Source organism: Lolium perenne, chromosome 4, assembly GCF_019359855.2.
Source record: "Lolium perenne isolate Kyuss_39 chromosome 4, Kyuss_2.0, whole genome shotgun sequence".
Lineage (NCBI taxonomy): Eukaryota > Viridiplantae > Streptophyta > Magnoliopsida > Poales > Poaceae > Lolium > Lolium perenne.
In genome coordinates, this window is record NC_067247.2 from 166,387,217 (window position 1) to 166,458,274 (window position 71,058).

At 45.0% G+C, this 71,058-nt stretch overlaps 5 protein-coding genes and 1 non-coding gene across 7 annotated transcripts in view; 3 read left to right on the plus strand and 3 right to left on the minus strand.

The window, feature by feature from the left end:
* The first annotated feature begins 19,143 nt into the window (after window positions 1-19,143).
* Window positions 19,144-20,901, plus strand: LOC127294452 (uncharacterized). The gene is made up of 2 exons (XM_051324270.2): window positions 19,144-19,665; window positions 20,771-20,901. Exon 1 carries the CDS (start codon window positions 19,205-19,207, stop codon window positions 19,658-19,660), a length of 456 nt encoding a protein of 151 aa, XP_051180230.1. The 5' UTR covers window positions 19,144-19,204; the 3' UTR covers window positions 19,661-19,665; window positions 20,771-20,901.
* On the minus strand, window positions 19,817-23,675 carry LOC127294451 (protein DETOXIFICATION 21-like). Its single transcript, XM_051324269.2, has 8 exons — window positions 23,279-23,675; window positions 21,507-22,048; window positions 21,308-21,394; window positions 21,087-21,143; window positions 20,735-20,973; window positions 20,490-20,608; window positions 20,284-20,370; window positions 19,817-20,154 (listed from the first exon to the last, which is right to left on the minus strand). The coding sequence occupies exons 1-8, from the start codon at window positions 23,603-23,605 to the stop codon at window positions 20,077-20,079; spliced, it is 1,536 nt and encodes a 511-aa protein (XP_051180229.1). The 5' UTR covers window positions 23,606-23,675; the 3' UTR covers window positions 19,817-20,076.
* A 3,702-nt stretch (window positions 23,676-27,377) lies between these two features.
* On the plus strand, window positions 27,378-33,149 carry LOC127294453 (uncharacterized). The gene is made up of 11 exons (XM_051324271.1): window positions 27,378-27,657; window positions 28,091-28,925; window positions 29,307-29,338; window positions 30,361-30,427; window positions 30,604-30,661; window positions 30,756-30,848; window positions 31,817-31,931; window positions 32,003-32,050; window positions 32,165-32,210; window positions 32,284-32,354; window positions 32,730-33,149. Exons 2-11 carry the CDS (start codon window positions 28,098-28,100, stop codon window positions 32,767-32,769), a joined length of 1,398 nt encoding a protein of 465 aa, XP_051180231.1. The 5' UTR covers window positions 27,378-27,657; window positions 28,091-28,097; the 3' UTR covers window positions 32,770-33,149.
* Window positions 33,150-33,325: 176 nt separating this feature from the next.
* Window positions 33,326-36,656, plus strand: LOC127294454 (uncharacterized). The gene is made up of 10 exons (XM_051324272.2): window positions 33,326-33,613; window positions 34,053-34,215; window positions 34,298-34,406; window positions 34,750-34,862; window positions 35,227-35,295; window positions 35,443-35,558; window positions 35,646-35,700; window positions 35,800-35,920; window positions 36,048-36,190; window positions 36,288-36,656. The coding sequence occupies exons 2-10, from the start codon at window positions 34,084-34,086 to the stop codon at window positions 36,387-36,389; spliced, it is 960 nt and encodes a 319-aa protein (XP_051180232.1). The 5' UTR covers window positions 33,326-33,613; window positions 34,053-34,083; the 3' UTR covers window positions 36,390-36,656.
* Window positions 36,657-37,645: 989 nt separating this feature from the next.
* TRNAA-UGC (transfer RNA alanine (anticodon UGC)) lies at window positions 37,646-37,718 on the minus strand. The gene has a single exon. It is a non-coding gene; the product is annotated as a tRNA-Ala (tRNA).
* An 18,711-nt stretch (window positions 37,719-56,429) lies between these two features.
* LOC127294455 (uncharacterized) overlaps window positions 56,430-71,058 on the minus strand; it is a 14,798-nt gene continuing 169 nt past the window's right edge. Inside the window, exons 2-8 of one of the 2 annotated variants that reach the window (XM_051324273.2) lie at window positions 70,790-70,942; window positions 67,815-68,062; window positions 66,866-67,039; window positions 66,603-66,759; window positions 64,211-64,350; window positions 63,874-63,909; window positions 56,430-57,720 (exon numbers count right to left, since the gene is read on the minus strand). In XM_051324273.2, the coding sequence (XP_051180233.1) occupies window positions 56,854-57,720; window positions 63,874-63,909; window positions 64,211-64,350; window positions 66,603-66,759; window positions 66,866-67,039; window positions 67,815-68,062; window positions 70,790-70,910 (1,743 nt within the window). In that variant the 5' untranslated portion in view covers window positions 70,911-70,942 and the 3' untranslated portion in view covers window positions 56,430-56,853. The remainder of the gene's footprint in view (window positions 57,721-63,873; window positions 63,910-64,210; window positions 64,351-66,602; window positions 66,760-66,865; window positions 67,040-67,814; window positions 68,063-70,789; window positions 70,943-71,058) is intronic. The other variant, XM_051324274.2, reaches the window with a different exon arrangement.

A 71,058-nucleotide genomic window follows, 5' to 3' on the forward strand; every position in this document is an offset into this window, starting at 1 on the left:
CAACGGCATCCCCGTTGCGACCAAGGACAAGGCCACCATCACTTGTTATGAGTGTGGTGTAGTGGGGCACTACTCCAACGAGTGTCCCAAGAGGCTCGCCAAGCTTGCAGGCAACACCGCTGCACCTGCTCAGTAGCAACGCCGTGTCTCCACCGGCAAGAAGTTCGCCCCCAACAACCCCAATAACCGCAACGGCCGTCTCTTCCACATGAACGCCGAAGAAGCCCAGGAAGCACCAGATGTTGTACTGGGTATGTTTTCTGTCAACCACATCCCTGCCAGAGTGTTGTTTGATTCCGGAGCATCTCATTCTTTTGTCACCGAAGACTTCGCATCAACAAGTAAAATTCAACCTCTCAGTTTGAAGCATGTTATGATAGTTCAAATTCCCGGATCAACCACCAAAGCCAGAAAATTTTGCAAAAATGTACCCATCAAAATCCATGATGTAGATTTCTATGCCAATCTGATAATTCTGGGAACCAAAGGTTTGGAAGTCGTACTAGGAATGGACTGGATGTCAAAACACCATGGTTTGATTGACTGTGCCAAGAAAGCCATCACCATGACCAGCAGCACAGGTATCCTAGTAGAACATGTCTCGGAAAGACTACCCAGAAAATTCACCTGCAACCAAAGTGTAGCCAAGCCAACTCTGGATCAAATCAGGGTCGTCTGTCGATACCCTGATGTGTTTCCGGATGATCTACCCGGTATGCCCCCGTATAGGGATATTGAGTTCATCATCGAGTTAATCCCTGGAACTGGACCTATAGCACAGAGAGCCTATAGCATGAACCCCACCGAGCTTGTGGAGCTGAAGAAACAGATGATATATTGGCCAAAGGTTTGATTCAACCTAGTGCATCCCCCTGGAGATCACCAGTTTTGTTTGTGGACAAGAAGGATGGTGCCACTCGTTTATGTACAGACTATCGTAAGCTTAACGATGTCACCATCAAAAACAAATACCCCCTACCCAAGATAGAAGATATGTTTGATCAATTGACCGGAGCCAAAGTTTTCTCAAAGATAGACCTAAGAACTGGTTATCATCAGCTGAAGATTCGCGCCACCGACATTCCAAAGACTGCCTTTACCACCAGATATGGGTTGTATGAGTACAACGTCATGTCGTTTGGACTAACCAATGCCCCCGCTTATTTTATGAACCTCATGAATAAGATCTTCATGAACTTTTTGGACAAGTTTGTCGCTGTTTTCATCGACGACATTCTCATCTACTCCAAGTCCGAATAGGAGCATGAACAACATTTGGAGACAGTCCTAGAAACCCTTAGGCCACCAGTTGTATGCCAAGTTCAGCAAGTGTGAGTTTTGGTTGGAGGAAGTAGGATTCCTGGGACACATCTTGTCTGCAGGAGGAATTGCCGTAGATCCCGCCAAGATAAAAAATGTTATGGAATGGCAAGCCCCAACCACCCAAACCGAGGTCCGCGCTTTTCTTGGATTAGCCGGATATTACCGCAGATTTGTAGAAGGCTTTTCGAGCATCGCTCGACCAATGACCCAATTGTTGAAGAAGGACAAGAAGTTCGAATGTACTGACAAATGTGAAGAGAGCTTCCAACAGCTCAAGAGTAGACTGACCTCAGCCCCAATCCTGATCATGCCAGACATCACCAAGCCCTTTGACGTATACTGCGACGCCTCCAAGATTGGTCTTGGATGTGTGCTTATGCAAGAAGGCAAAGTCATATCTTACCTCTCAAGACAGGTGAAGCAACATGAGTAGAACTACCCAACCCATGACCTCGAGCTCGCAGCCGTTGTCCTAGCCTTGAAAGTTTGGCGTCATTACCTCATGGGTAATTGATGCGAGATCTACTCCGACTACAAGAGCCTGAAATATATCTTCACCCAGAAGGAGCTAAACATGAGGCAACGCCGATGGATAGAATTGATCAAGGATTACGACATGGAGATTCACTACCACCCCGGCAAGGCCAATGTGGTAGCGAATGCTTTGAGTCGACTGCCGTGTCAGTTGAACTCCATGATCGCAATCGAGCAGCCTAGCCTGTTTCAAGAGTTTGAACAGTTCAGACTTGAACTTGTTAGTGAAGTATTCCTAGCCAGCATAGAGCTTCAACCCACCTTGGTGAGCCAGATCAAGGAAGCCCACGAAGGAAACGCTAGCATCGACGGAATCAAGAAACAGATAGCCGCAGGAAAAGCACCAGGATTCACCGTAGATGAAGCTGGAGTTCTTTGGTACAAAGAACACCTTTGTGTACCATCGGACTCAGACTTGAAGCAAGTCATCCTGCAAGAAGCCCATGACACCCTTTACTCAATCCACCCCGAAGGTACCAAGATGTATCAAGACCTGAAGGAGCAATTCTGGTGGCATGGAATGAAGAGAGAAATCGGCAGCTACATCGCCAAGTGTGACATCTGTCAGAGAGTTAAGGCAGAACATCAACGACCCGCAGGACTGTTGCAACCTCTACAGATTCCAGAATGGAAGTGGGACTCTGTAGGAATGGACTTTATCACATGTTTGCCCAAATCCAGCAAAGGCAATGATTCAATATGGGTAGTTGTCGATAGACTGACCAAGGTAGCCCATTTCATCGCCGTCAAAACCACATACCAAGGCCCAAAGTTAGCTGAACTGTACACCTCCAGAATAGTCGCCCTGCACGGAACCCCGAAGTCGATAGTGTCAGATAGAGGATCACAATTCACCTCAAGATTCTGGCAGAAAGTGCACGAAGGACTAGGAACATGTCTGAATTTCAGCACCGCCTATCACCCTCAGACCGATGGACAGACTAAGAGAGTCAACCAGATACTGGAAGACATGCTGAGAGCATGTGTACTGGAATATGGATCCAAGTGGGAAGACTGCCTGCCTTATGCAGAATTCTCTTACAACAACAGCTATCAAGCCAGCCTACAGATGGCCCCCTTTGAAGCCTTGTACGGAAGGAAATGCCGTACCCCTCTCAATTGGTCGGAAGTTGGAGAAAGCCAAGTTTTTGGACCAGATGTTCTTCGTGAAGCCGAAGAGAAAGTACACAAGATCTGCGAGTACGTCAAGACGGTGCAATCAAGACAGAAGAGCTACGCCGACAAGAGACGCCGGGAGAGATGACCTTCGAGATCGGAGACTTCCTCTATCTCAAGGTATCCCCCTTGAAAGGAATGCAGAGATTCCAGCTGAAAGGAAAGCTCGCACCCCGATATGTCGGACCCTTCAAAGTTGTGAGTCGCCGAGGCGAAGTATCTTATCAACTGGAGCTACCCGAAGAAATGTCGGCTGTGCACGACGTGTTTCACATCTCACTCCTCCGGAAGTGCCTTGAAGTCCCTAAGAAGACCGAAGTGTTCAAGAACATCGATCACCGATCGGTGGATATGAACAAGGACTTGACGTACCGCGAAGTGCCGATTCGCATCCTGGAGGAAGCTTACAGAACCACCCGCACCCAAAGCATCAAGTTCCTGAAGATTCGGTGGAGCAATCATACCGAAGATGAAGCCACTTGGGAACGCGGAGACTTCATGAAGAAGGAGTACCCAGATCTCTTTAGTACCTAACTTTCTTTTAGATCTCGGGACAAGATCTTTTGTAAGGGGGAAGGATTTGTAACATCCCAAATTTCAATAAAAAAGAAAGTTAGAAGAATTCCAGATTTTAAAATTCAGAGCCAACAAAAACTTTTATTTGCATATAGTACCCTGCATAGGACTTGTGCATTTGAGTGATATGCCATGATGATTGTTACTATGCTTATGCGATAAACCCTAAAACCCCAATATGATCAAGTGAAGGTCACAAACCAAATAAATCAAAAAGAGAAAGAAATCAAATAAGAATTGAAACCCTACAACCCTCACATATGGCTTATGCCATTTTTACAAATCTTTACCCTAGACCATTTTGGTCTTCACCATTAATTGCATTATGTTACTAAACACTTATTACAACTTTTGAAATCAAAGAAACACAAATCAAATGAAATTCAAACTCAAAATAGGATCACATATGATAATGGTCAAATCTGCCATTTATAGTCTGATCCCTACTTTGAGCCTTTGCAATTCAAATTTTCCAAACTAAAATTGCTCAATTCTTTGCACCTCATCCAAGAGCACATCAAGGTGAAAAACTTTGGTAAAGACCACCATGCCAAATTCACTTTAGATCAAATGCTATGCTCATGCAAAGTTGGAACTTTCTATTATATGGAACAATCTCCCACTTAGCAAATTTTGCAATTCTTTGAATTTGGAAATTCCACCACCACCCATCATTCTCTCTGGTCATTTACAACTCAACCAAACACACACTTTTCAAATCTTGCAACCATTTGAACTCATTCGAATTTGGGGCAAATTTGCAAATTGTAATTATGGACAAACATCAAACACTATAGCAAATAGTGATCTACCAAATGCTACTGCCCCATTTCACTCAACTTGGTCCCCTGGATCCCTCTCTACCTAAATGCCACATAGTAACCCTAAGAGAGGAGGGCTAGCAAGCATGTGCATGGACATGCCGGCCATGTCGCCACCATGCCGTGCCATCTCCTCTCCCCTTCCTCTCCATCACTGGCCCTGGTGCCCTAGCTCGCCACCGTGCTCCTCTACACCATCTAGCACCGCCAGCATCGACGTAGACGCCGTAGCATCGCCGGAGAACGCGCGCCCGAAATGCGCCAGGATGCCGCTCACGTCGCGCGTGTGCATGCCATGGACGTCACTGGCCACGCGCCGTTCCACCAGCCCACGCTGCCCCTGGCCCCTCCAGCAACACGTCGAGCATCGCAGCGCCACCACGACACGGAAGAAACGCGAGCTATCTAGCCGCCGCCCGACCATGCTGTCGCCACCATTAGCTTCGCCTGGACACGTAGAACATTGTCGCGCCATCTCCTAGCCCCAACGGTCGCCGAAATCGTCGCGCCGTGGTCGACCCTAACCCTGCCCCGCAGCACCGTTGCTCCTCTATAAATACCGAGCTCCCCTGAGCAATCCAAGCACTGCACCATCCTCTCCTCCCATCCTTGCCTCTCCACCACCACTCCACCCACTCAATCGGCGCCGGAGCAGCGCCAATCGGACGATCGGAGCCGCAGAAGCCCTGGTGAAATCGCCATTGATCCAGGCCTCCTCGAGCTTCGCCACTGCTACAGGCTTCTTCCTCTTCATCGACAACCTCGAACGGAACACCGCCGCCGCTCGCCAGACCTCCGGTTAGCTCTCCGAGCCCCTAGGCTCGCCACGCCCGTAGCTCCCTCTCGCCGGAGAAGACGATGCACTGGCACCATCCGATCTCGTTTTAATCCAACGCCTCTCGTTAACTCGTACCGATTCGGGTTTAACAGCCGCTGACATGCGGGGCCCACACTGTCAGCAAGCCCACGCGCACTGGATGCGTTACTGGTCCGATTTGCTGTGTTTCGAATTGTTTCGGCCCAAACTAGTTTCCCGCCGGCCCTTTTAATTCAAACTAGTTTAAATAATTTCAAATCAAATCAATAGTGGCTCCAACTTTGAAAATTAATAGAATCTGTTTGGCTTGGCCAAATTTAACTAATTTTATGTTGTTGGAAAGCTAGTAAAAAGATCTACAACATTCCACTGGTCTCACCTTGAGATCTGTTGTATAATTAAAATGATAAAAAGATGAAGGCAGGGACTTTTGCACATTCAAATAAATATTAAAAATCAACCAAAATAGATATTTAGTTAATTCCAACTCCAATAGCTCACATTTAACTTACACTAATTGTTTCTGCAATAAAATGGTGTGGTCACTTTGCATGATCATGCCCTAGTTTAAATAATGGGCAATATGGCTAGTTTACTTAAGTGATATTGTCCAAAACTATTATGCAAATTATATGAAGTGTTATACTTCATTTAAATATTGTCCCAAATGCATTCATATGAAGTTGGACCCCTGGTCAAGTAATCTCATATGAAATGCTTGGAGATATTAAATCATAATAGGCATTATTAAATAGTATGAGGTGGTCTACCTCATTTAAATCATTTTCTCAAATGATGATAATGAATGGTTGACTTAGGTCAATGTAAATTCATGTATGATTGTTTGAGAAATTAAATCTTAAGAAGATTTCAATGAGAGGAAATTATTTCTCAAGAATCCTATGGAAACTATCATTTACATATGTAATAAGAGGGAATTAAATTTTCTCAAGCAACACAACCAATGCACCCTAATTATATTAATTGTGTGCTTAGAATAGTTTGTTTGAATATATGTGATGTTTGGAATAGCCATTGAATTAGTTGAGTGATTATACTCGTATTCAAATTTAGACGCTAGCACCGGAGAATACCCGGAGGAAGAAGGTTGCTACCAAGAGGAGGAGGAGGAGAACTTTGAGAACTACCAAGGCAAGCTAATATTCTTGCAAAGTGCAAAGCCCCTTGGGGCAAGGCACCATAGTCTTACCTTTCTTACCATAAGCCTATCCCAAGTTTTCACCTTACAAGTTTTTACTTGTTTAGTCAAAGAGTTACTTTTATAGTTAACTTTGGTCAAAGTGAAAGAAGTTTACTAGAGTAGTAAAGTTAGTCTCAAACTAGCAAAGCAAGATAGCACCCCTCATGATTAGAGCTAGTGCTAATTATTTAAAACTTGACTACTCTAGATGGGAACAGGTGACTTGAAATGAATTTGAAACCTTGGAATGATGAAGCATTCCATTGAATGAATTTTGAAGGTGAATATGACCAAGAGAAGATGGTGATTTTTGATAAAACTGATATTGGTTTGAATGCGATACCTTTCCAATATTGAGTACCCCCACAATACCTGATTATGGGTAGGGCTTAACTGGAAGTTTACGCATCTTAGTATGGGTTCCCTCTGAACACACATCATAGGGGTTATGCTTGAGGCTGCCTCCGTTGTTGAGAAATGATGTGAATTGAGGTGAATTGTACGGCCAAGCCCTGTGCAGTTCCCAGGTTGACAGTTGGTCTTCACTGGGAGGCCAAGCTCATGGGGAGAGGTGCTCATACTAGGGTTTGTAAGTGAAAGGTTATGGTTGATGATCCGCGTACTGTGTTACGATGATTCGGGGTAATCCCGACGGATGAAATCAAATGTTGTGGCACAAGTGTGCAACCTCTGCAGAGTGTAAATCTATTCGAATAGCCGTGTTCACGGTTACGGATGGTTGGAAAGGCCATACAGTTTCCGATGTCAAATTCTTGAAAATGATGGTGCAATGAGTGGTGAAGTGGTGAATTGAATTGAAATCACCACTTGAATGGTGGGAATGACACTAATGTTCCCACTTGAGTTAGTTAGCACATGAGTAAGGCTTTTCTCAAATACTTGTGAACTAAAATTGGCTTTATGCAAATAAACTAGAGCTTAGCACCCTTACTAGAATTGTCTAGCACTTACACTAGTATTAGTTTGCGAGTACTTGAAGTACTCACGGCTTTGTCCCTGGTTATTCAAATGGCCAGAGTATGAAGATGAACAAGGAGATGACCAGCAGGACGCCTACGACAACTAGGAGTCTTCCAACGTCAAGTGTTGGCCTGTGGACTAGAGAGTCCATTTATCTTTACGCTTCCGCTATGAACTTGTGTTTGTTCGATGATCATTAGATCATCTATTCGTGTAATATGGATCATGTGATTCCAATTTGTAAGACAATATGGTTTGTAATGAATGATGACTGTGATACTTAACTATTATGCCTCGCAACAACAATATTCCTGGGATTGCGATGTATGACATAATAGGCATCCGGACTTAAAAACCCGGGTGTTGACACTCCTCCCAACCTTTTGCTTTCACAAGCCATGGCTAACCGAAACCTCGGGTGCCTTCCAACATTTCACATACCATGGAGGAGTGTCTATTGCAAAATTAAGTTGTTTACTGATAAATCAAGGCAAAACATGTGAAGAGAATTTTTAATGAAAGTTAATTAATTGGGGCTGGGCACCCCGTTGCCAGCTCTTTTTGCAAAATTATTGGATAAGCGGATGTATATGCCACTAGTCCATTGGTGAAAGTCTGCCCAACAAGATTGAAAGATAAAACACCACATACTTCCTCATGAGCTATAAAACATTGACAGAAATAAGGAGTAATAAAGTTTTGAATTGTTTAAAGGTAGCACATGAAGTATTTACTTGGAATGGCAGAAAAATACCACATAGTAGGTAGTTATGGTGGACACAAATGGCATAGGTTTTGGCTCAAGGTTTTGGATGCACGAGAAGCATTCCCTCTCAGTACAAGGCTTTGGCTAGCAAGGTTGTTTGAAACAAACACAAGTATAAATCGGTACAACAAAACTTACATAAGAACATATTGCAAGCATTATAAGACTCTACACTTTCTTCCTTGTTGCTCAAACACTTTTACCAGAAAATATCTAGACCTTAGAGAGACCAATCATGCAGACTAAATTTCAACAAGCTCTACGGTAGTTCTCCACTAATAGGTTTAAACTACATGATGCAAGAGCTTAAACATGATCTACTTGAGAGATCAAAACAATTGCCAAGTATCAAATTATTCAAGACAATATACCAACTACCACATGCAGCATTTTCTGTTTCCAACCAAATAACAATCAATGCTGAGGCTTTCAGCTTTCGCCATGAATATTAAAGTAAAACGAAGAACACAAGTGTTCAAATGAAAAAGCGGAGCGTGTCTCTCTCCCACACAAGGATTGCTAGGATCCGAATTTATTCAAACACAAACAAAAATAAAAGCACACAGACGCTCCAAGTAAAGCGCATAAGATGTGAAAGAATTAAAATATAGTTTCACTAGAGATGACCTGATAAGTTTGTTGATGAAGAAGGGGATGCCTTGGGCATCCCCAAGCTTAGACGCTTGAGTCTTCTTGAAATATGCAGGGATGAACCACGGGGGCATCCCCAAGCTTAGGATTTTAACTCTTCTTGATCATGTAATATCATCCTTCTCTCTTGATCCTTGAAAACTTCCTTCACACTGATACGTCTCCAACGTATCTATAATTTCTTATGTTCCATGCTACTTTTATGATGATACACACATGTTTTATACATACTTTATGTCATTATTATGCATTTTCTGGAACTAACCTATTGACAAGATGCCGAAGTGCCAGTTCCTGTTTTCTGCTGTTTTTGGTTTTAGAAATCCTAGTAAGGAAATATTCTCGGAATTGAACAAAATCAAGGCCCACGATCTTATAATTCCACGAAGCTTCCAGAACACCGGAGAGGCACCAGAGGGGAGCCCTGGGGGCCCCACACGTGGTGGCGGCGTGGCCCAGGGGGGCGCCCCCTGTTGTCTGGCTGCCCCGTAGCCCCTCCAACTCCGACTCTCCGCATATAAGAAGCCTCCTGACCTAAATCTTCGATGGGAATAAGCCACGGTACGAGAAACCTTCCAGAGCCGCCGCCATCACGAAGCCAAGATCTGGGGGACAGGGGTCTCTGTTCCGGCACGCCGCCGGGACGGGGAAGTGCCCCCGGAAGGCATCTCCATCGACACCACCGCCATCTTCATCACCGCTGCTGTCTCCCATGAGGAGGGAGTAGTTCTCCATCGAGGCTAAGGGCTATACCGGTAGCTATGTGGTTCATCTCTCTCCCATGTACTTCAATACAATGATTTCATGAGCTGCCTTACATGATTGAGATTCATATGATGAGCTTTGTATCACTATTAATCTATGTGCTACTCTAGTGATGTTATTAAAGTACTCTATTCCTCCTCCATGATGTAATGGTGACAGTGTGTGCATCTTGTATTACTTGGTGTAGTTTATGATTGTAATCTCTTGTAGATTATGGAGTTAACTATTACTATGATAGTATTGATGTGATCTATTCCCCCTTTCATAGCTTGACGGTGACAGTGTGCATGCTATGTTAGTACTCGATATAATTGCGTTGATCTATCATGCACTCTAAGGTTATTTAAATATGAACATCGAATGTTGTGGAGCTTGTTAACTCCAGCATTGAGGTGCTCTTGTAGCCCTACATAATTAATGGTGTTCATCATCCAACAAAATAGTGTAGAGTGGTTTTATTATGTGATCAATGTTGAGAGTGTCCACTAGTGAAAGTATGATCCCTAGGCCTTGTTTCCAAATACTGCAATCTTCGCTTATTTACTGTTCTACTGCATCTTTACTTCCTGCAATATTACTACCATCAACTGCACGCCAGCAAGCTATTTTCTGGCGCCGTTATTACCACTCATATTCATCCATACCACTTGTATTTTACTATCTCTTCGCCGAACTAGTGCACCTATACATCTGACAAGTGTATTAGGTGTGTTGGGGACACAAGAGACTTCTTGTATCGTGATTGCAGGGTTGCTTGAGAGGGATATCTTTGACCTCTTCCTCCCTGAGTTCGATAAACCTTGGGTGATTCACTTAAGGGAAAACTTGCTGCTGTTCTACAAACCTCTGCTCTTGGAGGCCCAACACTGTCTACAGGAAAAGAAGCCAACAGTAGACAGCAAGTTATTTTCTGGCGCCGTTGCCGGGGAGGAAAGGTAAAAGGCACTCACACTCCGGTCCCAGGTAACTAAGTTATTTTCTGGTGCCGTTGTAAGTGCTCGAAGCTATTTCCTTTAGATCCTGCAATTGCATCTTTTTGTTTCTTGTTTTTCACTAGCTAGGCATAATGGAAAGTAACAGTGAGCTTTTTAATTTATTTCCTGAGTTAAGACATGGATTGTTTGCTGCAAAAATTAAAAAACCTATGGAACCTTATTTGTGTGCTAGTAATGATATTAGTATGAACGCTTTGAACACCATTGTTGCTAATGATATGGAAAATTCTAAGCTTGGGGAAGTTGGTTTTGATGAGCATGATATTTTTAGTCCCCCAAGCATGGAGGAGAAAATTTTCTTTGATGATACGTTGCCTCCCATTTATGATGATTATAATGATAGTGGTCTTTTGGTGCCGCCTACTATGGAGAGTAAATTTTATTATGATTATACTATGCCTCCTACACTTGATGAGAATAATAATGATAGCTACTTTGTTGAATTTGCTCCCACTACAATTAATAAAAATGACTATGCTTATGTTGGGAGTAGTAATAATTTTATGCATGAGACTCATGATAAGAATGCTTTATGTGATAGTTATATTGTTGAGTTTGCTCATGATGCTACTGGATATTATTATGAGAGAGGAAAATATGGTTGTAGAAATTTTCATGTTACTAAAACACCTTGACAATCTTGAAGTTGCGCTTGTCTAGTCTTTCTATGCTTGTTGCATTATGCTTCATGAATTTGTTTATTTACAAGATTCCTTTTCATAGGAAGTGGGCTAGGCTTAAATTTGTTTTCAATTTGCTTTTTGATGCTCTCTTTTGCTTCAACTCCTATTTCTTGCGAGTGCATCATTGAAATTGCTGAGCCCATCTTAATGGCTATAAAGAAAACACTTCTTGGGAGATAACCCATATTTTTATTTTACTACAGCACTTTTGTTTTATATTTGAGTCTTGGAAGTTGTTATTACTGTAGCAACCTCTCCTTATCTTTATTTTATTGCATTGTTATGCCAAGTAAAGTCTCTAATCGAAGGTTGATACTAGATTTGGATTTCTGCGCAGAAACAGATTTCTATCTGTCACGAATTTGGGCAGGGTTCTCTGTAGGTAACTCAGAAAAATCTGCCAATTTACGTGCGTGATCCTCAGATATGTACGCAACTTTTATTAGTTTGGAGTTTTCTCATCTGAGCAAGTTTAGTGCCCCAGAAAAATTCGTCTTTACGGACTGTTCTGTTTTGACAGATTCTGCCTTTTATTTCGCATTGCCTGTTTTGCTATGTTTGATGGATTTCTTTATTCCATTAACTTTCAGTAGCTTTGTGCAATGTCCAGAAGTGTTAAGAATGATTATGTCACCTCTGAACATGTGAATTTTTTATTATGCACTAACCCTCTAATGAGTTTGTTTTGAGTTTGGTGTGGAGGAAGTTTTCAAGGATCAAGAGAGGAGGATGATACAATATGATCAAGGAGGGTGAAAGCTCTAAGCTTGGGGATGCCCTCGTGGTTCATCCCTGCATATTTCAAGAAGACTCAAGCATTTAAGCTTGGGGATGCCCAAGGCATCCCCTTCTTCATCGACAACATTATCAGGTTCCTCTAGTGAAACTATATTTTTGTTCCATCACATCTTATGTGCTTTACTTGGAGCGTCTTTATGTTCTTGTTTTTGTTTTGCTTGAATAAATTGGATCCTAGCATTCATTGTGTGGGAGAGAGACACGCTCCGCTGTTGCATATGAACACATATGTTCTTAGCTTTTGATGTTCATGGCGAAGGTTGAAACTGCTTCGTTAATTGTTATATGGTTGGAAACAAAAAATGCTACATGTGGTAATTGGTATAATGTCTTGAATAATTTGATACTTGGCAATTGTTGTGCTCATGTTTAAGCTCTTGCATCATATACTTTGCACCTATTAGTGAAGAAATACCTAGAGCTTGCTAAAATTTGGTTTGCATGATTGGTCTCTCTAAAGTCTAGATATTTTCTGGTAAGGGTTTGAGCAACAAGGAGGACGGTGTAGAGTTTTATAATGCTTGCAATATGTTCTTATGTGAGTTTTGCTGTACCGGTTCATACTTGTGTTTGTTTCAAATAGCCTTGCTAGCCTAAGCCTTGTACTGAGAGGGAATACTTCTCGTGCATCCAAAATCCTTGAGCCAAAAACTATGCCATTTGTGTCCACCATACGTACCTACTACATGGTATTTTCTGTCATTCCAAAGTAAATTGCTTGAGTGCTATCTTTAAACAATTCAAAATTTATCATCCCTTATTTGTGTCAATGTTTTATAGCTCATGAGGAAGTATGTGGTGTTTATCTTTCAATCTTGTTGGGCAACTTTCACCAATGGACTAGTGGCTTCATCCGCTTATCCAATAATTTTGCAAAAAGAGCTGGCAATGGGTTTCCCAGCCCCAAATTAATTAACTTTCATAATTTTACAAATAGACACTCCTCCATGGTATGTGATTGTTGGCAGGCACCCTAGGATTCGGTTAGCCATGGCTTGAGAAAGCAAAGGTGGGGAGGAGTGTCATCTAAATAAAACCAAAATAAAAAGGCACTCCTTCATGGTATGAGATTGTTGGCAGGCACCCGAGGATTCGGTTAGCCATGGTTTGTGAAAGCAAGGTTGGAAGGAGTGCCACCCAAAAATAAAAATGTTTCATGGGAGCCGCTCTTTGAAAGTCTGTCTGGCAAGGGGGTTAGAGTGCCCACTACCATTCGTTGACAACAACAAACACCTCTCAAAACTTTACTTTTATGCTCTCTTTATGTTTTCAAAATAAAAGCTCTAGCACAAATATAGCAATCCATGCTTCCCTCTGTGAAGGGCCTTTCTTTTACTTTTATTTGAGTCAGTTTACCCATTTCCTTCCATCTTAGAAGCAAACACTTGTGTTAACTGTGCATTGATTCTTACATGTTTACCTATTGCACTTGTTATATTACTTTGCATTGACAACTATCCATGAGATATACATGTTACAAGTTGAAAGCAACCGCTGAAACTTAATCTTCCTTTGTGTTGCTTCGATGCCTTTACTTTGAATTTACTGCTTTATGAGTTAACTCTTATGCAAGACTTATTGATGCTTGTCTTGAAAGTACTATTCATGAAAAGTCTTTGCTATATGATTCAGTTGTTTACTCATTGTCTTTACCGTTGCTTTGAATCACTTCATTCATCTCATATGCTTTACAATAGTATGATCAAGATTATGATAGCATGTCACTTAAGAAATTATCTTTGTTATCGTTTACCTACTCGAGGACGAGTAGGAACTATGCTTGGGGATGCTGATACGTCTCCAACGTATCTATAATTTCTTATGTTCCATGCTACTTTTCTGATGATACACACATGTTTTATACACACTTTATGTCATTATTATGCATTTTCCGGAACTAACCTATTGACAAGATGCCGAAGTGCCAGTTCCTATTTTCTGCTGTTTTTGGTTTCAGAAATCCTAGTAAGGAAATATTCTCGGAATTGGACAAAATCAAGGCCCACGATCTTATAATTCCACGAAGCTTCCAGAACACCGGAGAGGCACCAGAGGGGAGCCCTGGGGGCCCCACACGTGGTGGCGGCGCGGCCCGGGGGGGCGCGCCCCCTGTTGTCTGGCTGACCCGTAGCCCCTCCGACTCCGACTCTCCGCCTATAAGAAGCCTCCTGACCTAAATCTTCAACGGGAATAAGCCACGGTACGAGAAACCTTCCAGAGCCGCCGCCATCGCGAAGCCAAGATCTGGGGGACAGGAGTCTCTGTTCCAGCACGCCGCCGGGACGGGGAAGTGTCCCCGGAAGGCATCTCCATCGACACCACCGCCATCTTCATCACCGCTGCTGTCTCCCATGAGGAGGGAGTAGTTCTCCATCGAGGCTAAGGGCTGTACCGGTAGCTATGTGGTTCATCTCTCTCCCATGTACTTCAATACAATGATCTCATGAGCTGCCTTACATGATTGAGATTCATATGATGAGCTTTGTATCACTATTAATCTATGTGCTACTCTAGTGATGTTATTAAAGTACTCTATTCCTCCTCCATGATGTAATGGTGACAGTGTGTGCATCATGTAGTACTTGGCGTAGTTTATGATTGTAATCTCTTGTAGATTATGGAGTTAACTATTACTATGATAGTATTGATGTGATCTATTCCCCCTTTCATAGCTTGACGGTGACAGTGTGCATGCTTTGTTAGTACTTGGTATAATTGCGTTGGTCTATCATGCACTCTAAGGTTATTTAAATATGAACATCGAATGTTGTGGAGCTTGTTAACTCCGGCATTGAGGTGCTCTTGTAGCCCTACACAATTAATGGTGTTCATCATCCAACAAAAGAGTGTAGAGTGGTTTTATTATGTGATCAATGTTGAGAGTGTCCACTAGTGAAAGTATGATCCCTAGGCCTTGTTTCCAAATACTGCAATCTTCGCTTATTTACTGTTCTACTGCATCTTTACTTCCTGCAATATTACTACCATCAACTGCACGCCAGCAAGCTATTTTCTGGCGCCGTTATTACCACTCATATTCATCCATACCACTTGTATTTCACTATCTCTTTGCCGAACTAGTGCACCTATACATCTGACAAGTGTATTAGGTGTGTTGGGGACACAAGAGACCTCTTGTATCGTGATTGCAGGGTTGCTTGAGAGGGATATCTTTGACCTCTTCCTCCCTGAGTTCGATAAACCTTGGGTGATTCACTTAAGGAAAAACTTGCTGCTGTTCTACAAACCTCTGCTCTTGGAGGCCCAACACTGTCTACAGGAAAAGAAGCCAACAGTAGACAGCACACACCAAACTCGAAGTAATCTTATTAGCGGGTTAGTGCATAATCAAAAATTCACTTGTTCAGTAAGGACACAATCATTCCCAACACTTCTGGATATTACCCAAGGTTACTGAAATTTAATGGAGCAAAGAAACCCACTCAAACACAGTAAAAAAGGCAATGCGGAATAAAAGGCAGAATCTGTCAAAACAGAACAGTCCGTAAAGATGGATTTTTTCGAGGCACTTAACATGCTTAGATGGAAAATCTCCAGTTGAATAAAAGTTGCGTACATATCTGAGGATTACTCATGAATTGTTTCAAGATTTTTAGATTTTTCTACAGAGAGAAAAACTCAAAACCGTGATAGCTAAAAATCTGTTTCTGCGCAGAAATCCAAATCTAGTATCAACTTTCTATCAAAGACTTTACTTGGAACAACAATGCAAGAAAATAAAGATACAATGGTATTGCTACAGAAGCAACAAGCACCTTGACGCAAATATAAAACAAAAATTGCAGAAATAAAACAATGGGTTGTCTCCCAAGAGCGCTTTTCTTTAAAGCCTTTTAGCTAGGCATGATAATTTTCATGATGCTCTTATAAAGATGAGAGTTGAATATAAGAGAGCATCAAAAAGCATATATAAAACATGTTTATATCTAACACTCTTCCTATGCATAGGAGCCTTGTAAGAAAACAAGTCAATGAAGAACAAAGTGAGTACCATAGGAAGACAAAACAAGTGTAACTTCAAAAATTTCAACACAAGGAGAGGAGACTTAATATTATTGTGATATATGAAATCGTGTCTCCCTCTCTCATAAGGACCAGTAGGTCTTAAAGTACCCAGCAAATAAAAGCAAATCAAGAGAAAGCTCAAAACATTCATCATAAAGAGAAGAAATTTAGTAACATGAAGATTTCTATACCCATACTTTCCTCTCTCAAAATAATTTTGAGTGGTATCATGAATAAACTCAACAATATAGCTATCACATAAAGCATTCTTATCATGATCCACATGCATAAAAGTATCATTACTCTCCACATAAGCATAATCAATTTTATTAGTAATAGTGGGAGTAAAACTATCACAACCATCATTGTAATCATCATAAATTGCAGGCATGGTATAATCATAATAAACTTTATCTTTCATAGTAGGTGGCACCAAAATACCACTATCATTATAATCATCATAAATGGGAGGTAAAGTATCATCAAAGAAAATTTTCTCCTCAAAACTTGGGGGACTAAAAATATCACAACCAGCTTCCCCAAGCTTAGACTTTTCTATAGCATTAAAAATAATAGTGTTTAAAGAATTCATGCTAAAAACTTTGCTACAACTATTTTGCAAACAAAGTTCCATGGGTTTTTTAATTCTCTCTTCAAACACATCATGTCCTAATTCAATATAAAGTTCATAAAGATCTCTAATTTTTTTGTTGTTTTCCATTAAGCCTAACTAGTGAAATAAAAACAAAAAAAAAGATTTAATTGCAGAATCTAAAGGAAATAGCTTCGAGCACTCACACACCGGCAACAGTGCTAGGAAATAGCTTAGTAGTCGGAGGATGTGAATACCTTTTACCTTACCTCCCCGGCAACGGCGCTAGAAAATAGCTTGATGTCTACGCACGCTTCTATTCCTGTAGACAGTGTTGGGCCTCCAAGAGCAGAGGTTTGTAGAACAACAGCAAGTTTCCCTTAAGTGAATCACCCAAGGTTTATCGAACTCAGGGAGGTAGAGGTCAAAGATATCCCTCTCAAGCAACCCTGCAATTAAGATACAAGAAGTCTCTTGTGTCCCCAACACACCTAATACACTTTTCAGATATATAGGTGCACTAGTTCGGCGAAGAGATAGTGAAATACAAGTAATATAGATGATTATAGGTAGTAATTGCAATCAAATAAAAATGGCAGCAAGCGAACATGTAGCCGAACTTGTTGGAAACGGTGTTTCAATGCTTAGAAACAAGACCTAGGGATCATACTTTCACTAGTGGACACTCTCAACAATGATCACATAATTGAATAAATAAATGCTACTCTCAAACACTCTCTTGTTGGATAACAAACACCATTCATTGTGTAGGGCTGCAAAAGCACACCTCAAGTCGGAGTAAACAAGCTCCACAACGTCATAAAGGAATCACACACGATGCGCACACTGTCACCATCACACCGTGGAGAGTGACTCCGGAGTTCATATTAAAGTAACCTCTAGAGTGCATAATAGACAAGAGTAACATCTACATATTCAACTAGATTACAAAGCTCATGATCACATAAAGATCACACCATGGGAGAGAGAGATGAATCACATAGCTACCGGTAGAGCCCTCAGCCTCGGGGGAGAACTACTCCCTCCTCATCATGGGAGAACAACGGCGATGAAGATGGCGGTGGTGTCGATGGAGATGACTCCGGGGGCAATTCCCCGTCCCGGCGGCGTGCCGGAACAGAGATTCTGTCCCCCGAAACTTGTCGTCGATGGAATATGACTGGCTTTTTTAGGGTTCTCGCATCTGGGGCAATATATAGGCGAAGGGGCAGCGTCGGTGGAATCCCGAGGGGCCCACCCCACCTGGCGGCGCGGCAGAAGGTGGGGCCGCGCCACCCTATGAGGTGGCCAGCTCGTGGCCCCCTTCGTCTCTCCTTCGGACTCCGTGAAGCTTTTGGAAAAATAGGGACGTGGCCTTTTGTTTCCGCAATTCCGAGAATATTTGCAGAAGTAATTTTCTGGAACCAAAAACAGCAGAAAACAGGAACTGGCACTTCGGCATCTTGTTAATAGGTTAGTCCCGGAAAATGCATAAAAATGATATAAAGTGTATATAAAACATGTAGCAATTGGTATAATATATGCATGGAACATCAGAAATTATAGATATGTTGGAGACGTATCATGTCACTCTATTATTCACCCAACCTGGCAGTGGGTTTCTAAAAGAGAATTAGTTAACAGGCGGGAGGCCTAAGCACGGTGCACCCGTGAAGGCCGGCGACGAGGCACAACTCCATGGCAGGATCTTAATTGCAACAGCCTCATGAGGCGCCACTACACGCTCTGACGCGCCTAGGACTCGATCCCCAGGCCACAATCGACCACGTTGAACAAAAGCTTAGCAGTGAGTTGTGTTGATGCGTGGGTTCAACTAGCTAGCTTGATCCATCAACATTGTGTGCTTGCTTAGCTTACGCACAGATCATACCAGATAGCAAGTACCCAGAATTTGGCACGTGCGCGTGTTGCTCCCGACCAAAAGCACTGCTTGTATCAATCGACTTCAGCAAGCCAGCTCTTGTCGAGAACGCACTTCAGCAAGCCAGCTCTTGTCGAGAACGCACTTCAGCAAGCCAGCTCTTGTTGAGAACGCACTTCAGCGAGATCGCATCGGCTGTCGGGACTTACGACAAAGGATCGAGAGGCAGAGGTAATTGACATAGAATGACAACATAACCGATGGCCCCTCTATATACCTCCTGGAGTCGGCACTGTACCTGCCGCTGTTGTTGGTGGTTTTCTGGCCAGCGGCGGCACCCTCGGTGACAGCCTGGGGAGAGAGTTGGCACAAAACCACTATCCATGTCAGCAAAACCGGTCTACAAAATATCTACCAGGGGATGAGGGGGTCACAATTATCCGGTTTTGTAAACTTGTGGAGGTTAAATGTGCTAGTTTTAAGTTAAGGGGGTTAGTGTCCCAACACCAATACTTGTGAGGGTTATATAGACTTCTTTCTTTATGCCGGCAAAAAATCAAAGTCGAGGCATAGCATAGGTTTCTTCTCTCCCCAGTCCCCAGCAATCAGCCCATCCAATGGCCACCGACGCTTCCAACCCCGCCCAGCTCCTGCACCGCGGCGACGGCGAGGGCGAATGGTGCAACCTCGGCGCTGCGTACGTCGCCGTCAAGGTACTCCGCCCGCAGGGCCACTCCATCGTCATGTACTCCGGCCCCGACGGCCACCCCCACCAGCGGATCATCTTCGCGTACCCGATCCTCCCCGGCGACGCCTTCGAGAGGCTGGATGGATCCACTCTCTCCTGGACGGAATCCGGGTCCGGCAACGAGTTCGCGCTCTGCTTCCTCGACGAGGCCGCCTGCGCCGCGTTCTGCGTCGCCATCTCCCCGGTCACGGCGGCGCTCGCCGCCCTGGACGGTGTCGCTGAAAGACTCGCGGGGCTGCGCGTGGCCGCGGCGGAAGGGGGCGCCGCCGCTGGAGGGGACATTGTTGGTCGTCTCTCTCAGCTTAGCATAGGCCGACGGCCATGAATTTGGTTAGTAGGTTTTACCATATCAGTATATCACCGTCGTCTTAGCTTAACTCTGTACAAAATCCTGTAATTTTTTCTTCAGAAGTTTATCTCGCTTTGTTCCAAACCTGCAATACTCAATGCAATAGAGGGAAAGATCTTTCAGACTATGATGTTCTGCTAGGATTTCCATTCGAATTTAGGAGGGAATTGCACCGTGTGAAATTCGTTGATAACCCACCCAACCCAACAAGCAGAGACGATATAGTTTGACATCAGGAATTCAAGAGTATCAGATAGCCAGTGGCTTTTTCACTAGGAGGAATTAGACAAAAGGTCGTCAAACTAATCATATACTTATACTGAAGTTGCGCCAATTTGTTCTTGAGATGCTGATAGATGTGAGATTAGTCCCTGAAAGGATCTCGGGATGGACTATTTTCCAGTTGAACCTTGCAATCTCGTGTCCTCGTCCATGTACCATCTCTTCAGTCTCTCATGAGCAACCTTTACCTGCAAAAACAAGAGGGAGTAAAAGTCCCGTAATTTAGTACTCCAATCTGAATTCCCTGATCTATGGACTACGGCAGCCAAGTTAGATGCAATAGTTGAGCAACATATTGATCATGGTTAATTATGTACCTGTTTTTCCCAGTCAGTCTTAAGTGTTATGATCACAAGCACAATAGTTTGGACCATTGTTCCCACCAGCATCCCAATCCAAATGCCCTACATAAGCAGAAGAAAAAACATTTAGCTACAAACAAATATCAGGTAGAAGACAATGCACAAATGTAATGGTCCCAGGGACTAACTGACAAATAAGAAAATGTCGTAGATCTGATTACCTTTACATGAATGCCAACAACGTAACCTAGTACTACCCCGAGTGGGATACCAATCAAATAGTACGATGCGATGTTAACATATGCGACCACACTTTGCCAGCCCGCCCCGACAGCAACTCCTGCAGGTAATGGAACAAGGCTTATGTTCAGATCTTACAAACTTATCTGTCATAGGATAGTTCTCGTGCTGTTTTTGTGTTCTGTGCGTCTACCTTATTACTTAGAAGTTACAGTAAAATGCTGACCTGATAACACTGGTTGAACACTGTTCATCATGATAGAGAACGCCAGGAGAGGTGAAAGGTCCGCGACAGCATCAGCTACCGCTCGGCTCTCGGTAAACATGTAGGCGATGCTCCCCCGGAAGAAAAGGAAGAACACGAATAACACGGATCCAATCAAGAAGGATGTGATGACCACGTTGACGATGGCGAACTTGGCCCTTCTTGCGCTTCCAGCACCAAGTTCATTTGCCACTCGCACTCTGTAATTAACACTCAGTGGGTGTCATGACATGTTTCTTTGAAGAAATACTCATGATTTTATCACATGAGCAGCCAATCGATGAACAACATGCTGAATATCAAAAGGTTATACCCTGTTGCTCCTAGAAATCCGACAGAAATCATCAGCTCCCATCCATTGATGTTAAGGCTACACATTTCACAAATACAAACCATGACAATGCTTAATTACTTTGTGTATATGCATGTGAGGCCAAAAGGAACAACAAATAAGACCATGTGGAAGTAATGTCAAGAACACTAACTGATAAAGCGGGGTCTGATACTAATGAGTTAGTACTGACTATGTATTACCATATTGAAAGAGCGTCAAGTGCAATCTGTGCATTTCTCATATTCCCGGTGAGGAGAACCAATATTGTGTTGTACCACATTTCCAAACTGCAAATACAAAAGGGTATTACTTTTCTTAAGGTCAAAGATGAAGGGGCAGCCAGCCATACCTAGTCTCATATACCCTACCCTGACAATTTTGATTTAGATTCTTACTTACCAAAGCATCACACCTGAAGACATGGAGAGCTTGAAGACGGCGCCAAGATCGGCGAATGCAGCTGATGAGAACCCTGTCCACGTACGAGGGCATCCACCGAAAAATACAAATGCAAGCTGCCCAAACACAGGGATCCACACGGCAATAATATTGGAGGCCATGACCCCGGCGAGGCCAAGGTTGAAACTAGATGTAGCGATCCAGGAGAGGAGAAGGTGGATGCCGAGGTTGAGAAAGGCGAGGTAGGTGATAATGGCGTTCTTGCTCTGTGCCTGCAGGTACATCTGGAGCGTGTAGGACCAAACACTCGAGAGCATGATGGGGATGTACCACAGGGCGATGGTGCCGGCTACGGTGCAGATGGCAGGGTCCTGACCGAGGAAGACGAGGAGCGGGGAGGTGAAGAGGTAGATGGGGAGCATGGCGACGGCAGAGGCTAAGAGGATGATCCATGAGCGTTGCAGGTAGATTCCGAGCATATGGTACTGCCTGGCGCCGTAGGACTGCCCGCACAATGTCTCCAACGCACTCGCCATGCCCATCTGTAATGCACACATGTGTATGGTTAATTAGTGCTCCTCCGATTTTAGATACAAGGCCATTGTCAAAAAAATTGTACTTCCTCCGACTTTAAATACTCCAGCAAAAATAAAGTCATACAAGGTCAAGAGAGATATTCCATACAATTAATCGTGTTATTTAATACTCTACGCAGTATCTAAAAATTGAGATAAGGAGCTTTTATACAAACTGGAGGGAGTTTTTTTCTCCGCGTGTGTGGAAGGCTCATTCTCCCCTTTACAACGTGCAACCCGCCCAAACTAAATTCTATTCAAACTACTCCCGGAAGGCAGGAATCCGTATTACAAAACTGGCCACAAATACCACCCAGTCAACTGCTGCGTATACAAAATGCACCAGAATGAAGAAAGAACGGTAATGGAAAATGATAGTTTACGCACCTAGGGAACAAATAATGAATAAGAACAGGTACACAGATCCCCATAGTCAGCTCTCCATAAGAACAGGTATAGACGACGAATTGTTATCGAAATATGCAAGAGTATGTTTCTACTGTACACACCTGCATATGTGAATTGTTTTCATAACTTTCTGAATCAAAGAAATGTGATTTTCGGATTATTATTTTTAACTTGGGTCAGGTGATTCTCGCTTTTCAACGATCCAGCAACAAAACTCTATTCGAACGAGTTCCGCGAATTTGTCTTACAAAACGGCAACATACCTCCACAGCTAGCTAACACCTACAAGGCACTAGCTAGAACGAACGAAGAATAGCAATGGAAGAAATAAAGAGAAGATAGCTAGAGAGTGGACAAGTGAAGGCCGAGCTAGAAATCATATTTTTAAGTTTCAAAAAATTCTGGAAAAAATCCTAGATGTAGCTAATGATAGAATCTACAAACATACAAAATCTCAATGTGAAATTCTTAGTACTTTAGCCTACACAAAAATGACAAATGTGTGGATCTGAAAATAGTGAATAGTGCATATTTCAAAACTATAAAACATGTCAGATTTTGTTATTTTTGTGTAGTTTACAATACAAAGAATTTCATATTGAGATTTTGCACGTTTGTAGATTTCATTATTGTCTACATCAAGAATTGTTTTCAGATTTTTTTAAATTTAAAACTATGATTTCTAAATTTTTGAAAATAAAGGGCTACATGTAACTCGGCCTCTATTTGCAGTTTTCGAAGATAGCTAGCTCTTCCATGGCCGGTATAGAAATGCAAGTTATTATGTACCAGGACGCCGATGCTGAAGCGCATGAGGACGGTGGAGACGAGCGCGTAGGCCGCCAGCTCGGTAGGTCCGATGTGGCCGATGAAGGCCTGGCTGATGATGGTGAGGCCAAAGGTGGAGAAGCGCGTGCAGATGGACGGCCCCGCCACCGCCCACAGCTTCCGGTTCTCCTCCACCAGCCGCCGCCCCAGCGCTTCCTTCTCATCTTGCAATATTCCTCCGTCGCTTCCGTTCCGGTTATGGCTGTCCTCCGGCGGCCAAGTGGGCCCCAGCAGAGGAATCTTGCTCTCATCATCTTCTTCCCCGCGCGCGGCCGGCCTCTTCTCCATCGATGGCCTCTAGCTTCAGTTCGACCGCGTGTTGATTTGTATACCGCCGGGACGCTAACTCTGGGCTGGGTGTGTGCTCTTATAAATGATGAAGTCGCTTGCTTTAGGTGCTCGAGAAACTAAGGGAGGAATACGCACGTGCATCATGCATGCTCTATTGCAGTGGCGAAGGATGAAATTTTTTTAAGGTCGGACAAGTTTTAAAGAAAAAAAATTCATACAAAAAATCAAAATTGTCTCTAAACATTAATATTTTGTATAATCTTTAGCATAATCACTTAGTATAATTCAAAAACCGAACCTTCATCAAATTCCAATATTCTAATTCAAGAAAAAATATACCTCTCCCCTTTTGAGCTGTTGGTCCCTTCCTTTTTCTATCCATCTGCTTGTCGGCCTGAATGGCTGCCTGTTGGGTTTCAGAGGCCGCCCAGCTCACTCCAGGCTCAAGCAGGCAACACCGGAGCAGCAGACTGCAGCACAACGACCAGTGGCGGTGGTGGTGACGCCATTTCTGATCGAAGGCGATTAGACGAGGAGGCGTACAGAGAGGAGGCCAGCTGGAGGGCACGAACGCCGACTTGGGAGTCAAGGATCAGCGATCAGGAACGAGGAGGTTTCGATCTGTTTTGCAGACTCCGCACGATCGCCACTACTCCCAGACTCCCACGCGAGCGGCCCATAAAGCCAATTCGGCCGACACGGCAACAAACCAGCCCATATTCTCTCTTCTTCGATCATTTCACCTAATATACGAACAGAAGCAGATGTAGATCGATTATACACTCACAATGCCTATACATATGTAGTGTTTTGCCAAAAATCAAGGTAGGGCGGCTGCCCTATCTTGCCCTACTGGGAGCTTCGCCCCTGCTCTATTGCTCTCTTTTTAAAATAAATAACAAAGGCCATGCATTAAATTAATAACCCGTCGAAAGATTACATCATACTTCTGAACTAGCTTGCAAGGTAAAACTGCACACACTCACACAAAAACATGCCTATCGAGGAGGAGATCATCAAAAGCGGGGAACCAGAACACTACAACAACAAGACTAAGCCCAAGAGGACGAACACTTGTTGGACTGCCCAAGTTGCCGGGACGGAGCTTGCCCTAGAGCACGGGCACCCCAACAAGTGTTGGACACCGCTGAGACTACTACACCATCGCGGGCATCGCGACAAGAATGCTAAGCAAAGAGCATGCTTTGTTGAAGCAGACAAAACAAAGATCCAATGTTGATGCACCGAAACTCCGCCACACTACCTTCGGAGAGCCACACACTATGTGCTCCAAGGCGACATCTTCAAGAAGATCTTTACACAAGAGCGTTGCCGCCGCCCGGTCCGAGGATCTTAGGTTTTCACCCAGAGCACGAAGACGAACCGAGAGAAGCCTTTAGGAAGGGGACGATGTCCATGGTTGCCAAAGGTTTCCCCTCGACATACTCTCTCCACCAAAACGACACCCGGACCACTGTCACAACACGCTATTCAAAGGCCACCATGTCGTCCACACGACCGTGATCACCGGCCAGGACTCCCGCCATCTAGCCACCCGCATCGGTTTCCCAACTATGCGCACTGCCAAATTGGAGGAACACGAGGGACACCGCTGTGAGGACACCGGACGCTGGCCAAGGAGCATTAGCTGGCCACCGCACCACCCCAACAACCAGATGTGAGAAAGCTCCTTCGGCGTGACATCAGATATAGGGGCGGAGACCGATGGGCTCGAAAGCGCTCGGGGACCCTGCCACGGCCCAAACTCGAGGTGGCCAGATCTAGAGCCACGCTGCCCATCATCTCACCCTAGAACCCTCCATGTCGGGAATGTTGGTCATTGCACCACTACTGGCCAAGCATCTTGCGACGCCAAGCCTCACGCTGGATGCTCCCTACCTACCTACCAGCACGCTAGAGGCCGAGCGAGAATGCCAAGGGAGCCACCGCCGCCACAAGCATGGCAGGAGCACACAACCATCATGCTAGCACCGAACGACCGTGCCCTCGCGTCCTACGACCAACGCCACGCTCTCATCAGCAGCGGAGTCTCACGCTGTCACCGCCACGCAAGGGGGAGAAGTGACAAATCCGGTGCATGGTCTCCCGGCTGCGCCTTCTGGCAGCGATGAGGAGAGGGCGGGGGTGTCTGGCGAGTGCCGAAGAAAAGGCACCGCCAAATGCTCCCGGTCGCTTGGGGGATGCGGGAGCAACCTAGGGTTTTCTAACACGTCGCACACCCTCGTGATCTATTGCTCTACCAGTCTAGATGAGACGATAAGTTTACTCACGTGGCCTCTGATATACCACATGAATGTGCGATAGTCGAGCGATCGATTTGGCATGCATACCTTACATGTGTATATATAGACTATCGGTCATCTCTACGCCCCAACTTGAAATTAGTGTGTGGATGAAGGTCCTTCAGTTTCTGCAGAGAAAATTCTGTCCCGACCGATCGAGACGGCATTTGGTGTGAGACAAAGACGAGACAGATATATATGCGTGTAGACGTGAGGCACGTGCATGTGCAAGCCTGCGGTTTAGCTGTCGTTCACATATGGCTGGACGAGAGCTAGTGATGCCGAGTGGCCACGTAAAATGCATGGGATATATATCGTCCATTCGTCCTTCTTCTCCAAGAAGCCACGCGCGCGGCGGGTCGGGATCGATTCGATGGCGCTTATCACAGAACACATTAATATACAGATCGATACATCTGTATCAAGTTGCGAAATTTAATTTAAAATAGAGAAGTAGTTAGCTAGCATTATATTTTTTGTGAGCAAAAAGAAACTTTATTAAGAGGAGGGATTACAAGTTGATCATGTTATAGGGCCTGAAACACAACCTCAGAACCCGAACCTAACCAAAGATCAGCAAGGCTTTCCAACCTTGCATAATTTGCAAGATCATGACTAACCCTAACCTACTATCGTTCCACTTTTACAAAAACACACTCATGCTCTTGATTACAAAGGATTCTAATCTCCGACACCTAATGAAAAAAGGGTGATCTATCCCGCGTAGAATAATCAACGGCCTCTATCAAGTGGGAACAGTCAGTCTCTACTATAATTGGGAACGGACTGCGGTGAATCGCCAAGTCGAGGCCCTCCATGCAAGCTAGAATTTCTACCTCAAGAGAACCATCACAATCGTCCATGAATCTGCATGCAGTGAAAACCGGTGTTCCAGTACTATCGAGAAGCACCATGCGAGCCCCGGCACTATGATCAGCAACATTACATTGATCGATCTACATCCATGAATGATATACCGCCGCATCGGTACATCCTAGCTCGATATACATGTCCCACGCAGAGAAATGCAATTCTCAAGCACAACCGTATTTTTATTTTTATTTCCTTTTATTTTTTAGTTTTTGTATTAAGCAATTTTTTTTAAATAAATGCATTTTTTAACCGTGACCATTTTCAAATTAACATCAGCATTGTTTCGAACGAAGAAACGTTCTTGAAAGCCTCGCAAATATTTTTTTGAACACTTGAATGTTGTTTATTCAAAACCTTGAAAAAAAATTAAAAATATTTTTCAAAATGTTTATATTTTGATTTTTGTCATAAAAAAATCAATCTAAAACATATTCCAAATTCAGAAAATGTTATAATTTTGAAAAATGTTATTTTTAAAAAATATTCAGATTAAAAAAACTCTTTTAAGATTTTTTTTAGATTTTAAAGGAAAAAAGAAACAAAATAGAGGCAAGAGAAAAGAAAAGAGAAAAAGACCTGGGAGTGTGAGGGAATGAATGATCCATCCAGGCCCAGCCACCAAATCAATCGGCTCCTCATCGTCAACCTCGCTCTCCTCCGACACCGCCCACCGCCCACCATCGCCGCCGCCGCCTAGGCTTCTTCTTCCCCTTCTCCCGCTGGCGTCGGGCACCCTGGACTCGAGCGCAGGTCGCCCCACCCTAGGCGAGTAGGCGACCCGGCGGGAAGCGGAGCAGGCGAGCAGCGGTGCGGCGACCGCCGGAGCAGGCTGCAGGCACCGCGACGTCAAAGGCCCAGGACTCCACTCGCCAGGTACTTCCGGTCATCACCTCTTCTAATTCCCCTAATCCCCCCTCCGCATCGCATCAGTCTAGCAGAGTAGCACTTAGCACTACTCCACCATATTACTCCTAGTTGTTTAGGAGACTAGCACCCAAGCCATCGTGGTACGGCTGGGCCTGTGTGGCGCGACCGTGCGCCGGGGAGGCGAGAGGCCGGCTACGCAGCCTCGCCTTCGCCGTCCCAGAACGCTGCTGCTACCCCCTCCCCTACCCGCGTAGAAACCCTAGCCCCACCGCGACCCGCAGTACGTCGTCCCTTTTCTAGGTTGATTCCCTTGGTTTGAGCATCCAGTGTTTAGCGCTTGCAGATCTGGTGAGGTCCGATCATCTTTTTTGTTCTGCTTATCATCCCCAAGCGGTTTCTCCATTATTTCTCCTTCTGAATTGATTTTGTGATGCTTCAGGTGAGGAATGGCTTCTAGCGTGGAGCGGAGGGACCATTCCTCCCGTAGGTCGGGGCACACAAGATCCCGTTCTCCGGTGAGGGAGCGTGTATCGTCTCCACGCAAGCAGAGCCCGTCAGCTCGTAAGGAGAGGTCGCGGGCTGAGAGGACTCGCTCACCTAGGAGGCGGTCTCCTGTTAAGGCCAGCCTTTCACACAGGGAGAGGTCGCCACAGAGAGAGAAGGTGAAAGAGCGGGTCAGGTCGCCGAAACACACTCGGGCACTGTCACGGTCCCCATCACCTGCTGGGAAACGGGAGCCTCGGTCGCTCTCACCACGGTCCAGGAGACTAAAGAGAGCTCAGGATGAGCGTGAAAGGTCAGAAGTAATTGAGGGCGACCATCGGAAGCCTCCCAGCAGGGAAGAACGGAGTACACGGAAGCACAGGGAGCGTGATGAGGGGAGGGATGCATCAAGAGATAGGAAGGTGGACGGAAGACTGGATAATGATGACGGGAGGGATCACTCTCACTCAAGAGATAGAAGGGCTGACAGGGATGACCGGTCAGGTGCTTCAAGAGATGCACGGTCAAGCCGGGATGATGAAAGGAATGATTCAAGAGGGAAAAGGTCAGATCCATATGATCGAAAAGGTGCTTCCAGGGAGCAAAGGACAGACCAGGATGATAGAAGGGATTCCGCACGACAGAGAATGTCAGATCGGCATGAGAATAATGCTGGATCAGGAAGATCATCTAGGCGTGGCCGATCAGTGTCTCCAGAAGAGAATACACATAGGGGCAGGCATGAATCTCACTCATCACCAAGGGCATCCAGAAGTGCAGCACGTCTTGAGGTGTGTGGTGACACCCAACCCTTTTCATGATGTCTCTCCATAATTCCTATGCCTTACTTGGCCTTGTCTTCTTTTATTGCATGTATGTTCTTTGGTGCTGCTCAATATCTAATATGTTCCGCCCAAATTAACAGGATGTCCGAAAATCATTTCATAGCTTGGAATATCAATTGGATGCAGTGCAGCCTGTGTAGCCAGTAGCTCACTTCACCATACATATCATTACATAAACCTGATTCATTTCAACCCTCCCGGCTGCAGATTCCATATGACATAATTAGTAGTCAATTACCTTTTCACTCTAAACTAAGATGGTAACTTTCATGTTTGCTATTGTGGCCTGAAGAGTTCAATCTCAAATTTTCCTTTGATTTATTTCAGGATACAAGCTCTAGAGCAGATGGAGCATCCCGGTGAGTGTTTGAAACTCTTGACTGATATACATATTAAATTCTTAGTAGAAACGTTGTTTGCTACACTTTTCTGTTTATTGCTATAGGTACATACTTTAAGGGAAATCTTATCATTTTAATGATTAGTTCAATCTGTTTAAGTTGGTGTTATACCTGAATACATCTTTTTTTGTGGAATGTCCCAAGATTTTTTTGGTCTAAAAATTTAGGACATGTCTTTCTTGCCACCGGAATTAGTGTTGGGCGTTTATAGTTGCCAATGGCAGTTTAAAGACAGTGATCTGTAATGGGCATACGAAAATAACCTGATGTCTCTACTAGCGAAGGCATGCAGAAGTTAGGATGTCTTTTGGTGCCTTTTGAAAAAGTTTTACTTGCCAAACTCTTGTGTTGGAGACTCATGCTCCAGCAGGGTGGGCACATGAGCATCACTTCCTGTCTCCATTATAGTTGATTGCTATTTGATTGCCACTCAAACACAAAATTCTAGTATTATGTCGGGTGTCAATAAAGATATATGCACTTTTATGATGTCTGATACATTTTTTTGGCCTTCACATGGCAAAAGGAGCATCTCCCTAAATTTAGAAATGCTAGTTTGTTTATCAAATTTCATCCCCTGCCAAGTGAACATGACACATGGAAACATAATAGTAATAGAGGTAACAATTTGCTGCTGTTTCTGGGCCAGTATTGTTCTGTTGGAAAATCATTCCAGTTGGGATCACTTTATTTGCTTGTAAATTCCTATGTTGTGAAAACTGAAAAACTACCATACACCATGTTTCTTTGTTGCTGCTCAAGTGGAATCGGTTGATTAACTCTCTATTTTTGACCTGCTAGGTTGCTATGTTATATATGCTATTTTTCTGAATCATTTTATGTTTTACTCAGGATGCTATACTACCAGCGTATTTGTTGGTTCTTATGTTTTTGGAGCATGATATTTTGCTTTAAGAAATGTTCTCAGTGCTATGCATTTTATTGTTTGTGAATTAACCGCCAGCGACTGTTTTGGTCAGGAGTGGTGATCCTGATTCATTGGCAATGATGAATACTGCTGCAGAAGCTCTGGAGGTGAAAGAGAAGGTATTCCATACACCATAATGGATGTTGCATTAATGTTACTGTATTTATCTGTAGAATATTGTGTAATCATACATGCACCGCTTGTTAGTTTTCTGGTAGTACTTTAACAACATTTTTTGCTCATCTTTCTTTTCATTGACACATTCTTATGTATAGCGACTGCATTTATTTTTCAGCAAAAACCGTCATTTGAGTTGTCTGGAAAGCTTGCCGAGGAGACTAACAAAGTTGGAGGTGCTGGTCACAAGCATGTCGCTAAAGCAAGTTTTCCCTTTGTCTACATTGTTACTGCATGGTTTCCAGAGCTGACAATCCATTTCCTCTCCAGGTATAACTCTGTTGTATTCAGAACCTTCAGAGGCTCGCAAATCAGATATTAGATGGAGACTCTATGTCTTTAAGGGTGGTGAAGCACTGAATGGTACTTATATTCGACTTATTACTCTCCATATATGAAGCTATTGTTTGTTTCATGTCATGCTATCCATCTTTCTAGTAACTATTTGTTCCTGCTAGATACATGCTGCCTCTCTCTGTACTGGACACACAGTTGCGTCCTGCTAATTAATTTATAAATTGGTCAATGAGTAGTGAAACACATACCTAGCATCATTATCTCAGAATTCAGAAGATTCTCCGGCTCATGATGTAGCTATGAGTCAATGTCACTATTTTTTTGTGATCAATCTTCCAGCTGCATCTGAACCTGAATTAGTCAGTGACACATGATCAACAGATCAGTTCACAGCATTAGGCATATGTCGAGAAAAGTTGTTGTGTTTGCCTGTATGCTGAGGTTTTACCATTTTAGTTTACTGTGGAATGGAGAAGAATTGCTGCAGCAGGCCAGCGGCTGCTTGATTCGTCCCTACAGGCAAATCATGAGTGATAACTGGGCTAAGATGTGGGCTGAACGAAAGACCTGCAAGTCCCACACAGTTCCAGTGTACCCATGGGCACCCACACTATGTTATGACTTGTGTGGGATGGGTTACTGTCGTGTTGGAAGACCCGTTCCCACTTGCATCCTGATGTTTGATAAATATTTCACTAGATTTGGTGTGAATTGAAGTGAATGCTCTAAAGTTAACAACAATGAGTAGCAAGTTAATAAAAATATTAGGGCATGTTTAATTCCTTTGCTCGACCTTGTTTGGCCTTGGTTAGCAAGGTTAAGGATCTTGGGATGGATTTATAGGTCCCTAGTCCAACAGAAGATTTCCTTAGCAAGGATTGCCTGCCCAGCAGCGAAACTAGCTGAAGGAACCAAATGTCACTATCGGTGATTATACGTTGTGTAGGGTACCAACAAACTAGCATGCTTTTCTTGATATAATAGTTCAGTTTCTAGCACGTGAATGTTTCTGATGATGCTATCTAATTGAACAGAACCACTGTATGTTCATCGTATGAGCCACTACCTTTTTGGAAGGGAAAGGAGGATTGCGGATGTCCCCACAGATCATCCCTCCTGCAGCAAGCAACATGCAGTTCTTCAATATAGGCAAGTTTAACAATCTTATTTCTGTATGTTGAGAAACCATACTGTGATAAACTAATATTTTCCCTATTCAGACTTGTAGAGAAGGAGCAACCAGATGGCATGATGGCACAGAAAGTGAGGTACTTAGATTGTAGATAGCAATATTGTCATAACTAATCTGCATGCTTATCCTAGTTCTTAAGTACTTCATATGTTAATGATGTTTTTTTTTTAACCTTTCTGCTTTTTAACAGGCCATATCTGATGGATCTTGGTAGTACCAATGGGACATTTATTAATGTAAGTTTTCTAGATACATGTTTTCCACATTTAATCATTTCAATATTTTCTCTAATATGCTGTATTGCTACAGGAGAATCGTATTGAGCCTCACCGTTACTACGAACTCTTTGAAAGGGACAACATTAAGTTTGGCAATAGTAGGTATGGTCATGACAATTTAAGAAATTATTTCATCCTTGCTGGTTAAGATGTTTAGCTTGCTTTGTTCGTCCCCGTCAAATCACTTAAAGAAAGTGCTATTGAAATGTCACATATTTGCAACTATGTTAGTAACTTTGCTGTTCCCACTATATTGGTTTGAGACAACTTGAAGGATAACATACCATCTCCATTTATTTTCTTAATTAGAGTTTTTTCTTAAGACTAGTTTTGAACCTGCCCGTCACATGTTTTTCCTGTATGTGCCTTTGATTGCAAGTTGAAGCATGCAAAATCTTTCTTCAGAATTTCAGACCTAGTGCCAGGGACTATTAACAGATTTGAACTTATGGATGTCATTGTTTACGTTGCTTGCAGTCGGGAGTATGTCTTGCTCCATGAGAACTCCACAGAATGAGGAAAAGAAGACACAGATGAGTCGAAGATGTAAAGCGCAGTAGGAGCTGTACCTGAAAACATTTTGACCTACTGAGGATATTTTATGGACCGTCGAGACATTGTAGGTGTGCTAGCATGTTTCCTAGATGGTTGTTTATGGTGTCTTAGCAAGGACGGCGAACTCTGTGGCGGGGTGATGCAGTGGAGCTTTAGCTTGTAGCCCCCTCATTTGAGTATTGTTGGTATCTGAATGTTTTGTTCTTGCTGATCAACTAATACTGGACTTGGCATAATCTGGTGTACTCTCTATGGTTGTACTGTAGCATTTTGGCGAACCTGAATCTTGTACTGTACTTTGTTGCTTGGTTTTGAATCAGAAGGACCTGAAAGGTTTTTTTATTTTATGAAAGAAGGACCTGAAAGTATTTGGTGAGCACGTAGTATATTCAAACTCAGAGGTCACCATCTATCTATAGGGGCATAGTCACCGATAGTATCATCTAGGACCATGCCGCTGCCGTCGTCGAGAAGGTCCTCTTGAGGCCACACGCAGCTGGTATATGCCGTGCTCACTGTCGGCGAAAGACCGTCGACCGTGGTGCGTGGTGGCGCGAACGGGTGACTGGTTGGTAGGTGGCACTGAATGAATCAGGTTCCATTTTGTCAGGAACACCCCTGAAACAGAAGAAAAATCAGGGTCCTGTCCAACCCAGATCGCCGGCGCGCAGTGCGGCCAGGAGGACTCATCTCCTCCGACCCCGGCGATCGTCGGCGTCACCAGCCGTGCCTCAAAAGAGGAAAATTAGAGGCGGATCCCGGTCGCCCGAGCCCCACGGCCAGCCAACGCTCGTCTCGATCGCCAGGTAAGCAGGTGCCCCCCACCCGCGAGATGCGATGCAGCGTCAACCTCCCTTCCCAGCTGCAGCTCCTCCTCCGCCGTCCCAATCCATCTACTGTAGATGCGGAGCTCGTTACCTCGTAGCTTTTGCTCGGACCACAGCGCAGCGCGATTAGTCTCCTCGGCGGGGCGACCACCAGGGGCCGGCCAATTTTGGCTACCTCTGTCCGTAGCTTTTGATCGAGGATTGGGTTGTGCCGTGCGTGCGTCTTCATTGACCAAATGAGAGAGAGAGAGAGAGGTCTAACTAACCTTGTGTTTCCTCTTGTCACTAGCTATTTCTGCTTAATTCCACACTTGCACTTTTTTACTTAATAAGGAACTGCCTACTCCTACTAGTTTGATTCTCCTGCCAAATGTATGGAATGAATTACAGTGTCCTGCACTTGCTGTTGGTGTGGCAGGTATGGCTTGTGCAGCCATCTGAGCTTCGGGATGGCCTCGAAAGCCGTAAGGAGGAGGCCTGCCGATAAAGGGAGCGACAAGCTTATGGAGACGACGACGACGACGCCGGATTCTGTCACCGAGCCTCTTCTAGGAAATACTGCTCAGGGGAGCAAATCGGAGGTTAGTACTTGAATTTGGGGTTATAGACACTGTCCTTGCTTTCTGTCATCTTCTCATGTCCTCCATTATGTGTTTCTTGCAGGGATATGAGCATACGATACGACCGGATCTCTGGGATGGAAAAACTCACCAGTGCCTTCATTGGGCGCATATTGTATCTGATTTTATTACTCAATCTGCAAAAAGGATAGGTAATTATCACTGGTGCCAGTTCAGAAAAAAATGCTACATCTTGTACTAGTTACTTGAGAAACAAATCACATTTTCATCAAGTGCATATGAATTAGTGAATTGCTATCATTTTAGTCCTAGTGATAATTCTGTCCTTCAAAATATATGATTTTCTCGTGCTCTTATCTTCACAACTTGGACCGTTGTAGTTGCTGGTAAGCTAGTGAGGGATTTGATTAAGCCGAGATAATCTCTATGTAACTAACATTGCTATTCTTGTCCGAACAATATGTTGTGCTTGCTATTTTTGTGACTTATTTTTATGCTTTTATTAATGCTCAGAAAGCTCTCTTTTCTTTGTAGTAAATGCTATTTCTCAGTTTGGGTCGTTGCTAGCAAGGTTGTTTGGTTGCTCCTGTGCTCCTCAAAGTTCACAACATGGACAGACGATGCTAGTTAATCTCAGTCCATTACAGGTATGGTGGCACTTGCAGACATTCTATTTTTTTATTTGAAATCCTGTATAATGAACATGAAAGGGAGTTTGCCATTGTAAGCGCCAACTTAGAAATTAGAATATCTTGTAATTTGGCGCTGGAATCCCCCCCACCCCCCCTCGTCTAAATGTGTTTTGTGTGTGTGCCCAATACATATGCATTTACCTTAATGTGTCTTTTCCCTAAGATATTGACTCACATGCGTAATTGCCACCCTTCCGATTTAGGGTAGTAATGGCACCTACATTAATAGCCTTTCTTCTTCATCCCATTGTTGTTTGCATCTGTCAACTTTTTTTTGATATGGCAATATGGTTTTGACAGTTTCACATTTACTCTATAGGAAGAACGATTAAAATTCTTGAGGCAAAGATCAAATGTGCCATTTGATTGCAACACCGTCCAGCACCAGGTTCTCATCCTGAACGTTTATGCAGCACTTTTCTTGTTTTAGCAAGTCAATAGTAATTTTCTACCTTAAAGGAATGATAAATTAAATCATTCATAAGTTAATATGCTGATGATATTCATGAATAGAATGCCACTTCTTCCATTACAGGATGCTCTGAAGGAACTTTGGAAGTTGGCCTATCCCGATCGACAACTTCCTCCCCTAAAATCAGATCTCTGGAAGGAGATGGGCTGGCAGAACTCTGATCCATCAACAGATTTTAGGTTCATTTTCCTATGGATTGATACTTAAAGGAACTACGGAGTATCTTGTGTTTTTGTCAACATTCACTCAACCGAGGTTACTTGCAGGGCAGGGGGGTTCATGTCCTTGGAGAATCTAATATACTTCGCTAGAAATTATCCAGTATGTTTCTGTTCATCATGAACACTTACTCCTTATAAATCCGCCATTAGTTTGTTTTTTTCAGTCTGGTTTAATGCTGAATACCTGCTTGACATGCAGGATTCCTTTCATAGGCTATTATATAAGGCGGATGGTGAGAGAGCTGAATGGGAATATCCCTTTGCAGTAGCTGGCGTAAACATATCTTATACGTTAGCTCAAACGCTGGTTTTGCAATCAGGTAAAATGAATGCAAGTCTTTTTATTCTTTGTTTATAGTTACTTTTGCTCGACTGCTTGTGGAATGTGGTTCGTAAGCAGGCCAATTCACGGGGAAACTACATTCCTATTTGCTCACTTTTTTGCAGGAAATAGGAGTTCCAAAGCAAGAGTTTGCTTTGCCCAGCTACTTGAAGATGACAAGATGGCTTTCGATAACCTTTTCTGCGTAGCTTTTCAGATGCTTGATGCTCAGTGGCTTGCAAGGAGAGCTAGTTATATGGAATTCAACGTGAGTGTTTTGTATATAAGATATGTTCTCCGCATGCTAATGGTTTCTTGTTCCATCACCTTGTTCAACCGGGTTACCTTTATTTCCATCTTATCAGGAAGTTCTGAAGTCCACACTAGTTCAGTTAGAGCAAGAGCTTACAAGTGAAGGCATTTCAAGCGTTCAGAACATGCCATCATTCAGGATGTTAAAGAGGTAGTACTGTTTGCTGTTCTACAGAAAAAAGGAGGAGCTCTTGCCTGTTAGTATGTTGTTAAATATGGTCCATTCTTTTATTGGTTGTTCAATATACTAGGTTGTGTAAGATTAGTGATCATAACAGAAAGTATCCGGTTCATACCAATTATGTTATACCTTGAAATGGCACTTACTCTGTCAGGTTTTGACGTTAAGCTTTGGGGGTAACACAATATTATTGTAATACTTACTATGGCAAAATCAATTTTCTGGAGTGCTTTTGAAAATACGTGAACACGTATGGAACAAAAGTTTCACCTCTTCTATGAAGGATAGTTTCATTTGTAATTTGAACGAAGCATAAGTTCATGCCGTAGTTATAGGTAGGACATGCGATTTGCGAAAGCTGATTTGGAAGGTTAGCATGGAAGGAATCTACTGCAGTAACACGGACATTGTATCAGGCTTCAGATCATATTATGATCCTAGGAGTAGACCTGCTTCTTTCATCGGAGATGGTTTTCTAAATTTCCGAATCGAGAGAGGTTTTCACAGTCCTCCGTCAAGTTCTGGCCCCGCATGGTCAAGAAAAAATGGTGCTTCTGTAAAGCTCTAGGTGCAAGGTGACTCATGTGAAGTTTATTGTCGAAGTTGGAGCTATATCTTCCTAGATGCTTTGGGTTGATTGTTCGGCATGGGCCTACATGGGTTTTGGTGTCGGTTGTAGCAAGGGAACCCGTGGGTGGTCGTCGGATTCGTTGACGAGAAGAGTGACGACGATGACACTCAAATGTAACCTCGACAAGGGTCTTCCTTCTCGGCTGTGTGTTTGTGCTTCGTGTGGGTGGCTAGGTCGGCTGAGTGTCCAATATAGTTGTGTTCTATGAAGAGTGTTGGTGCATTTGCGGTTTCCGACTGCTTCCTTGCTAATGAACTGATCGAATCTCTTCCCAATTCTTCTAAACTTTGATACTTATTATGGATCACAATGAATAATAAAGTTGCAAAATTTTAAAAAAAAGGAAAAAACTGTGGGGTGTCAGATTGGTGTACGGTACCTCGTAAGCCCGGGGGTGGTCTCCTGCCAATTCCTCAACTTCTGCGATATTCCAAATGCACATTGTTTGGCTGCAACAAATTCCTCAATTTCTGTATTTGCGATATTCCAAATATACATTGCTTGACTACAAGTTGCTGCACGGGGTTCGACACAAAATGTTTGGAAAGGAAAAAAGAAATTATAACCACAGTACTGATCATGACTGACATGCAAAATATTGGAGATGCGGGGGATCGAACCCCGTGCCTCCCGCATGCAAAGCGGGCGCTCTACCATTTGAGCTACATCCCCATGATGCATATACCTAGTACTTAGTAATCTAAACTAATATGTGTCACGATGAAATTAACCTTCACTACTAATCAGTGAGGGACTGAGATCAACAGAGGCAGCTCATACACAGAGTTTAAAGCAAAAAAAAATTATCAAAATTTGCATCTGATGATACACAAAGCCGTTGTCTCACAACAACCTCCTATATCAAACCGAAAAAAGAAACCTTGAGGTGCATTTTTTTCTGGCAAAGTGATGATAAGGACATAAACTAGATTCTGCATGAAAAAACAGAGACTAACTGCAACTGCAGAGTTCACAGATTGCAGGCCACTAGGAAGATGTCAGAGATGACTGAATTTTCACTGTCAGGAGAATGTTCGAGGAGAGTTTAATGTGAAGTTGACGACAGAGCACATATAATACTGTGTTCACTTGACAAGTGCAGACAATAATGCTCTTCACTCCTCCTACTGCCCCATGTTCCATATGCCATCTTTCACTGCGGTCCAAGAGCAAGTGCCAAGAAAATGTCTCATGACTGAACCATGAAGAGGAAAAACCGGGCCGCTGTCCAATGGCTGGTCAAATCTGCGGGGTTAAGATATAGGTGATCTAAGCTAGTAGCTTGCGTGGGTGCAAGTGGATTATGGATCCAATTAAGTCTCCAAGAGAAGAGGCTAAGCAGGTGGCAATGATTGAAGAGAGAGCATTTTGTAAGGAAGAGCTGGGCAATAAGCTCAACTTAATTAGCTGGTAGCTGGTCAAATCTGTAGCTGAAGAGACAGATGGTCCATGGCCACTCTTGTTCCATGTGGAGACTCTATATGCAAAACAGCAGAAACACACACCGAGAGAAAACCACTAGTGCCGTCTTCCAAATGCAACTTTGACCACTCATTTCGAATGTATAAAATCTCAGAAAACAATGGGTTTTGAAAGTAATTCTGGTACAAATTTACACAATTTTTCTGATTACTCATTTTAAATAGTTTGTAATTTTTTTGACTATGCCTACGTCGTGTTGGATGGTTTCATTAGGAATTAGGATTATGGCATTTTCACTTGGGGTTTCGAACATAAAACTGGATTAATTATAGCACTGGATTTAATCCACATATAATCCAGACCAGACAGCTGCTACCGTTACAAATGCAAGGAACAGTGCATCTGTGTGTGATACGTTTGTAACTGACCGGTTGGCCGTACCTCTCCACGATTAAATCTCGAGCATTCTTTATCTGAAGGCACAAACCAAGATGAGAAATGAAGTGTAGGTACTACGGCTGGACGGCTACAGATATTAGTCAAAGATAGCATCACATGGTCGGCGTTGCGCAAGTGCGAACAAGAGAGATAAGGGTGCTACTCCACACGAATACCAGTCTAACTCTAACACAAACTTGAAACGTGGTATTGGAAGCATAGGTGACTTTAGTTAGAAATATAAAGCATAGGTGATACAGTTTTGGCGAGAGACAAACAAGGGGTGCACAATCGAATAATATCTCTTCCCTGAGTGTGTGTTGATGAGATCATTGCACTGGATTATCTCTTTAATAAATTGGCCTGAAGTTATTTAAATATTTGGTTATTTTCTATAGTAGATATTTAGATGCCAACAATCCTTATCATCTATACTTCACAAAAATAAAATCCTTATCATCTCTGCCTCGCTCCATATATAACTTACATAATAACTTGTGGTAACGAATCGCCAAATCCCTCAGACTTTACAAGTGTAGGCCAATTGACAAGCAATTTTAATTGACTGAAATTTACTTAGTTTCGAAGCAAAAAAAGTTAGAAACTAAGTAAAAAAAAGTAAAAAAGTAAGCAAAAGTGAATTTGTTTGTACAAATTAATTGTAGGTTAGTATAACGAAGAAATACCACTTTTAGTCCTTAAATTCCAATGAAAGTTCACTTTTGGTCTTAGAACTTCCGCTTGGTTAAAGATGAACCTTGAACTCTCAAAATCATTCACTTTTACTCCTTATATCAACTGAGCCTGGCAAATATCTGCCACATGTGGCCAAAAACTCAAGGCAACGGTGTAAGGGCAAAGAGGCAGTGCGATACTGATGGGATAAGCAAGCGGTCCTTCGTGGCGTAATGCTTCAAGTGAACTGGGAGAGGGAGAAACCGAGCGAGAGACTGCCTTCTGGGACTCAGGGGTTTCAATTTTTGCATTAAGATGTTGGGTTCCACATCTCAGCTAGCTTGTGCAGTTGTGCTTGGTCGATTCAAAACCAGTTCGGTTGGTTGACAGTTTTTTTTTTTACACGTCAGCGATTCCCTCAACTCAACTAAAAAGGATGAAAAGTGGACTATAAGTTCAAGGTCAATTTTAAATTAAAAATAATTTTTGGGACTAAAAGTGAACTTTCCAAAGAATTAAAGTGGACTTTCTTCATAACCTCCTGGTCCCCGTCGAGACATAGCTAGAGGGAAATGGATCTAGATCGCAGCTGGGAATGCATGTTCTTCCCACAGCTTGCGCAAATTCTGGTTATGCATGACATGGCTGTCTTTTGCTCCATTTCCTCACCAAGAGAAAAACAACTAGAATAACACGTGGAGAGGCGCATGGCGTAACATGGTCACTCCACGTTCCCACGCACTCCACTCGTGGAAGCTGCGTGCTTTCACTTGGCATCATCGCATCACGTACAGTGTATATAAGAGTCACCGCGATCTCCAGCTCGGACGACGTGCTACTACTACGAGTGTTGAAATCCACCACGAACTTTACGATCTGATCAAACTGGGTCGGGCTAGCTAGAGCCAACGTTCGTATATGGAGATCAAGCTGAGTCTAGGCGGCCGGCACCCGAGCACGATCGCCGTCTCCTGCCTCCTCGCCGCCGTGCTCCTGCTTCTCTTGCTCACGGGTGTTGCGGCGGCGTCGCCATCCACAACGGCTGCCCTGTCTCTCGACGACGGCAATGATGCCGCTGCCGCGTCAACACGAGGGTCGTCATCATCGTGGTTGTGGCAGCAAGGTCGTCGTGGTCCTGCGGCGGCGAGGAGGTTGCTGCTGGCGGTGCAGCCGGCTAGCACGACGCCCATGGTGGGCAAGGACACCAACGAGTTCCATGTCGTGGGCGTTCAACGTCCAGCGAACGGCAATCTGCCCCGGGAGGTGGAGTTCAACGCCGGCAGGAAAATCCCAGGCAGCGGCTCAAATCGCAACCATAATTAGTTAGTCGGGAGTATCCTTCCTTAATTCTCTACTTTTGCAGATATCACTCTCACTTGCAGAGATTAAAGACTGACCAATCTTAGGAAGATTTGTGCAGTAGTGTTCTGGTAGGAAGAAAATAATTTATTTGTATCAAGTAGTTAGCTCATAGATAGTTAGCTTTCCTCACAGATGCAACTGAGTAGAGGATACTCAATTTTGTCTCCATTTCTGTTGTCGTCAGTTTATGTCATTCATCTGTGAAGGCAGTGGTTTTCGATCCCGGACATTGGATTATAATTCTCAAACTATAAATATTCGAACTCCAAACTTGACCATATTCTTTTCGCGGTTTTGCTAGTTCTCAGCCTACACCACCGGATTTACATCATGATTCGTGCACTTGAGTTGCAAGTTGGTTTGCAACAGAGATTTTTTTCAGTTGCAAGTTGGGCTGCAACTGATTTTTTTAGTTGCAATGCCCCTGAGCCGTTCGCTTGCGTGCTAATGATGATTTGCAAGATAATGTCATCTGATTAAGAACTAAGTTAGTTCCGAGTCGACTGAAAATTAGTCACACCCTATTATTTTATCTAAAAGTATGAGAAAACATAGAACAAGCATCACTATATGGGGCCAAAAATGATAGCCCTAAACCACCGACTTGACACTGCTGGCTCGGATGAACTGAGAGTAGAGGAGGGGAAGGGGTGACCGAAACAAGTGAATAATTTGGCACACTGTTCTCATTCATCCATGGCCCTATAAGTAGGCAGCCAAAGTCAAAAGGTAACATCATATCGGACTACGATGTAATGGGTCCATGACATCTACCACAGCATTGACCATTGCAGATGACGGTGAGAACGTCGTACCACTATGCATGATGTCTACCACGCCCTAGTCTGCATAACCTCTACTTCCTTGTATAGGCCCTCACAAGACTACTCGGGCCAATCCTGAGACCCACTCACCCCCCCCCCCCCCCCCCCCCCTCGGATCACACTCCCGGGGACACTCCCCATGAGCACAATACCCGGGCAGGGAGGGAACACGAGCCTTCCCGGGAATGGCACACTCCCGGAAGCACAAGCCTACTGCAGCATTCACTCCATAGTCTCGAGTTCCGGTGACACCTCCACCATGCCGATACTTGAGCGTAGCTTCCCAATGATGATGTTTTATTGGCACGAACTTCAGGTCGATCTTCTTCATCCCCATGCAGTCCGAAATGACGTGATACCTCAACTTGATGTGCTTCAATCGCTTGTTCCGAGTGAGATAGATGACTTGTTGTCGACCTTGAGTACCACTTGCTTTGCTTCGTTGTTGCTAAAATCGGCCAACAATCGAGCCAGTCAAATCTGCTGGCAAGCAACTGCGGCAGACAACCGAGCGAGTTTGCATCCCCACCCAAGTTGTTGTCGTTCTAGGAAACTAGGTGTGGCGCACTTGTGTTTCTATCATAACTACACCCGAGTAGCACATACCTAGCTGTGTAGCAAAGGATGCGCTTCACGGTAGTGATGTGCTCCTCGGTTGGAGCATCCATGATACAAGACCAAGGTTGGAAAAGGTTCTAGGCGTAGGCGAGGCGGTTTTCATTCGCCTAGTGCCTAGACAACGCTTAATGGCCCTAGGTGCGCATATAGGTTTTTACCATCAAGTGCGTATATGGGTTATCATATATGAATGCATATTAATTTAGAGAATGCAAATTAGTAAATTACTAACAACTACCATTAGAGTATGGCCTATCTGAGGCATTTAATCATCGCCTAGTGCCTAAGCGTGCTAAAGCTCCGCATAGGCAGGGCCTTTTCCCACAATGAGCGTGACACAAATCCGACTACGAAGGTTAGATCTGGCTAGGTGTGCACCAAGTATTGGAGGCTCCTCACGATGCTTCGGTACTCGGCCGCATCAGTCGCGGGTGTCGTGATGCACTTGGAAAGCTTGAAACGCAACTCCATGAGCACATGGCAGGGGTTTGACCTGGCCATCCCTGCCTTCTCTAGCAGCTTCTGGGTATAGGTCGTCACCGAGATGTCGATCCCGCATGACACTTGTCACACCTAAATGTCGAGGTAGCAGATCATCAGCGAGAGGTCGGGCATGTGGAATAGGCTCTTCATCTCCATCTTGAACTTGCCAATGCCGCTGGAGTTGGAGCCGGTGATCACCAAGTCGTCGACGTAGACTCCGACTACGAGCTGAGTTGTCATCATTGAAAGTGCATGGTGCCCCCATGCGTGTTTTGGTAATTAATTATAATCCCTATGAACTAATGTTTGTATTAAATTATATTTATAGGATTTGTCCATAGAAAATTCTTGAACCATGGCTTCAAGGTTGCAAAAATAAGAAAATGAAGAAGTTCAAGTGACAAGTATGGCTTGAAGAAGAAGATTGAGCGAACTCTCATGTGTATTCAAGAAATCAACAAGACGAAGGAACAAGAAATATTGTGCTAGTTCAAGATGAGCCATCTCGAAGAGATCATATGCTTGAAGCTTGCCATACATATGGTGATCATGGATATGTGAAGATGCGTTGAAGAAGAATAAGCTCTCCCATATTGGATTATGTGGGAGCAATCCATAAGACTTCATCAAGCAAAAGCACACCCAATAGTTTTTGTAGTTTTGTTGGAATTTGAGAGTGAGGGACTTGCCATTGCATTTGGTGCATCGGTTTGAGCTCTCCACGGTGATACACGGAAGTGAATGTTCGTGAGATCTCTCTTCGGGGGCTTGATCCCAGAGCTTGTTCCTCTTGGGTTTTTGGACCCTAGATGGTTTAGTGATCCTAATGATGTTTGTGGGGCCTCCAATTAAGTTCTGGAGATTGCTCAAGTATGAAGCCTTTGTGGCGATTTCTTGGGAGCCTACAATTAAGTTGTGGAGATTGCCCCAAGCTTTGCGCGGGTTTGTGACCACCCTCAAGGCCCCTTAGTGGATCGAGGACTTCCCTTTTGGTGGGAAGGCTCGAGGAGAATACGGTGAGGCCTTGGTGGTGTTAGGGGAGGCTTGTGCCTCCACACCGCTGCAACGGAGAGTAGCACTCGAAAGAGTGTGAACGTTTGGATACATCATCGTCTCTGCGTGCCTCGGTTATTTCTATACTGCGTGCCTTGTTCCATGACGTCTACCACACCGCTAACCTCTGTAGATCACGCAAAGAGCATCCTACCACTATGCATGACGTCTATGGCATCTTAGTCTACATATCTGTTGCCTGCCAAAACCCACCGGCTAGCAGCGACGAGCAACACGGAGAGCCGGGAGGCTCCCAGGACTGCTGGTGGGCCCTGGTCCCTCGGGCGACGGCCCGCAATGCTCCGGCACACGTCCTGGCGGTTGCAAGGGCGTGCCACCTGACCTATACCTGGTCAGGAAGGTGTTGGATTGCTTCGATTAGTTTCCTGCATGGCAGACACGTAAACATTAAATGAGCCTCGATCGGCTCTCAGGTTACCCATGTGAATCGGCTCAAAGAGCCGATTAACCCATGGTTCATATTGGATCTATGATAACATGGGGATCCTGCTTTATCAATACCAAGTTAAATCGATCTACGACAGTTTAGGGCTTTCACCGCATAACCGGAACGTCCTACACGTAGTTGAGCCTGGCAGATACGAAAGATAACAGAAAACTAGTCCTCGAGGAGGCCTAAAAACTAACATGGAGTCGATTCCCGGAACATCCCTTCTTGGATCGGCAAACCATACCTTACGCACTACTGGATCATTCAACCCGTTTGCAAGGCCTAACCATGCAGATATCAAACTAAACCTTGAATAACAAGGAACAACCATAACAGATCAGATCTACTAAATAAAGATGAAGCAAGATGCTGTCCTTACACCCAAGATAGGTGTAAAGGCAGCTAGATATTGAGGGGCAGCATAACTAAGCAAACATCTCAGAAAAGCATCGATGTAAGCCCCAAAACATCTATGATAAACGGTATTACTCGCCATCAACAAGGCTTCAGTACGAGCAACACCAGACAACGAATAAACCGATACTGCCTAGATCGCAAGATGCGATCTAGGCAGCATGACGCTTACCCGGAAGAAACCCTCGAAACAAGGGGTGGCGATGCGCCTAGATTGTGTTTGTTGTGAACGTGATCGTCCTCCTTTCTCAATAACCCTAGATACATATTTATAGTCCGTGGACTTTCTATCTTTGGAATAAACCTAACTGTGTACGAACCAAACTCTATCTCTTAATTCTAAACTAAAATGCGATCTACCATAATGTACAGATACACGGGCAATCTAGCCCAAACTCTCGCACGAGGCCGCTTCATAAACACTTCATGTGTATATCTTCCAAGCCCATCTCAATCGCGGCCCATCTTCTGATTTGGCTAAAATCTGGTGATAACACATGCCCCCCTGGTTTTGGCAATAATAATTCCAAAACCACTTTGTTTTCCTTCATCGGGTCATGCGTTGCAGAGCAGAACCGCTACAGTGCCCTTTCATCATGATGTCTTGCCTTCTCAACTTCTCCGCACTGCACGATTTGACAGTTTTTGGCACCGCATCCTCGAAACTGCCACAGCATTGAATCATCTTCCACTATATCCCCTTTATTTAAACCCATCCGAGCAGTTCGCTTCCTCATCCTCTTCCTCTGCATTAGCACTCGAAAAAAACCCCTTCCTCTGCCATGGACTCCTCCTCCTCTGCCTCCTCAGGTCTCTCTTTCCAGTCCTCCTCCTCCAGTGAGCCGATGCCGGAGTACGACCCGATAAGGGCGTACGAGGCCCGCGCCCCAGAGTGGTGGGACGAGAGGGACTGGGACTTCTCCGTCGAGTCCGAGGACGACGACTCCTTGACCGACGGGGAGGATGACCTCCACTTCCTCGTGGACGGGGCCTTGGAGGAGGAAAGTGGCGACGAAGCCTTCTCTTGGGGCGCGGACCTCTCCTCCGACGAGGAGGACGAAGCGGAGGACAAAACCTCCTCCGACGAGTACCCGCCGATGAAGCGCTTCCGCGCCGGGTCGGAGGACGATGACGACGACGACGAAGACGAAGAAGAAGCCCCTGCCGGCGGCTTCAGCAGCAGCGACGAAGACGTCGCCGGTAGCAGCGCCGACAGCGGCGCGGACGGCGACGACGAGGGCAGCGACGGCCCCTAGATTAGGGACTACTAGAATAGGGCTAGTAGTAGTGCATTAGGCAGTAGATCTTTCTTTTGAGAGCAATCGGCTCTTATTGTAAAATCCCCCTTTTAATCAATGAAGAATGTCTCCATGTCTAATTTTTCCGATTGTCAAAGTGGGTCAACGCACAAAGAGCCGATGGCAACGCATCGGTCTTTACCATAAAACGCCATCAAGGCCAAACTCAGTCCCAAATTCAAACGGTAACCTGTGACCCTCATCTAAAGGACCAAACTCAGATCCCCAATTGCCCATCGAACAGATTCAACTCGCGGCGGCGCAAATCCCAGATCCTCAACCGCGCAGATTCATTTCCGTCAGCGAATCAGATGGCGGAATCGTCCAACGCCAACGCAACGGTCTCTGGCCTGAAGGTAATCCTTAACTGCCCCTCGCCATCCGAGCGTAGTGTTGTAATTAATAGCAAACATCTGAATTAATGCCTTATTCCATTATTAATTTTAGGTTTCAGACATTTTGTTGCCGCATCCTTCTCTTCCAAACTCTCTTTGTCTTGGCCCCCGTACTGTCGAGGGTCCTGCCCGTTTGATTTCTTGCGAGGCTCGTAGGATCCCCTTCGTGAACCAGGATTTAGATCTAACTTCTTGGGCCGACTGCTTATGAGCCTGGCCTAACCCTCCTGAAGATTGGGTTTCCTGGTACAGCAGAGTATCCAAAACTTACCAATCCACATGGGAAACCACAGGAATAGCCGATGCTCTGTCCTTATCATTTTCTCCCCTTGAGAAGCATGAAAACCTTCTAAAAACCATCGGCTACTTCTGGTCTGATGCTCTGAACTGCTTCATGTTTGGCCACGGCCCCATGACACCAACTCTGCTAGATGTGGTGATGATCACTGGCCTAGACATTACATCCCCCAGCCCCTCTGCTTTTATGTTCCTTTCAAGCTCTCTTCCAAAACAGAGTGCACAAACTGGGGTGCTTACCTTCGACGCCACATGAAAAATAAAGGCCTTGTAACAGAGAAAGAACACACGACCTTCCTAAATTTCTGGTTGGAACACTTCATATTTTGTGGCCCTTCACTTGCTCCAACCAAGAATTACCTTCCCTTGGCCTATGAACTTGCCAGAGGCACCCAGCTTGGCATCGGCAAACTGTTCCTTGGAGAGGTCTATCGATATCTCCAACTAATGTCCGTCAAATTATACTCTCAAAGGACAGTCAAAACAGGAGGTCCCTGGTGGTTTATTCAGTTATGGGCTCAGCTATATTTCCAGAACCACATCCCAAACTTCCCACTTCTGGCCACTCGCACCTTTCCAGATGCCAACGGGAAGCAAATCAGATGCACTAGCTACGGCCAAGCTTTGTACAACCTTCCAGGTAGTAAACTGATCCCCAAGGAAGCATCAAAATGGTTCAGCATTTTCTTCCAAGGCCTGGACAATCCTCTCTTCTTCCCTTACACGGAATCTGAGAATTTTGAGAACCCAGTCTCCTTCAGGCTAGACAGCTTTGCCGATGACACCAGCACCCGGCAATTGTACTCCACCATGATCCGTCCCTGCTTCCTTCCAGTTGGCATGAGCACATCAAACAGGATCATCAAACCTGGTTATGAGTCCTATCAGCCGGTCGTAGCAGACCGGCAGTTTGGTCTTGGGCAGGTGTCTCCCCATTTCTTCCTACATCACTTAACAGAGAGCAGAGCTGACTTGCCCGATATCCTCACCGGTCAGAGGTGTTACTCTTTCTTTGATGCTCTAGCCATCCCAATCCCTAGCAACCTCTCTTTCACCTCTTCCACCGACGGTTTTGAGACCTGGTGGTCCATGTGGAAAACTCACGCCTTCAGGAGAGCTCTAGGACCGTTGCTGAAACAACTCGATGCTGAATATAACATCCCCGCAGAACAGGTACTACTACTCTCAAATTTTCTTGAAGTGGCTTATAATGATTTTTAATAACCTTGCTCTGTCTCTTTGCAGCAACAAAATGGTCCAGAACCTACACATGCTGACGGCTCCCCCTTTGAATTCTTCCCACCGGCTCCTATGGTCCTCTTCTGCAAACACTCGCCACCCTTGAAAAAGGTTGTGATGCAGAGCCAGCCGATTTCACCAAAATCGGCTTCCAAGAGCAAAGTATCTTCGGGGCCAACTGCCCCCCGAGCCTCGACCAAGGCGAGAACGACGGTGAGGAAAATAGCTACTAGGAAAACTTTGAAGCGCCGGAGCCCTTCTCCAGATCAAGAGAGCCTGCACGTACGCCGATCCATGCCTCGACTGATTTCATCTATCCTTATGGGCTCCTGCCAACATGCTTGTGCTTACTAACTCTCCTTTTGTTATTATATAGGCCTCCACCAAGGACAACTCCAGCGAGGATACACCATCCAATCGAGGGGATTCGAGCTCAGACAACTCTGGGAAAATCACCACGCAGAGCCAGCCAGATTTGCCACCATCGGCTTCCAGGAAAAGGCCAGCTCCTGAACCTGTTGCCCCCCAAGCTCCAATCAAAGCGGGGCCGGGCGTGAGCACCAAGAGGACTCGAAAGGAACCGCAAGCCCCTTCATCAAACCAAGAGGCTTCAAATGTAATTACCCTCCATACTCTCCCTGGCTCATCTTTCATGCTAATCCCTTGCTGCCCACATCGGCTAACCACCTCCTCTGCAGTCTGATGACACTCCTAGTGGGGGAGTCGAGGAAGTACAGATGCCCTCCGCAAACCTGGATCCGGTAATCTCTGAAGGTGCCGTTAACACGGTCGCCAACTTGGCCAAACCCCCAACAGAGACACAAGAGCCGATTGCCTCATCATCGGCTGTCTCCCTGGTCTCAGGAGAGGTATACTCCTTTCGTTTGGCTTACCCTCCCCTTTCGCTGCATACTGACGCTGTTTCTGTTTGTCAGGGTTGTGACCTCTCGGGCTTGCTGGCGTTCGACCCTGAATCCATCGAACCAGCTCCTTCTACGGCATGCGATGAGCCACGACCCAGCGCTGTCCTACGCCAATTCCAGCGTCTCAAAGCCTTGCTTTCTTCCCCGATCGAAACGTTGGTCGAAGACCCCGAGGAGGTGAAGAGCGTTCTTGAAGAAATCAAACACCATCTCCCGGTAACGTTGCAGGTGAAACTCTGGCCAGTTGTGACTCTGTTTGTTTACGGGTCCAGGGTGAAGTTAGCTCGTCAGAGAATCAATCTACGCCACGCCCAACTTCCGTTGAAAGCCGATATTGCAGACAAATGTCAGCGGCTTAATGAGAAAAAGGCGGCCTTAGATGTCAAAACTGACACCTCCGTCCGCACCGCCGAACTTGAGACCTTGCGAAAGGAATTGGCGGACCTTGAAGAGAGGGTCCGGGCAACCAAACAGCTTATTTTCGATAAGGAAGCTCTCATTGCCCGCTCCCAAGAGGAAGCAGAAGGCCTCAAAGCTCAACTGAAAACTGATCTGGCAGAAATACGTGCCCTGAACAAACGGCTGGTGACGGGCGAGGACGAAGATGACGAAGCCGAGATCGCCGAAGTGGATCGTGTCCGTGCTGACGCCCTCCGTGCCTTCGAGGCATTCCTTCAGTAGATGGCTGCGTATAACAGTTTGTACCTCTAGAGTCGATGGCTGCGCATCGGCTTTTTTTTTATTATTCTAAAGTCGATACCGGCTGTACTTTGCGTCCTGCTGCTTTGTATTTTTTTTTACTGGCCGATTTCATGCATCGGCCCCCATGTTTCACTGTCCATCATCCCACATACTTGGTAAATATTTCTTGAGATGCTGGCCATTGACAACCACTGGGAACATACTCTTACCCGTTTAGGTGCCCCCCGAGCCGAATCTTTCAAGTAATTGAAGATATCGGCTCTCCAGTCATCCGATTCCAGGAACTGTACCTGAACATCGGCTCCACCTACCCGCTCGATGTGGAACAATAGGCAAAACGTATGGTGAGGATAATGTGGGCCGATTGCTGGAATCGGCCTCCTTTTCGATTGCATTGCTCAATGAAGGTTTACACCTTGTTTGTGCTCTACTACGGGAGGGAGTCTCACTACTACGACCACGTGACATGCTTGAGGTGAGATCATCGCTTCTTATTTTTTGGGGCCGATCGCAGGGATCGGCCTTGCCACGTACGTCCATTGCCTCTGGTCTTGCTACTCTGTCAGGCCGGTGGATAAGACCAGGCTCACCCCGTTTTTTGAAGCTTCGATGCGCTCACAGCCGTCCAAACTGATTCCAGAGATCGGCTCTTGGTCGTCTGCGTCCCAAATATTCATGCCAGCTATGGAGATCTCGATCGAGTCATCTGCGTGAACGACCTCCACTTCATCTCCATCCCACTGTATCAGGCATTGGTGCATTGTGGAGGGAATGCAGCAGTTGGCGTGAATCCAATCCCTCCCTAGCAGGACAGCGTATGTGCTTTTGCTGTCGACGATGAAGAATGATGTAGGGATGGTTTTTCGGCCCACGGTTAGATCCACGTTCAGAACGCCTTGCGTTTCTGATGCTTGGCCGTTGAAGTCGCTTAATGTGACGTTGGTTTTGATCAGATCTGCGTTAGAGCGTCCCAAACGCCGTAGCATGGAGTATGGCATTATATTGACTGCCGCTCCCGTGTCAACCAACATCTTGTTGACAGGCTGCCCATTGATATAACCGTTTAGGTACAGGGCCTTCAAATGTTTGTAGCTCTTCTCTCGTGGCTTTTCAAAGATAACTGGCCGTGGGCCGCAGTCAAACTGTGCTACTGGCACTTCTTCAGTTCTTGGAGCGCAAAACTCCGACGGGAGTATGAACACCATGTTTGTGCCAGCCGATGCCTTCGCATCGGCTTTTGCTTGTTTGGGGCGCCATTCTTTCTTTGGCGGATGCATCTCCGTCTCCAAAGTCTGCTGAATTTTCACGGCCAGATCAGGCCGCGCCTTCCTCAACGTGTACAGGTACTGCGCCTCGGCTTCCTCCAAGTTACGTAGCCACTGAACCCTACGCTTTTGGGAATGACTGAGTCCATCAGGACACCACCTTGGCCGGTGGTATCTATCTTCTTCTTCATCTTCTGACTCCTCGAAGGCTTCCACTCGAGATGACTCAGCTTGTTTGTTCTGAGATGGGAGAGGTCCTAGACGCTCGAACACTGAAACCTCACTTGTGCCCTTCTTCTGCTGTCTACACTCCGGGCAGTTATCGATTGTAGGCAATCGGCTCATTCCTGAGTCCCAGCAGTGCTTAAAGAAAGGACACTCCCAGTGTCTGTCCATGTCTTCCTGCTCTCTTGACTTCTCCTTAGCGCAGTGCTCATATCTTTCGTCGTTTCTATCATACCGACGAAATTTTCTGCTGTCAACATCAGACCGACGATATCTTTCGTCATCTACATCGTACCGCCGGCGTCGGTCGTACTGATGCTCATACTTGTTAAGGAGATGTGCGGAGAGCGGTCGTTGATACCGCATGTTTCTCACTTGTTCCTCGGTGATGTACCATCTGTCATCATCTCGGGGCCGGTCGCGTGGGCCGGCCTCCTCCTTTTCCTTGCCACGGGAGGGACATATTTCTTTTTTATCCCTGCCATGGTGGTATACAAGCCCTGCCATGTTAACCTCGAATGAGAAATCCAGCTGACGCCTCGTGGAGCGATTGTGTTCCACCATGTTGACGCTAGGAAACGGGTGCGTGTCTACTTTCATGGCAAACTGACCAAGGATCAAACGGCCTTGTTCTATCGCCGTTTGGATCTGCCGACGCAACTCTTTGCAGTCATTGGTGATATGGGTGAACGAGTGATGCCACTTGCAGTACGGTCTCCCGTTCATCTCTTGTGCCGTAGGGATTTTATGGCCTTCGGGTAACTTCAGCTGTTTTTCCTTAACCAATAAATCGAATATCTGCTCAGCTTTGCTTATATCGAAGTCAAACCCTTTTGCAGGCCCTTGTTGTTTCACCCATTTGCAGGACACGGGAGCTGCCCCCCGAGCCCATTCAGCCACGGCTACTTCCTGGTCTTCTGCAAAGTCCACCGGGCGTGCCAGAATGTGTTGCCTGCCAAAACCCACCGGCGAGCAGCGACGAGCAACACGGAGAGCCGGGAGGCTCCCAGGACTGCTGGTGGGCCCTGGTCCCTCGGGCGACGGCCCGCAATGCTCCGGCACATGTCCTAGCGGTTGCAAGGGCGTGCCACCTGACCTATACCTGGTCAGGAAGGTGTTGGATTGCTTCGATTAGTTTCCTGCATGGCAGACACGTAAACATTAAATGAGCCTCGATCGGCTCTCAGGTTACCCTGTGAATCGGCTCAAAGAGCCGATTAACCCATGGTTCATATTGGATCTATGATAACATGGGGATCCTGCTTTATCAATACCAAGTTAAATCGATCTACGACAGTTTAGGGCTTTCACCGTATAACCGGAACGTCCTATACATAGTTGAGCCTGGCAGATACGAAAGATAACAGAAAACTAGTCCTCGAGGAGGCCTAAAAACCAACATGGAGTCGATTCCCGGAACATCCCTTCTTGGATCGGCAAACCATACCTTACGCACTACTGGATCATTCAACCCGTTTGCAAGGCCTAACCATGCAGATATCAAACTAAACCTTGAATAACAAGGAACAACCATAACAGATCAGATCTACTAAATAAAGATGAAGCAAGATGCTGCCCTTACACCCAAGATAGGTGTAAAGGCAGTTAGATATTGAGGGGCAGCATAACTAAGCAAACATCTCAGAAAAGCATCGATGTAAGCCCCAAAACATCTATGATAAACGGTATTACTCGCCATCAACAAGGCTTCAGTACGAGCAACACCAGACAACGAATAAACCGATACTGCCTAGATCGCAAGATGCGATCTAGGCAGCATGACGCTTACCCGGAAGAAACCCTCGAAACAAGGGGTGGCGATGCGCCTAGATTGTGTTTGTTGTGAACGTGATCGTCCTCCTTTCTCAATAACCCTAGATACATATTTATAGTCCGTGGACTTTCTATCTTTGGAATAAACCTAACTGTGTACGAACCAAACTCTATCTCTTAATTCTAAACTAAAATGCGATCTACCATAATGTACAGATACACGGGCAATCTAGCCCAAACTCTCGCACGAGGCCGCTTCATAAACACTTCATGTGTATATCTTCCAAGCCCATCTCAATCGCGGCTCATCTTCTGATTTGGCTAAAATCTGGTGATAACAATATCATACTCTTGCTTGTACAGGCGTTAATGAGACTACTCTGGTCACTCCCGAGAACACACACCCATGGGGATTCTCCCCATGAATGCAATACATGGGAGGGAACATGATCCTTTCCGGGAACATCCTACTGGGGAGGGCACACTCCAGGAAGCACAAGCCTACTCCAACAAAAAGCATAATCAAATATTGAGCAAGTTCATGAATCACATGCTCCCATGATCATTGAAGTATATCAAGCAACACAATTGTTGCCATCACCACCATTTCCACCACCGCCTTCGCCATCATCATAGTTGTCGAAGCTCCACCTCACATCATCCCGGACTATGACTTTTTTTATTGCAAGATCTCGCCCTTTATGATCTCCCAATATTCCATCGCCTTCACATCTTACCCATCATCATGATCTGATTCTCCTTGGCAATCATATATTGCCTTATCCAGTTCTCCTCGAGAAGAAGCCTACACTCTACCTTGCGCTTATCCTTGGCCAACTTCTTTTCTTCGTATGCCAGATAGTTTAAAGTAAATGATATCCCCTAAAGATGAGAGAATATTGCCTACTATGGAACTTTGTTTTTTTTTAGTTTGTTTTGAGTCATAGGTATGTCTTACTATAGAAGAGGGGTAGTTGGCTTGAAAGAGAAATCCGAATCCTTGTAAATATTCCAAAGAACTTTTTCCAAGACGAAAACCACAGGATAAGCGCACGATTCAAAATGGATGGCACATCTACATACGAGTGTCTTATTCTCCAAAGAGGCGCACCTTTTTTTAATTTTTGTTGCGTTGGCATTTTTGACCTAAAAAAAAGTTTGATACTTTCCATCCATCCACTTAAAGTTGAATCCAAATTAGGGAAAATAGAGAGGATATCTATATCCGTGGATCCAACAAGCCAAAAGTTGAATTCCTCTCCGAGATTACTTGTGCCCATTACTTTTGGTTTTGTGTGGAACCCTGGGCACCTGTGTTGCTTCCCGAGCATCCGAACTTCTGGATTGCCACGAGGAGTTTGTTATGATTTTGAGATCACCTCATCATCTACCATTAGTGGAAGTGACCATACTTTGTGGTGTGTTCAAGGGAGACGAAGGGTAGATCCGATGGATCGAAGTGGTCTTTGTTTGCTACGACACATCGAACAAAGATTGGAATCCTCTCAAGGACTTGAACTTCGGGATACATCATTGCATGCATGATCATCCTTCCACCTTTGGTTAATTTCGAGCATTACCATCACTTGTGCTTAGAATGCTTCTAGCTTGTTACATTGTGTACTTGCTTGCTAGTGTAATGTTGACTCTTATAGGATTTTTGACCTAGTTGTAATTTAGGCAAACTTTATATTTATCAAAAAGACCTAAAACACCATCATTGAGATGGGCAATGAAGCCATGGCATCTTCACTTTTTGTTATATATGCTCAGCAAATCAGCATAACAGTAGATTAACTATATCACTGGATTTAGTGCGGATTTGGCCAAAAAATTAATCCATCGATGGTCCAGACCAGACAGCTGCGGCGGTTACAGACGCGAGGAACAGTGCATCTGTGTATGATTCGTTGGTAACTAACCGGTTGGCCGTACCTCTCCACGACGAAATTAACTTGGCTAACTGCTAGCCTGGCTACCCCGGCCATCCGATCTGAATCTGAGGCATTGCTATGCCGCGGAATCTTGATTATGCTCAGCGTGCTACTAAAAATGTATTTATGATCGATGAATGTCTGATCTGATCACATGACACGGCCAAGAGAAAAGGAAGAGAAGTAGGTAGTACTACGGCAGAAAATAGCAGTCAAAGATAGCATCACATGCTCAGCGTCCGCGCAAGTCCGGAATGTACGCATAGTGCTAATCCACACCTAGCTACACCAGCTTGACCAGTGTAAACTGTCAATGTGGTACCGGCGGCCGAAAGCCTCTTCACGATCTCGATCCTACCATGCGTGTTGTCGTCCGACTCAATTCATCTGATAGTACATTTTTCAAGACTGCTATGTCTCTTGGTTAATCAGTACGTAAAACTCTTGCACGTTGCCTGAAAAACCCTAAAAATAACTAGAACAGGAAACAGATCCAGATCTCAGGGGTAACATGTCCTTGTCACAGCTTGCACAAATGCTACAAGACGCATGACATGGCTCCCCTTCCATTCCACGACCAAAAAGAAGAAGAAGAAGCGCACGCAGTAACATGGTCACTCCATGTTCCCACGAGCTCCACCAGGGGAAGCTGCACGTCAAGGCATCAAGTTATATAAGTCGAAGGTGATCCTCCAGCTGACTCCAATCCAACCACCACAGCCACTTTACGATCCGATCGAGTAGCAGCAACCACATGCCGATCAAGCTGGCTCTAGCCCGTCGCCGGAGCGCCGGCACGGTCGCCGTGCTCCTGCTTCTCTTGCTCACGACAGGCGCCGCGGCGGTGGCAACCACGGCCGACGGCAATGCTGCCGGTGCCGTGGCAAGACGATGGTCGTCACCGTCGTGGCTGTGGCAGCAGGGCCGTCGTGCTCATGCAGCGAGGAGGCTGCTGCTGGCGGTGCGGCAGGACAGCGCGGCCACGGCGGACAAGGACACCAACGAATTCCACGTCGAGGGCGTTCGCCGTCCGGCAGACGGCAAGCTAGCCCGAGCGGTGGTGTTCGACGCCGGCAGGAAAATCCCAGACAGAGACGCAAACCACAGGCATAATTAGTTTGCTGGACATCTCCTTCCTTCTCTCGAACCTGTAATCTCTCTTTGCAGATACCATCCTCGCCTGTAGAGATTAAACACTGACCAGTCTTCTTATGAAGATATGTGTAGTTCCTGTATAATTCAATGTGAATCTATTAGTTAGCCCCTGGCAAGATGCAATTGAGAAGACGAAGCTCAAATTTTGCTCCATTTCTATTGACCTGGGAGGCTGGGACAGGTCATCCATGTTGTGTCAGTCACCTTTGTACTAAAAACGATCACCAGTGAATCTGATTCACCTGGACTGAGCTACCTCAATTTATTATTCTCAAGGATACATCGGACCTCCTTTGTATCCCGCTAGATTTTTTTGCAAAACATACTGGAAACAATCACCACTGGTTGTCAGTATTAAATCAAATATTTATTGCTCTAAACTAGCATCAGCAGTATTGCCTCACAAGTAATCAAATGAAGAAGGAAATATCAAAAGATGCAGTAAACCATAATTAAAATAATAACAAATAATTTGAACAATGAGTTTATAAAAAAAAATAGTTACAGTTCACATCCCATCTATTGGTAAGTTCTACATTTGAGTAGCCTAACAATGTAATAACATTGAGCAACAACTATTAAGCAGCAATGTAACTGTCACCCATTTGTTTTCCTCTTCGCTAATTAACGAGCTATCAAAAGAAATGTCTAACTACTTCATACGGTCAGGAAGTATCAAACAAACTCCTCAGACCAGAAGGAACAGTTATACATCACAAGCCATACGCCTATTTCTTAGGCATCAGGTCCTGTTTCGCCTGCAGGACCTGTAAACTAACTGCATAATACTCGGGGATTATTGTTAATGTACAAAGATAGCACAAGGTGCTGCCTTTATACCCCGACATTTGTAACCAGACATCATTGCCGTTGGACGGATGGAGATTGCTGCACCTGCACTGGAGGGAAGAACCCAGTGCCTGACGTTGGGAAGAATCCGGCTGATGTTGGAGATTGCTGTGGTGCCTGTGGAGATTGTTGCTGCTGCTGCTGTTGGTTCTGAACTGGTGGCAGAGGAGGTGGAGGGGGTGGTCCACTTGGCATTGCAAAACCTGCCGGCAACATTGGAAGCGGAGGGGGCAAAGAGCCCGCCATCATCCCAAAAGGTATCATTCCAAACATTCCTCCAGGACCTCCAGTATTTTGACTAAATTGCTGCATAAGTGGCGACACCATAGGTTGCAATGGAGGTGGAGCAAATGACAAAGAACCTGGTGCTTGGTTTGCCTGTACTGGGGCCTGTGTGCTTCCAAGAGAAGTAGGTGCTGCTCCCATCTGTTGTTGCATCTGTGATATTTGTGCAAAGAAAGGGGGAGCACCCATATCACCAGCCTCCTGTTCAAGTCTAGGTCTCTTTGGCCTCTCAAAGCCTGGAGGCTCTGCTGAGAGTTCTCCAGAAGGAGAACCGCCATTTAGGGAAGCAGCTTGTTCAGCAGCAAGGGATGATAAAATGGAGGACAGCACTTGCTCACGAGATGACAATGATGCAAGCTTATCTGCCATAGCTGCTGCTGTTATCTTGGGATCATCATCTGTAGCACTGGTCATGCTGGGAAGTGAGGTTGCCGGTTGCACTGTCTGAAACTGTGAAGATATCATAGCAGTTGTTTCCTCTGATGGAAACATAATAATGGGTGGACTAGAACTAGATCCTGCACCATTTGTGATAGTAGCACCATCAAGTCGTTTTCTCAGTTGCATGGCATGTTCAGCCTCTGCTCGAGCAACCTGTTTGTCAATAACAACGGGATTAGCTGTAAATCACTTGTAGATACATGAATAACTACTAAATGCCACTACAGAAGACGGTACAGTCTTATCTATAATAGGTAGCAATGTTAAATTAAAATCAAATGTGCCTACACAAAAAAAATCCAGGAATTTTAATAGATACATATACTACATAAAAGTAAATGTGTCAATAAGATATGTTAAACTGACAACTATGTGGCCCATTGCCCTATGAATCACTATTTCAGCGAATAATTGCCAAATGTCACTAGAAAGACATAACAGTTTATCTAATGATAGCTAGCAATGTTTAATAAAGTGAAATGTGCATTGATAGAAATATCAAGCAAAAAACAGATACTACATATAAGTAAATATGTTTTTGAAACTTCGAACTTCAGTTGACGAATAACATATGTTTCGACTAACACCTATGCGACCCATAGTCCCATATATGCATCTACCAAACCTATCTCCTGACCTCCACCCCTGAACTTTCTGATACAAGCTGATTAGCCAATAAGAATCTGCAATTGGTTACAGCACAGGCATGGGTCCATCAACCACGGGCATGTTACTGTATCAGCACATGCAAGCACACAGGGTAATGCAGAGGCCACCTTGACCAGAGATAGGTAAGATCTAAACCTGTATAGTTGATACTGAAGACTGACACACTCTCGAGGATGGATCTGACATACCAAAGTGTTGTACAATGGCATTCTGTTGATACAGATGTAGAGACAGATACATCATAGCTAGGCCTAAGATGGAACCAGGGAGCAGTCTAATCCAGAAGTGGCTTGATAGAGATGATCATGCATGCATATGCTCCATAGCTTAGTAGATGCATCATTTTATTCATATTGAATAATTTGCATAGGGAGCATTTGGTAGCCTGCATCCCCCTTAGCTCGCATGGGGAGAGCAATTTTCGGCCCGTTTGGATGCCTGGGCCGAGCCGCGTTGTCGCATGAACCGGTTCTCAAAGCAGTGTCGGGCCAGGCCTGGAGGAACGCCCGGTTCGGCAGTTTCCAGTGGTGCAGGCAAATCTCACACGCCCGCTGACGCAAAAGGGAATCTTCGGCGCACGGGCAGAGACGAGAATGGAGATGGCGGGAGCTGCGGCGCGCATCGGCGAAAAGCGAAAACGGGGGTGGGAAGGATTCCGTCACCTCCTGCCGTGCCCCATGGCCTATTTGTACCCCCTCCTCCACTGCCCCCCCCCCAAATTTCGAGCTCCTCCTCCTGTCGGCAAGCAGGTAAGAGGCGCACGCATCTCCGGTCGGCGACGGTTGCAGCAGCGGCGGAGGCGGCGGCGGTGAGTACATCTGGGCTACCTCCTGGTCCAGCGCATCTTCACCTCCGGCCATGACTGTAAGTCAACCTTTATCCCCGTACCGCAGCAATGTTTAGATCTAGGTTAGGAGTAGTCAGATTTTGTCTAGGATTTGGTCTTGTAGCAAGGGGTTAGTTCGGATTGTGGTGAGCTATCATGATCTTGCTAGGATTCGACAGTTCCGGTTGCTACTGCCATGGTGTTGTCAAGGGTTTGGTCTTGTAGCAGGGGTTAGTCCGGTTGCTACCGTTGCCATGACCTACTTGTGTGATTTAGGATGAACTTGTCCGGTTGCTACCGTTGCCATGACCTGCTTGGTTGATTTAGGATGAACTTGTCCGGTTGCTAACGTTGCCATGAACTGCTTGTCTGATTTAGGATGTACATTGATGTGTGTAGGACTCCTTCTGCGATGATGCGATGACTTTAGCCAGGCGCTTGCCTGCATTGGGGATTCATAGATCCCTTCCCAAGTTCCCGATTCGCAACCCACGTACGAGTCCAAGGTCACCCCTCTGCCCGTGTCTGACCTAGTGGCTCAGGTAGCGGCAGAGGTGGCTGCTAGGTTGGCCACCACTAAGAAGAACAAGAACCGCAGGGAAGTGGAGAAGGCCCTGAAGTCCGGGCAGGAAAGGAATGCCACCATGAAATGGCTTCCATTCATGTCCAGCTTCGTGTTGGAGAAGATGTGTGGCTTGATCCAGAGCGGGGTGCGTACTGACAAAGGCTTCAAGGAAGTCCATCTGAATTCCGTGGCTAAGGGCCTAGCTGAGCACTGTGGTGTCTCCGTCTGCTCCACCCAGGTGTACAACCACCCGAGGAAGTGGAGGCACAGGTGGCTCACCATTAGCAGGCTCCGCGATCTAAGCGGGGCTCAGTGGTGCGAGGACACCAAGTGCATCGTCCTTGAGGGCGAGCACTACTGCGGGCACGTCGCGGTGAGCACATCAATAACTCAGTCCTCCTCACTAACTTTTGTGATCAGCCACGAGCACAACTAACATCATTGTCCCTTCGTATCGTAGGATCACCCAAAGGACGCGGAGTTCCTCAATGTGCCCATCGCCAACTACGACGAGATGCACACCATCTTCTCCTTCGGCCTCGCTACCGGCAAGTACGCCATGGGATCCAGTGAGCCCCTGGGCTCTGCTGCCCCTGCACCTGAGGATGTTGATACCCAGGAGTCCAACACGGTGAACCTCGATGCTGACAAGCCCGCCGACGCGCCTGAGAAGCCGACCGCCGACAAGAGGAAGAGAGGTGCCTTCGCGGACGACGAGCTGGTGGCCTTCACCAACATGATTGTTGCTGTGAAGGAGGTCGCACAGGCCATCAAGGCTAACAAGCCCACGGACATGCACCCTGACCTCTACAATGCGATCATGGACATGCTTGGCTTCACCGAGGATGATCTGATGGTCGCCCTCAGCCACCTCGTCGACCACAAGGCCCAGGATTCCAGCTTCGTCGGCATGATCGGGCCACACCGTGTCCTCTGGCTAAGGAACTACCTTGGCAAGTACCACGGCAAGGTGTAGTGGTGCCCTTGACGGGGTGGTTCAGGGAGGCATGCATGGAGATGGTGATGATGATGATGATGATGTGATGATGTATATTCTGGCAGTAGCTAGGATGAAAACATTTGGCCCCTTTTTGTAAGTATGATGAGGTGGTATATACTAACCCCTCAAGTCATGGTGAACTTTGCAGTGTTCTGTTGAGACACCCACTTTTGTTGTGGTGGTAGGACGACACCACGGTAATGTAGGATAAACTTCTGATTGACTTTTGGAATGATATGCATGCCCATGTTAGTTTCAGATTTGTTGTCAACACTTGTCTTGTTCTATTGCTCATTTCTGTATTGCTTCATTGTTGTGATTGCTAACTTCTTCTCATGCCATGCTAGTGGTATGTGGTGTTTCGCGGGCGGGTTCGAGGAATCTATAGCTCATGGAGAGTCTGTCAAGATCAGGTCAATGGCTACTCCAACAACAGCTACCGAGGATATGCAACATTGGAGGAGGCACAGCAAGAGTACCTCACCTACCTGGAAGAGGAGCTCCTGGAAGATGCCATCGATGATGCAGCGCCATTAGCACAGCTGCTGCCGGAGGAAGTACATGCTCTACAAGGAGCACCACCGGAGGTACGTCCCAGCCGGGTCAAAGATTACATCATCGCCTTCCTCATCGTGCTGATCGTGAGGATCGTGTTCTTCTAAGTAGTCTATGATCATATGTAATATGCCATGGCATGGTAATCTCACCCTATTTGAATTGTGGTAAGGATATGAAACTGTGATTTGAGCAACCAAACAACTGATTCCTCCGTGCAAGATGGGCTGGAAACGAGCAACCAAACGATGGGGCCTGGGTTACTTCTCCGGCGCGCAAAAGGCCGCACAGGCTACCAAACGACCGGCAAAAAGTGGCTCATGGCCCGTTCTCAACACGCAATGCCTCCCATCTCGCTGCGCCAGGCATGCAGGAATTCGGCCCAGGCAACCAAACACGCCCATAGTTTTTTTTTATGGAGGCCGGATAGTCCATCCGAGCAAACACCATACATAAGGAAAGAAATAGTTCTACTATGTCTGCATTTAATTCCACGTACGAAAAAATTTAAAAAGCCGTAGCTCTTAAATCGTGTCTCTCGCGACAAGCTCTCGAAACTAGATCTCATTTATATATGTTTTGACAAAAGAAACAGAAAAGAAACTCTATTGTTGTAGGAAAGCAACTTCGTGCTAAGAGTTGCTTTCACTACTTCTCTATATTTATAGGCAACTTAGTTTCGGAGATACTCAACTTAGCTATAACAGTCAGCAACTTCATAGTACTAAGACCAACGAACCTTGTGCTACTAGCTTCCTATTATACTTTCTAGTGTTGTTGGCAACTTGGTTTCGGAGATAAGCAACTTAGTAGCAATGATATGCAACTTATAATAAACTGTGCACAACTTAGGTACATCAGTAGCCAACTTCACAACAATGGTGTGCAAGTGTGCAACTTCAAAACAATGGTGCTAGCCAACTTAGTACTAATGGTAGACAACATAGGAACAACAATAGGCAAGTTCACGACAAAGGTGCACCCAACTTTGGAATCCATCCCCAAATGGGTTGCATTTGGCGCGGCTATAGTTGCTTCACTCCTAGTTGCAGCCATCCCATATTGGGTTGTAACTGGAGAAGACACAGTTGATACAATTCTCGTAAATAAATAAGTTGCTGCTCATTGTGTTCAGTTGTAGCCATCCCCGATTGGTTTGCATTCGGTGCAGGCTATAGCTGCTGCACTCAGCGGAGAAGCCAAAGGGGGTGTCACTTTAAGAATGACGGTGCCCAGCCCTCCGTGGAGGCAGGCCAAACAGAGGTGGGTCGGAGCTCCAGGATGTCGGGATGGCGGGCGGACCAGCCAGATCGGCATACAGTGGCGGCATGAGCGAATCAAACAAGAGGAGTTGCGGCATCGAGCGCACGTGGCGGCCAGAGAGGGTCTGGCTGTAGGGTGGTGGGGACCTCAAGGTAATCGATGGGCTGCACACCAAGTACGCGGAGAGGTTCACGCGCTGCCGGGCCGGTGCACCGAATTGGTGCCCCCAAACGAACACAAGCATGTCTGGCTGGGCTATGTTTTATACTCATTTTTTATCTATTTAAATACTAAAAGGCACCAATTAATTGGAAGATACTAGTTTAACAGAATTTGATCCAGTTTACAAGAGAAGAACAATGCTAGCTTCTTGGTCATGTGTTCACAACAAAACAGCAGGCGAAACTTACACAAGTACTAAACCTGCCCACGAGTTCAGAAGAAAACGAGCAGCGAAAAAGACTGCTCTGATGGTGCTCCGCCTGCTTCTTGGTCGACGGGAGATCATCCGCGCCTCGCCTGCTGGTGCTCCGCCATGCCGTTCGCCTGCTGCTCTCATTTCTCTACCCATGTCTGCTGCGAACCTGCGACGGAGCAAGTCAACGGCGGTGGCACTCTCCGTTTGCCACGCCGGCAAGCACGCATAGGACTGTAGGAGCAGCTGCAAGGGCCAAGCTCCGGTGGAGGTGGGGGAGACGGGTGGGAGGGGTGGGGCTGCCGGCATGTAAGCCATGGCCAAGCTCTGATTCATGCGCAGAGGGGCTGCCCTAGCTGTCGGGTGTGTGAACTGGGAAGAGAGATCAGAACTGGGGATCGGGAGAGGAGTCGAACGAAGGGGCCAAGACGGGTTGGAGTGCAAGTAATCGGATCGGACGGCTGTCGTGCGTGCGCTCGTTTCAACCAAACAACCTCAGTTTGATTTATAGCACCTGGGTATATATATATATATATAATGCAAGTAGTTAAAGGACAGAACTGTGCTTAAAGTGGGATGTTAAATTGGTCAATAAAGTTGTGTGCCCATTAGCCAAGCAGACAATGGTTGGCCTACTGTCTTTCACTCTTCATCACACAGCTAAACTGTAACATGTCAACACAACTTTTCACCAAGGGATTCCAATAACAAAACAAAACTGTAGTTCCGCCTGTCATAGGGTATCTTACGCATCATTAATTTTCAAGAATGGTGCCCACATCACAGACAGAATAGCTAGTACAAGGTATCATAATTCATGGCGAGGAAGCTAATGAATCCAAGAGAACAGACAACACAATTATGGAATTTGGCCAGACAACTCATTTAAATTGGGTAACAACCACAAGCACCAAAAATGGTCTTCTAAATGATTTTGCAGGAAGATCAACATAGTAATTGATACAACGATGACATGCAAGAGGATTAGAGGATGCAGGAGAAAAAAATCTTACTTGCAATTGAGTACGAAGAAGCTCCGACTTTGCTTCCTGTTATAACGCATGAACAGTAAAAACATTAAGATTTGTAAATTGCAAGTTAGAGGACTTTGTGCTTGTACGAGTGGGTTCTTCCACTATCACAGCCAATGATGCGCCTTGAGATTTGTGTACATTCGCCCACAGCATAGTTAACATGGGTGAGAGAATGTACACAGATAGCAATATGCACTCTATGGTTGACATAGTAGAAGCACCCATCATTGTATGAAGGGTGTTCCCACCGTAAGCAAGATAATAAACCATCAAGGTAAAACATTTGGAAGATAATAGAAAAAAAAGTGCTGGAGACCTGTTCATTGAGTGCTACTTTTAGTTGATTAATCAGGTTTATCCTAGCCATGTCAACACTTTCAAGTTGCTGTATACACTTCTTCAGGATTGCTTCCTGTTCTTCAAGGTCCGTAATCAATGATGATGCCTGTGGAATACCTATAGAAAAATATGTATATTATTATTACATCTTATGAATTATAATAAAGAAATGGAATGAAAGTATCGCAATGTCAGAGCATTACATATTTTTCATATCCATCGTTTTACTTCATAAATCCAGTAGGTGTAATTACACGCTTCAGATAATGGCAGGAAACTCCATAGCCAGGGAGCATTTTAATACGAAACCTTCCATTATAGTAGTTTTTACTCTAGAACTCATAATAAACATATACTCTAATTTGAAATGGCGTACAAACAAAATTTGTTTCACAGTTGACAGGAAAGATGAATTATCTCATGTAGAACACATGCTAAGCAGAAGGATGTGCTATACCAAAAAGAACACCGATGCATGTTATGTGCCAAACAAATGTTTTCTTCAATTCATTGCGCCCAAACCATGATACAGTTGCATCATCATAATTGTTTTTTATAAAAAGTAACAAGGCAACAATCAAATCCTCATTTATTAATCGATTTAGTCAACATGCAGCGCTTAAAGCATATGATGGACACAGCAAGTCTCCAACATTATGCAAACATCACAGCAAACATCACATGATATTGGAGCTATCAATATTCTGAAAGTTACAACAATAAGATATCAAGATAACAAAGACAAAAGCACGCACACACACAAGTACAACATCCCACAGCATGCACGTATAAGTCATAGTTAGTGAACGCAGAAACAATCTGTAAGTTGAATTACTTTGTACCATTTCTTGAGCTCGGAGGGATCTTGCAGGTCATAATTTTATCCATTTCAAATCAAAAAACAGGTACCGTTGTTTCACTTTATGTAAAAGTATTATGTTTTAGAAAAGATAGTTTATATCAGCAAGGTGAAGTGTTCAAGAAGAACCATGTGACCCATCAACAGATAGGTCATTCATTTTCAACTCCTTAACATTGCCACCCAAATATCTTAGAAGTGCATCATGGAACTGGATGTAAGAGCATCTCCAGCCGTCTCCCCGACGAGCCCCCCAGGACGCCTTTTTTTCATCCGGATGGACGAAAACAGCCCAGCCACGCCCCCGGTTCCTCGTTTTCGCCCGGATTTGGGCTTTCATCCGTCCGGCGAGCCCATGCCATCCCCGGCCCCCAGGGGAGCGCTCGGGGACTCCGGACGAAACTAAAGCGCGGGAAACGTAGAGAAAACTTCCCGCGCGGCTTGTGGCCCCAACTTGTCGGCGATAGAGGCCAGTCGTCTTGCGCGCGCTTCAAAAGCCTGCCACCGGTCAGACTTCGCCGGACGCGCCGCCTCGGATTCACGCGCGGCTCCCTCTATTTATCGCCGAACCTACCGCGTCTCATTCACCACCGCCGTCTCCCTCCTCTCCCCAGCCCTATCTTCTCTCCCCAATCGACCTCAACCAGCGAGCAATGGCGGGCCACGGCGCGGCGAACAACGGTTTCAGCCGCCGTTCCCTGCACCAGTGGGAGGCGGGACTTCTGCACATGGCGAGCTACCCAGCGCCGCTGGACTTCCGCGTGCCCGGAGGATGGCGCCTGAGCGCGGGGGGGGGGGGGTCCCGATCCCGCCGCCTCCGGTGGGACGCGACGAGCTCGACACCGCTATCGACGCTGTGCTGGTCACCCTCACCGACGAGCAGCGCGCGGAGGAGCGGTACCGCGCCGACAACTACGATGGCTGGAACGAGTTCTTCCGTCTCCGGCACGAACGGGAAATCGCAGCCTTCAACGGCCCTCCCCCTCCTCCAGCGCGTAACAACGCCACCGCTGGTGGGGTGCGCCGGGCCGCACGCTCGCCCGTGTACTCGCGTACATCAAGGCCGGCAACACCCCCCCTTGGGGATGCCGCCGGCGGCGCCGAACGCCGGGACCTCGAGCGACGACGACATGTAGTATTTTTTATTATTTCCATCTGGCCGAATTCAAATATATGTACGAAATCGGCCTATATATGTACGAACTCGCCTACGTATGTTAAATACTTTAAATTTCGCTTTTGTTTGATCAAATTTCGCCTTGTTTTGTACGATTTCGCCGTTATTTATCAAAAGAATTCATCCATCCTGGGCTCGCCGCTGGGAAAAATGGGCTCCCCGGGCCAAAACTTACATCCATCCGGCGCTAAATAGCGCCGGATTTGGGCGTGGGGAGCCCCAACGGTTGGGATGCTCTAACAACCATGGAACAGGACAGGCCAAGAAAGAAGAACGGTGCCAAACATTCATCCATAGCATTTTTAGAACTAGTGAAGCAAGCAAAACCCTTACCATGGATACAAGCATTATCTACATCTTTGTCCATCTTCTCCAAAACATTAGCAGTAGTCTTGCAGTTGTTTAAAGCTGTGTCTTCATCAAAATATTGATCAACTAGAGATTGATATGCAACCGCAACATTTTCAGGCATCCCGCTAAGAGTCAGTTCCTACAGTGGAAGTCAAACAGCAAATAGAGCACTCTCAAATTCATTCAAATAAGCCGAATCCATCTTGAGAGAGAGAGAGAACAACAGACAGGCACTGGAAACATACTTTTATTAATGTACTGGAATCCTTCTGGGCAGCTTTGAGATCTGAGGTGGGGTTAGGGCTAGGATTTGAAGAATTGCCGTTGTTATCCAATGTAGGAGGGTTCTCACCGAGGATTTCAACTTTCAGGCTCTCAATACGAGTTCCAAAAACCTTGCGCTCTTCCCAAATCCCTATCTGTAGTTTACAGAAACAAGATTAAACTTATATATCTTATTTTGGCCTTGCGGTCAAACAATTAAGTAACTCATTAAATTCACCAAGTGTATATCAATGCTCAAAATGCAATGTGGTTTCCAACAGTTCACATGATGAATATGAGTCAACCAAATTTTCAGCAGATCCATACAACAGTGTTTACTCTAAGTCCCTCAGGCCTTTGAAAGGATGATGTTTTGGAAATAGTTTTAATCAAACCTTTTACGGCATGTGCCTCACAGTTTCTAGACATGTCATTAACATACCTTACGCAAGAATGCATGACCATACCTTCAAAAAACAATCTGGAGAATAACATACTAGGTGGGGAGCTGGACAGACAAACAACCTAGAACAGCAACGGAATATGTGTCCAATAGTTTACCATGATGGAAGGCACAAAGCCCTAGCATCACTGTAGAAAAAAAAGGTGTTTCTGGACTGCTGATCATTAACCATTAAACATGTAATATCTTCGTTTTCTATATAGTGTATAAGAAGTTCCATTTCATCGTTTTCTATATAGTCTATAAGAAGGTCCATTTCATTTCAGATACAAGTAGTGCATGCAAATTCATTGGTGTTCTTCTTCTTTGTCCATAGTTATGACATCTTAGCTCGTTTCATATACAGATAGCATGGTAATTTTCTCCTTTATTATTGGTTTCATAAGCGCATTAATCCTTGTGCCCACTCGAAATATGCCTTATAATTCGAAATAAAGAGAGTGGTGATGAAATAAAAGACAACTTACCAATCTTGCGACCACTTTCTTTCCATGTTCTCCCCCGTTACCATAGACATCTTTCAGTGATCCAGGGAGAACCCTCCAGAACTCATTCACAAATTCTCCACCCTTGCGTTTGCTATTTTGCAGGATGTCATTTGATAGATACAGTAAAGAAACTTTCTTATCCTTCGTTGCATTATTAAATTGCTTCTCCCATGTGTCGACGATTCTTCTGGCTCTCTTCCGGTGAAAAACACACCAATGTGAAAGTGCTACTCAAGAGTTCAGGAATACAAAAGATAAGCTACTGCAATAAGGTATGCTGCTAAAATTATGTATCATGGTCAAAAAACAGACGGAACAAACAAATATACATCTATAGATGCCATTGAATATTTGAACTCTAGAAAAATAGGATTGATAAAAAAGTACACAGGCTAGAAAACCACAGAACAGAGCACAGCGAGATAAAGAGAAAAAGAAACACAATACTTGAGGAAACGTGTATGTACATAATGGAAATATAGCAAACTGAAACAGGGCTGCAATTGGCTTGTCACCACTACCAGTCTTGATAGAATCTGTTTTCTTTTTCATCCTTGGTCAAACTATCCCCAGTTAACACAGGCTTCATTCTAACCCAGAAAGAAAGAAACAAATGTAGATTCCCATTAGAAGATGGCCCACACTTCCAGTCATCTCATTCTACTTTGACAATTAATATTCTTGTATATTAGTGCATATATTCCAAAATAGATGACACTAGAGATTTTACAGTCTTCAGTGAGCAACTTTGACCGTTAACCTTTGTATGAATATCAGAACATGTATAGTGTGAAACTATTTTCCATGACAGCTCTAATGGTGTAAATTACTATTCAACAAATCTACTCCCTCCATCGAAAAAAAAAACTGCTCAATTTTTTTTAGATACAGATGTATCTATAACTAAAATGTGTCTATATTAGCTCTGTATCTAGACAAAGTTGAGCAGCTTTTTCAGGGCAGAGGGAGTACATAGTTTACCATTAATTAGCGGTGACAGTTATAGCTTCGGCTCCTTTGATTCATAGGATAGAAAAAGTATAGGAATAGGAAAAGCATAGGATTGGGATATCATGTCTACTTGAATCCTATGGGAAGATGAAATGTGTTTGATTGTAGCAAAGGAAATTTCCATGAGGTATGACTTAATGTTTTTTTCCTATAGGATTTACACTAGAAGATTCCTATAGGATTAGTTCCTATGGGATATGTTCCTATGAATCAAACATCATGTGTAGGAAATTTTCCCATAGGATCCAAATCCTAGACAATTCCTCTGCAAATCATATGAATCAAAGAAGCCAGACACCCTTACAAATTGGCCTCTTTGATTCACAGGATTGTAAAAGCGCAGGAATAGGAAAGAGGCGATATTGCAATGTCATGCCCGCTCCAATTCTACAGGATTTCATATGCACCAAAGTTTGTTTGATTCCACCACATGAAAAACAAAGGATTCTGAAAAAGATGTTTGATTGGATTTTAAATTTTCTATGAAACTTCGTACATAGGATTCCTTAGGAAAAAAATCCTGTGGTATTCATTCCTACAAATCAAACAACAAGTACAGGAAAATTTCCTTAGGATTTGAATCCTCCAAAATTCCTATCCTTTGAATCAAAGAGGCTTTAAATGTTGCAGCATATCATATAATATTTCATTCTTAGACTTCATCACATAAGATGAAAGAACAAAGACATAAAAACATACATGTAATCTGCTCTTTAAATGGTAAGTAATTAAGTATAGGAAAGCATCTGAATGTTGAATGATTATGTCCTTAAAATTCATTAAGTTCAGCAGATGTCAGTTGTCAGTTGTCACTTGTGGTTAACTTAAGTGGAGAATAGTTCATGGTATGAACATATGGACTACTCCCTCCGTCCACAAATAAGTGTACATGCGGGTTTTTCAAGATAAATTATGAAGTGAAGTGAAAAATGCATTGGGAAGATGCATCTCTCCACTTTAATTATTTCACCTCCAATGAGCTAAGTGCTTGTAAAAAACAAGGAGAACATGTGCTAAATATTATTGGGTTTGATTTCCGTGCGATGAGAGAGAAGCAATTAATGTGCATTGGGAAGATAGGAGTACACTCTTTTGTGGACAAAGTTTAGAGCTAGATGTCCACTTATTTATGGACGGAGAGAGTACCTAGCTGGTTTAAGTGGGCATGTAGTCCAAAGCTAAGTTTGCTTTGCAAATACAGCTAGGTAATAGAGAAGATAAATGTCATTAGAACAGCAACCCCACAGAGATCGTCTAAGCAACCAGTGAAGTAAGAAAAATATGAATACTACCATAGCAATACTCTCACATCAACAATCAACAATTAGAAAGAAATAATTTGATGGTCAGAACCACATGTCTTAGTTTTGTGACATGATTCGTTCTGCTCACTCTTCCTCAAAAAAAAAAAATGGCTCACTCAATTTGCTGAATTGAGCATGAGAATAATTCTATCCCAACAACCAAGAAACTTAGACAGCCTAGAGGATACTAGTGCACTCTGACATGTATTCCTAACAGTTTCTTCCGTTTTGTCATTTTCTAAGGGGAATGCCCTAAAAGGATAATAATGAAAAGAAGATTGTGCTGCTATTCGGAGAAACTTACACTACAAACCCGAATTGTACGAACAAAAGAACAATCAATGAGCTGCAGAAACATTTTGTCCAGTAGAGTTATACCCATAGGAGTAGGAACACAGTTATTATGCATCAGTAAGTTAACCACAAGAAGCAGACCACGGAACCCAAGCCAACAGGCTAAAAAATGATAGGCGGCCAAGCCAAGCCAACACATCAAGCCCAAATCGGATCTCGTGCGGTCAGGTCTACTCATCCACATTGCAATTTAGGGCTTTACTCGCCGCAATCCAATGAACAAACACAAGCTAAGCTATCAAGTTTGCAGGCGGTCGAGAAATAAATCAACGGAGACAAGGATACTCTGGATGCTCGCCGCTGAGCTGTTGAGTTTGTTCAGCTTCTCTGCGAGCCCTTTCTCGCTGAACGAGCCGCCGCCGCCGCCGCTGGTCTCCGCCTTCGCATCCGCCTTCGTCCCCGCCATCACGAAGGCTCCCTCGCTGACCCACTGAAACCCTAGAGAAATTTGCGGTTCAAACACTCTCGGCGCGGAGAAGATATATCTCGAAAAATATATCAGGAATTTGGGGGATTGCGGTGGGAGACTGGAGCTCGGAGATTTCGGGGCGGAG

Bases quoted from the DNA above. Each gene is read 5' to 3' on its own strand.
- LOC127294452 (XM_051324270.2), top strand. From the start codon at position 19,205: ATGGCCACCGACGCTTCCAACCCCGCCCAGCTCCTGCACCGCGGCGAC.
- LOC127294451 (XM_051324269.2), bottom strand. From the start codon at position 23,605: ATGGAGAAGAGGCCGGCCGCGCGCGGGGAAGAAGATGATGAGAGCAAG. The intron at 20,371-20,489 runs GTAATCAGATCT...CTGCTTATGTAG, and splicing joins TTGTTGGCATTCATGTAAAG to GGCATTTGGATTGGGATGCT. The intron at 20,155-20,283 runs GTACATAATTAA...TTGTTTTTGCAG, and splicing joins AGACTGACTGGGAAAAACAG to GTAAAGGTTGCTCATGAGAG.
- LOC127294453 (XM_051324271.1), top strand. From the start codon at position 28,098: ATGGCTTCTAGCGTGGAGCGGAGGGACCATTCCTCCCGTAGGTCGGGG. The intron at 30,428-30,603 runs GTATTCCATACA...TTTATTTTTCAG, and splicing joins CTCTGGAGGTGAAAGAGAAG to CAAAAACCGTCATTTGAGTT. The intron at 30,662-30,755 runs GTGCTGGTCACA...TTTCCTCTCCAG, and splicing joins GGAGACTAACAAAGTTGGAG to GTATAACTCTGTTGTATTCA.
- LOC127294454 (XM_051324272.2), top strand. From the start codon at position 34,084: ATGGCCTCGAAAGCCGTAAGGAGGAGGCCTGCCGATAAAGGGAGCGAC. The intron at 34,216-34,297 runs GTTAGTACTTGA...TGTTTCTTGCAG, and splicing joins CTCAGGGGAGCAAATCGGAG to GGATATGAGCATACGATACG. The intron at 34,407-34,749 runs GTAATTATCACT...TTTTCTTTGTAG, and splicing joins TCAATCTGCAAAAAGGATAG to TAAATGCTATTTCTCAGTTT.